The sequence below is a fragment of the Pseudonaja textilis genome, chromosome 5 (genome assembly GCF_049901715.1).
Source record: "Pseudonaja textilis isolate UNSWEBS1 chromosome 5, rPseTex1.2, whole genome shotgun sequence".
In the NCBI taxonomy this organism is placed as follows: Eukaryota; Metazoa; Chordata; class Lepidosauria; order Squamata; family Elapidae; genus Pseudonaja; species Pseudonaja textilis.
Window position 1 is genome coordinate 64764294 of NC_141994.1, and position 72089 is coordinate 64836382.

General features: G+C 40.9%; 1 long non-coding RNA gene across 2 annotated transcripts; it reads left to right on the forward strand.

Moving 5' to 3' along the window:
• The first annotated feature begins 28613 nt into the window (after nt 1–28613).
• Nucleotides 28614–43536, forward strand: LOC148125671 (uncharacterized). 2 transcript variants are annotated; one of them, XR_015743922.1, is made up of 3 exons: nt 28614–28702; nt 29970–30199; nt 42504–43536. It is a non-coding gene; the product is annotated as an uncharacterized LOC148125671 (long non-coding RNA). The 2 variants fall into 2 exon arrangements; XR_015743923.1 differs by having other exon boundaries at nt 30120–30199.
• Nucleotides 43537–72089: the final 28553 nt, after the last annotated feature.

Here is a 72089-nt window from a genome sequence, read left to right on the forward strand (position 1 = left end):
GAGAGGAATTCAATTAGGATTAACCTTGAAGCTGTTCTCGTCTAGTTCTGACAACTTCTTAAAAATAAAACAATGAGAAGTCTGCAAAAGAGAAGGAGAAGAATTGTTGCCGGATAAAGACAGCAATGCACAAAGACAGAGACTTTTCAGGTTTGAGTTTGCCCACGTGATGAACTTTGTTCCTGCCTTCTGTCAAGGGCGGGTGGGGAATCAGGAGATCCAGGCAGTTCAAATGAGTGTAAGGATTTATTACAAGCTTAAGCTCTCTACAAGAATCTGACCAACTAAAGGTCAAGGGAAATGAGTGGGAGATAAAAAAGGCATTCGAGGTGGGCTGGATTTAGATCTCTGGTGGGCCTGCAGGGACTCATGACTTATGATGCATTTGACCCCCTCCTCGGGTTCAGCCTGGTCATCTCCTACACCTTCTTGGGATAGGATAGGAGACACTTGACAATAGACACATTCACATGTAGTTTTTCATTACTCTTTTTACACCAGCTTATGTGCAAACATACCTTTGCCACCCCTTAACAAAATCCCAATCTTTTATGAGAAAAAAGAACTCCATCGGAACCAATATAGTGTCAAAGTCCTCATCTGTGACAAGATCTACAATATCAAATTCTTGGACTGGTGATATTTTGAAATTCCCCTCTCTATTGTATTTCTCTTTTATCCTTTTTTGTATTGTTTGTTTTGATTGGTTGGTTGGTTGGTTGGTTGGTTGGTTGGTTGGTTGGTTGGTTGGTTGCATTGATTGATGGATGAATGGATGGATGGATGGATGGATGGATGGATGGATGGATGGATGGATGATTATGTGCCATCGAATTATTTTCGAATCCCAGCAATCTCATAAAGTTTTTCCATAATGATCTGTCCCTAAGCTGATCCTTCAGATCTTCCAATATTATACTCATTTTCACTGGAACTGAGTCCATCCACCTGGTTACTAGTCATTCTTTTTGTCTTTCCTTCCCCTTTTCCTAGAGTCTTCTTCAGAGAGCTAAGTTTTTCCATGGTGTATCTGAAGTAGGATCATTTGGGCCTTGAATTCTTCACTCATGACCACAATTGGAACCAGAATTTCCATTACTAAGCAAGGCAGTTGTTAAGTGATTCACACACAATTGTAGGGCTTTTTTGCCATGGATATTAAGCAAGTCACGCAGCTATTAAGCAAAGCTGGTTTCTCCCATTGACTTTGCTTGTCAGAAGCATCTGGAAAGGTTGCAAATGGCAATCACATGACCCCATTATTGCCATTTAACAGACACATTGAGACAAGTTTCATCTATAAAGCATGTAAAAAAAAAAGGTCAGGACTTCAATCACAAGGATGTGGTTGATTTTTTTTTATCCTATCCCTGTGAACACCCCTGGCAGAGGTGTTTGGGTTGACCAGCACTGGTGCTTTAAGCTTGCAAGCTAAACTTTGCAGGTCCCAGCTGTTTGTTGGCAACACTTTGCATTAAATATTGACTAGAGCGTACCGCAGGGCCATTTTATTAAAAAGGAGAGTGCAGAGGAGCAAGGAGAGATTTGAATGTGATGCCTGGGAAAACAACTCCCAAATCAGAATAGCTCTAATTGGGGCAATGGGAGGGGTTGCCTGCCATCACTCTTCTGCTGATCTTATGGAACTTTTATTTCCTTCTCATTAAAAAAAATATATTTGTTTTGCATTTTATTTAACAACTTTAATAAGCCAACTCGTTTCCGGAGGACTCTGTGTGGCCCAGAACAGAGTAAAACACGGAAAGAAAAACTGTACTCTCTCAACAAAAATACCGAACAGCAGCAAAATTAAACAGATAACTAAGATGCCTGAAAATGTCTAAGAAAGACATTAACCAGATCCCCTAGGATTCACATCCGTCTGATAAACTGCTTCCTGTCCAGAGTGCAAGGAGAAAAAGTAATCTGATCATGTCAGACCTGCCACTACTTAAAATTCTAAGTAAAAATGATCCTTGGCTCCACTCATTGGGAAAGGAATAGTTTTATTGAAGTCAAGTGTATTGCAGTCAAGCATAGTCAGAACTGAGAATTGCACCCCCCAAATCCTTATGTTCAACTTTTTCCACCTTTAACTGCCTCCCATCTCTGACCCCACCCCCACCCCCAATGGCCAATCAGGTTCAAGTAAGATGTTTTCAGAATAGTCACTTCAAGCATAGGTTGGTATGCAGCTGCCTTCTTCGTCCAGCCGGGTGTTCTTGAAGCAGCATTTCAGGGAGATATAGAACTTAATTCCTTTTCCCCCAAACACCCCCCTCTCCCATCCCCAGAGTTCATGGCAGACTGTCACCGCATAGTAGCAAAGCACAAGCAAGCGTAAGATGGCAGCTGACAGATCATGACATCACTGAGAAGATTAATAGCAGCCTAAATTTCACTCTGATATTCAAAAGCCATGATGTGTCCTTACATACAAAGATCGGAATTGTGCAAGCAATTCCCTGGGACATTCTATGGAAGCAGAAGTTGGACTTGGAAGAAATACGGCAGGAAGACAGAGATAGTATTCAGCAGGTTCTGACCAGTTCTGGAGAACTGGTAGCGGAAATTTTGAGTAATTCGGAGAACTGGCAAATGCCACCTCTGACTGGCCTTGCTTCATCTATTCTCTGTACGGAGCTGGAAAGCAGGTTAGTGGGGTGGGGAGGGAATGGGGATTTTGCAGTATCCTTCTCCTGCCATGCCCACCAAGCCATGCCCACCAAGCCATGCCCACCAAGCCACACGACACCCACCAAGCCATGCCCACAGAACCGGTAGTAAAAATTTTTTGAATCCCATCATTGCTGGAAGATTATTAATGCCTTTGAACTTTGATGTTGAAGTAGACTCCTGACAATACCAAGAAAACGATCCCGTCCTAGTCATTGATCCCGTCCTAGTCATTTGGACAAAAGGCAGCATCTCTTAATTTAGGAACCCGTTCATGCATGCTTAGCAAGGATTCAAACATTCTCCCAAGGATGCTTATTTCACTAAGTATCTCTTATAGCAAAATCTATTGTTTGCACACCATGGAATCTCTTCTCTTGAGAAGATAAGAAAACTAAACCTCAGTTATATCCCTTCCTCCAGGAGCTTGTGCAAGGTATAGGGGTGTTAAGTCAAGGTCATGACAATGACCACCCAACTGAAGCTCACACTTTCTTTTCCTGCATGTTTTATGCTACACAAATTTTAAAATGGCTACCTCGTGTTTGTAAAAAACAACAATAAGAAGAAAACTTTTGCAGACAGCCCTACTCTTTTCCTTCTCTTTAGATTTGCATGGACTTGATTGGGGGAAATCAACAAGTTTTCACACACTGATTATTGTGCATAAAAGGGAGGTGGCCCTTTCACCCTAAAGCTCTAATTACCAAAGGTGAGATCTGTTTTGCTGGCAATGAGGGTCCTTCACACTAATCAACATCTGCAACATTGGCAGCAATTATTAAACATCAGGAAATGCACCTATTGTCTGTTTATTTGTAGCAGCTATTCAACAAGGCCATTGAGTTCATTATTAAGCACATTTTACTCCCATGAAAAGAATTCTTGGGCAGCTTGCACATTAGCCACTATTTACTGATTTATATATTTATTTTGCAAATACACGTAACCGCCTAACAAAGAAAGCTGACCCCAAAATGGCTGAATAATTATTTCAGTTTTGTAGGCCATCCAAAAGATTTCACAAAAAAAGCAACAGTAATGGCTAGAAACAAAACACAGGGCACATGCCACGTGGTAATATTTTACTACATTAATATTTTTCCAGTTTTAAAGACCAGCAAAATATTTTCTACAAATTGGTGCAAATCCCCTTGCAATTACTTAATGTACTCATCTTTAACTCAAATTATCCAGGTGAGGTTATCACAGTGATGGCAAACTCTTTGGGCTTGGCGTGTCAAAAATTCAATAAATACCTATCTTGACTCTGCTGGCATGTCATACACCTCACACCCACTCTGAATAAAAGGAACCTTTCCAGATATCCTCTTGTCTCTTCTTCAGCTAGTACTCAAGATAATCCTGCTCTTGTAGGGCCTCACTGAAAATCATGTGGGAACATTCGCACAATTTTTGGATACCTCAAAATTGCTCTAGAACATTCCCATGATTTTTTGACTCCTCAGAGGCTATGCAAGAGCAAGGTCTTCTTACTCAACTTCCAGAAGGTTCTGTTGTGGTTCACCAGCAGCCTGTGCAGAGGGCAGCAGAATCGGACAGTGGGAAGAACAAGGACCAGTCCGGGAGTCTGAAGAGGACTCGGATGAGGGTCCTACATCCGATGCAGAGATGGGGCCAAGACTATCTGGGAGTGGGGTGCTGAATCCGGAACCTCTGGAGTCTGGCAGCAGCAAGGCAGAGGAACAAGGGGAACCTGTTCCAGTGTGCGTGTGCACAGAGCTGCTAGAAGGTGAGAGCAGCTGAAACAAAAGGGGTGACTCAGGAGTAAGGCTGGATGGTGATTGCCCCTCCCATGAGGTACAAAGGACAGGCAAAAGTGAAGAAACCTTTGTAGGAAGCAAAGTAGTTTGTTCTGTTTGGATTATTCCTTGAAGCTCTGTGTGAACTTTGTACTTCGGTCGGTTTTTTTATAGTTCATTTGGCACTCTAGTTGTTGGCAGCAATTCACAGGAAAGAAAGGTGGGTGCTTATCTCGAAGGGACTGTTTGGGACTCATTACTGGCTGGGAATGAACATAATTCATTGTTGTTTTAACTAAGCCTGTGCTTAATTATGGTCTCGGGAAGCCTTGGTCAGAACAGGTCCAGAGATCTGGTGTAGGAGATAATTAGACTGAGGCCAAGGGAGAGGTCAAATGCATCATTTGTCTTGAGTCCCTTCATGACCACAAGAGATCTAAGGAGCCCACTTTGATTTTCATGACTCTTATCTACTGCCAACCTGCTTTGACCGTTAATAATTCAGATTCTTGTAGAGAGCTATAGCATACAATAAATATATTCATCTGAACTGCATAGACTCCTGATTTCCTGTGCTTGACATCTGGCAAGTCATCAAAAATGGCAGGATGGGTCACTTGTGACATACACGCCCTATGTCCACTATCACTGGGTTTATCACTGCATCTAAATCCAAACGATATGGCTTAGCCCATAATATGAACCAACTGCTGTATGCAGTGTGTTATACAAAGATGATTTTATTCCACCACCAAAGTCAAGCAAACCAAGCCCTTGTTTCAAAGTTCTGTTATGTTCATCTCTGCCTGCATAGAGGAAACAGGGTTCTCCTTCACGCTTTATGTGGTTTCTACCAACACCTCTGGGACCTCCATTACCCTCTCATGTTTTCCGACTCTGGAAATAATTTCTGGGTCACAATACTACAAAATGAAGCATGGCTTCGCTTGCAGCCACGCAGGTGAACATCCATAATATGTGTGTGTCAGTGGTGGTATACTACTGGTTTGGACTGGTTCACCCAAACCGGTAGTAAAAGAAAGCCTCCTACGATCAGCTGAGAGGAGAAAGGAGGGAAAAGTTCAGAATCGGCTCTCCCATGCTTTTCTCTTCTTTATCCTCTCAGCTGATTGGTGCTGCAGGCCTCAGCTGGTGTGGGGAAAGCTGTGTGTGCATGTTAGGTGTGCGTGCATTAGTTGCGCGCGCCCGTGCCCATGATCATTGAACCGGTAGTGGAACAGATAGGATCCCACTGCTGGTGTGCGTATGTGTGCATGTGTGTGAGTACAGGTGCTGACCAATTTGCTCTGAGAAACAACCTTTTCTTTGTCCGGCCCAGGCACCATGTCACACAAGAGAAGAAGCCATGTCAGTTCCCTACCCCTTTTTTCCTTCTTTGAACCAGGTTTCGAAATAATTCTTCATGTCTCTGCTGATCAAAGCACAAAAGACGTCAAAGGAGATGGCCACATTATATCAGATTTGCCTGCTGCTCTTTCATCATGCCAAGGGAAATCATACACAGATCATTAAATGTAATAATATAGCAATAAGAGAGATAACAAGGAAGACAGCTGCCTCATGCAGGATTTATATTTAGTGATTAACAGAGAGTGGGGGTGTTTTCTCACTGCAGCGTCTCGTATCCAGCCATCAGATGATGTGAGCATTAAAGCAGCATGTGATGTGGCTCAAAATTGCATCTGAACTGATGAGAGAGAGGGAAAGAAAACAGCAAATGTGATACATGGTAACTCATTAAGTGATTCCTTACCCATCTTTGACTAGGAAAAATCCCATCGGTACAGTCTGATGGTTGATTCATCAGTTCATTCATTTATTCATCAGTTCATTCATTCATTTCATATGGCAATCTATAGCTCCGCAAGATCTAAACCCAAAAGTGTCTCCTCCATTTTACTCATTGGCACCAACCTAAGTTAGCATTTAGGCAGAGGGTAGGAAATGGGGAGTGCGGGAAACAAATCGAGGGAGAAGAGGTCAGGGCATGGCAAAAGGCAAAAGAAAGGTTGACTCTGAAGTTCTTGAGATTAAGTTACTTCTTGTCCTTCAATGAAAATCCAGTTTCTTCAATGCAGTCCTGTTGATGGCACTTTACTTGCAGCAGACATGCACCCCAAGCTGTCTAGTGATAGATAGTCTGATAGCTTTAAAGGACCTTTGGTGAATTGGCCCTACCATGGGGCAGAAAGGTAAAAGTAAAGGTTTCCACTGTCCAGTCGTGTCTGACACTAGGAAGTAGTGTTCAACTCTGTTTCTTAGCCAAGGGAGCCAGCATTATCCAAAGAAACTTCTGTTTGTGGCTAGTGTGACTGTACACCGAACTGCACAGAACACTCTTACCTTCCCACTGAAGTGGTACCTATTTATCTACTTGCATTTGCATGATTTTGAACTGCTTAGGTAGGCAGGGACTGGGGCAAAAACATGAGTTGACCCTGCCATGCAGGGCTTGGGTTTCAAATTGCCAAACGTCTGGTCAACAAGCCCAACATCTTAACTGTTAAGCCACTACACCCTTCTAACAAGGGACAGGCAGAGGCTATTGCCATAGGTAGCAGATGGAAGGGACAGCAATATCCACTCCCAGGTCATTCTTCCTGAGCCATTCATTAGTCATGTACTTTTATGAGGGCCATATGGCATATCTTCTATCCCACCCCACCCAAATGAGCCTACTGGCCTTGAAGACGTTGATGTTGCACTGAAGCACAATATGGGAGGAAACATCCTAGCTGGCTTCCTTAGGCGGGTGCAAGATGGGCAGTAAATGACAACAAGTTCAGTATTATAGTTATCACACATCAAATGATACAAGGCTGTAATTTGCACCTTTTGCACAGGTATGATGGGTGTCGTTTCAGCATTATTGTGGCTTGTGCCAGACACCTGTGTTGGCTTCTGTCAGTAAAGTGAAGTTGTGGCACCATCTTGCCCTTCAACTCAGACAGCTGGTTGACAAGCTCAGTGGAAATGTAAAAGAAAGAAAAAAGAAAAAGTGAGAAGAAATCAGGAGAGAAATTAGCAAGGAGGCTGCTGTTTTCCTTTGAAAGGGGGAAACATAACAGCCTGCCTGTTATTTATCTAAATGTCTGGAAATCAAAAGAAGAATCTAAAAGAAAGAAAGAAAGAAAGAAAGAAAGAAAGAAAGAAAGAAAGAAAGAAAGAAAGAAAGAAAGAAAGAAAGAAAGAAAGAAAGAAAGATATCCTAGCTTTCCCAAAGGTGCTTTCTCAAGAGGCAACTGGACTTTCTTGGTTTTTTTTTGAAGAGGTTTCACTTCTCATCCAAGAAGCTTCTTCTGCTCTGACTGGGTGGTGGAGAATGGAAGGATTTATATTCCTTGCTGACAGATGGTCATTTGCATTCTTTTAGAGAGTTGTTGAGGCCACTTGGACTACCTGTACATATGCCTGGTGCCTTCTGTCCTTAGTGGTTCTCCAAAGTCTTGGTAGTTCTCTAAAGTGTTGGTTACTTATTGGTCTATCTAAAAGAAAAAGTTGAGAATTGCTGTTCTCTTTGTAGGGATAGCAGACTAAACATTCCAGAAAGGAGAACAACAGCTATGAATTTGAACATCACTAGAGAGCTTGAAGAGCAACACGACCAGCTGATTGCAATCTTTATGTTGTTGAGGTGATTTATGCTTCTATTTAAGTTACAGAATTATACAATCTAAATATTCATCTCTATAACATCTCTCCTCATCTTTTATCCTGGGATGCAATTTCTCTGTTTGGCTGAGGTCTATTTTACCACCCTTGTTGGCTGCTTTCTGTGGTTTGGCTCATGTAATGGGGAATTATGGCTTGGCTTGTGGTCTCTACTTATCCCTTCATCATTCTTTCTGCACATTTTGAGCAGGAACAGAGAAATTGCTGAAAGCCTGAACTTCATTTACTAAAGGTAGCTAAAACTCCTGTGGTCCTGAATCAGCAGTTGGAAGGTCATAAGGCAAGAGGTGGTTGTATAGTGGTTTCTGATGTATTACATCTCCAAAGTACACCTGACAGAAGACACTTTTGGGGAGCACTTAGAATCACAAAGTCATAAGGTTGGAAGGAACTTTGGAGGTCTTCTATTCCAACCCACTGCCCAAGGGGACCTTATTCTATCCTGGGCAAATGGCTGTGCAATCTGTTCTTGAAAACTTCTGGCAATGGACTTCCATAAGTACACTTTTAATGCCCTTTGAAGAAGTAGCCTCTTCCATTTATTCTCAGAAAGAAAGGATGCCCAAAACAACAAAAACCCAAACCAATGCAACTATGCAATATATACATATATACATTATGTATATAAAATGACGTGTGAAAAAACCCGAACAAAGCTGAATACCATACATGTAAGTACCCGTGAAAACTTAAGAAAACACATCACACACTACTTGCACTGGCACGAAGCCGAAAGCACCAGCCTGAGGATGGCAAGTGAGACCTCACCAAAATGTTGCCAAGATACTCTTAATCTTACACAGGAAAAGACCCGAACACACCTAGACCTACATATATATATTTATTTAAGAATATATACATATACATATACATATATACAAAATGTCTGTGCAATATACATATATATAGATAGATAGATATACATATACATATATATGGTATTCAGCTTTTGTTTGGGTATTTTCCCACGTCATTATAGTTGTGCTTTTAAAGTTGTGTGTGTGTATATATATATATATATATATATATATGTATATATATATATATATGTATTGCACAGACATTTTGTAACATGATGAACTTGTATTTTGATATCTCTTGCAATTAATTCTGGAAATTCTTGCTCCACTGACAGGAAATTATTCCATGTTTAAGTACACTCTCCTTCAGAGGCTATTGTGGGGAAAGTTGAGGCCTTTTTAGATTATTTATGATACAAGCTGCACTATCCTTAAAACTGCAATTTTTCAGCTGCCAAAGCACATCCTTGCAAAGTTCAACAGAATCATAAATAATGGAAGTTAATATTCCTCTACAATATTTATGCAAATTCTAAAGAGTGTTAAAAGTTAAAAATGAAAGCAGAGCATCTTTTCCCAGCCCTTTTCCATTCTCTATGACTTACTTGTGGTTTATAGCACATTTCTCACACTAAAGTTCTGATGATGTTTTCTTTATTTAGATTTCTGCGGATCCAAAAATAGAACCAGCCAAGGAAGATGCAACATTTTTTTTAATACTAAAACGGAAACAGATTTTTAGAAACTTCAGAATCGCACTGTTTGAAAAGAGGATTTATAGGCTGGAGGGGTGGTAATGACTGATTTGGAACTTCTGTTCAAAGGCTATCTCAAACCAAAACTTTCTGAAATGGATCCCTGATTTAATTAGAACCCTACCTTTGAATCAAATGCATCCAACTTAATCCAATCTGATCTGTATTGCTTTGGATGACTTTGAAGGCACAGATGTTTTTAGAGTGCAAGATAATTCAAACCTAATCAACCTGATTCAAATGATCCAATTCCATCAAATCAATCTGGCAATTTAAATCAACATGTCAATTTGAATCACACTGATCATTCAGACTGAGGCTAATTTTCACACCCATAATAAGTACCATTTCATAGAATCATGGAATGGGAGGATGAGAAGAGCTTCTACATTTTTATTTATTTATTTTATTTTATTTATTTGTCAATTGTTTACGAGATAATAAGTAAAAGTGTATACATAATTATGAATACATGAAATGAGTACATATAAGAAAAATAAAAGAAAAATAAAAGAAACAATAGGACAGGGATGGTAGGCACGTTGGTGCGCTTATGCACGCCCCTACAGACCTCTTAGGAAAGGGGTGAGGTCAATAGTAGACAGTCTAAGGTTAAAGTTTTTGGGGTTTGGGAAGAAACTACAGAGTCGGGTAGAGTATTCCAGACATTGACCACTCTGTTGCTGAAGTCGTATTTCCTGCAATCAAGCTTGGTGCGGTTAACCTTGAGTTTGTATCTGTTGTGTGCTCTTGTGTTGTTATGGTTGAAGCTGAAGTATTCATTGACAGGTAGGACATTGCAATGTATGATTTTATATACCATGCTTAAATCAGACCAAAGACGGCGTAATTCAAGGTTTTCTAGTTCTAGAATTTCAAGTCTGGTGGCATAAGGTATTCTACAACGAGTAGAGGAGTGGAGAACTCTTCTTGTGAAATATTTCTGGACTTTCTCAATTGTGCTAATATCAGATACGTAATGTGGGTTCCAGACTGATGAGCTGTATTCGAGTATTGGTCTAGCAAATGTTTTGTATGCTCTAGTTAGTAGTGTGATATTACCAGAGAAAAAGCTACGTAACATTAGGTTAACAACTCTTAATGCCCTTTTGGCTATGTAGTTGCAGTGGGCACTAGCACTTAGATCATTAGAGGTGAGTATTCCAAGGTCCTTTACAGAGCTTGGATCATCAACAAGATCTTGACTATTCAGCTTGTATTTTATTTTCGGATTTTTTTTGCCAATATGTAAGACAGAGCATTTATTTGTTGAGATTTGAAGTTGCCATTTGTTTGGCCATTCTGATACACAGTCAAGATCTTTTTGAAGGGTAGCAGTATTGTCTGTGGTATTGAACAGCTTTACATCATCAGCGAAAAGAATGCAGTTGCTCTTAATATGATCACAGAGGTCATTTATGTAGAGTATGAAGAGAGTGGGTCCTAGAACACTACCTTGGGGGACACCACTATTGACAGGTACAGAATTTGATAGGACACTCCCAATTTTGACCATTTGTTGTCTGTTTGACAGGAATGCTTCTATCCAGTTATGCAGTTGTCCGGAGATACCATAGGATTTTATTTTTAGGAGTAGTTTGTCATGTACCACTGAATCAAAGGCTTTACAGAAGTCTATGTAGATTGCATCTATTGTTTTGCCCTGATCAAGTTGTGTAGTCCATATGTTTTTGCAGTGTAAGAGTTGCAGATTACAGAATAGTTTTTTTCTGAAACCAAATTGTTGATTGGAGAGTAGGTTGTTTGTCTCTAAGTGGAGGATGATGGATTGGTTAATAATTGATTCCATGACTTTACAGGTGACGCAGCATAAGGAGATTGGTCTGTAATTTTCAACTAGGCAAGGGTCTCCCTTTTTGAAGATGGGGATGACTGTGGCTTGTGACCATAGGTTAGGCAAGGAACTGGTCCTGAAAGATTTTTCAAAGATTATGCTTAGAGGTTTGGCTAAGGCAGTGGATAACTTTTTTAAGAAATAGGCACATATTCCATCCGGTCCAATAGATAGGGATGGTTTTAGATTGCGTAGTGCTTTTTCAACATTGTCTTCTGTAAAATCGATATGTATTTGATCACTGTAGTTATCTGTGGTTCGGCTAGGAAATGCTGGGCATGATCCATTGCTGTTTACAAATACTGAGCCAAAAAATGTGTTAAAGATGTTGGCTTTAATGGTGTCGTCGTTGCAGTCTTTACCATTAGGTCCTATCAGGAGTGGGATGGACCTTGAATCTTTTAGTTTGTTGTTTACAAAATTGTAAAAAGCATTGGTTGAATTGGTGCTTAGAAGGTTTTCCTCTTGTTTAATGTGATAATTGGTGCATTCGGTCTTTATTTGGTGGCATAAATTTTTGTATCGGCTTTTGAAATTGGCAACGTGACCAGATTTGTTTTTCCGCCAGAGTGATCTCTTTTTGGATTGAAGTTTCCTTATTGTTATGGGCAATCTGTTTTTTTGTTTTGTTTTGGGAGTAGTTGTTGGTACATATAGTTTGATGACTCTTTTGACTTCAAGTAAAAATATGTTGTAATGGTCTTCAACAGTATTGCATCTAGTGAATAGAGATTGCCAATCAAGGGATGAGAGATCGTTGTTTATAAGATCATAGTTGCCTTTTTTGAAATTATAATTGGGGATCACATCATTGTGGTGGTTTCTGTGTGGACGTATGTTGAGACAAAAGTCAATCATATTGTGGTCACTGCTGGAAAAGGGTTCTTTAGTTTGTATTCCGTAAATTAAATTCAAACTATTGCAGAAGATGAGATTGAGGCAGTTGTTTAGTCTAGTGTTGTTGGATACTAGTTGTTCCAGTCCCAGATTTGTAACAGCATTGTAAAAGGTTGCATGTATGGTTTCAGTTGTACATTCATTTAGGGTCCAGTCAATATGAGGCAGATTGAAATCACCAAGAAAGATAAAAGGGTATGGGCAGGATGCTGCCCATGTTAGTAGTGTATTTAGCTTGTTTACATGTTCGATGTCATAATCAGGTGCTCTGTAACATAGTAAGAATCGAATTGTGATATTTAAGGATAGTTCACAGATAATGGTCTCAGGAAGAGCAAGCTCCTGGGTAACTTGGATATTTTTTAGATGTAAGAACTTTTTGTAGAAGATAGCAACACCACCTCCTCTACGAATTTCACGATCTGATCGGTAAACATGATAGTCTCTTACTGTGGTAATGGAGTTGGGGAGAGATGCATTGAGCCATGTTTCACAGACAAATATAATGTCGAATTTAGCCATATTTAGTAGGAGGAAAAATTCAGGTATTTTATTTACAAGTCTAAAGTTTTATTTACAAGTTTATTTCTAGTCCTGCTTGAAGATGTGTGGACTTCAAATCCCAGAATTCCTCCCAGGTTGAGAAATACTGATCTAGTCCAAGCCCATGCCCCATAAAGGAATGTTACGAATACGTCCTAATATTTAAGACTGCAAATGACTGATCACTTGTTATAAAAATAGATGAATTTGACAACACTGGAGGATAGACCATTTCAGACCTCTGAACTGTCAGCCATTCCAGCTAAACCAGAGAGAAAATACAATTGGATTAATTCTACTTTATTGTAAAGCTACATCAACCAGTCTGAAAGTACAATTCTCCTGTTGCCACTTTTACAGTCCAAGAAATTACTGAAGATCTCTTCTGAGTGTCTTGCTTCATTCACAATATAAGGAGAGGAGCTTCCGGTGGCAGGACAGGGCGAACGGAGGTGAAGACAGTTGCGGTCTTTGAACACCTTTTCTGGCACCAGGAGTGATCCCCCAGGGATACACGAACCCCGGAGAGGTTCGTGTCAACGTGGAGAACCTCGAGCGGCAGAGTGGGGAAGGCAACCCCCCGACAGCGAAGAGGGAAGCTCCCGAGCCCAGCGCAAAAGAGTAAGCTGTCATTCTATGGCGGCTTCAAGTCCGGTCTTTTCTTATTTCTATTGTCTATCCAATGATACCATTTCTCCCATATTGCATAATATTATGAATCTACTTTTCCTTTTAGTTCTATAGTCAATTTATCCATTTCCGTGCACTCAAAAAAAATTTAATTACTAAGCCTTCGGATGGTATGCAATCTTTCTTCCAATACTGCGCATAGGCAATCCTTGCTGCTGTTAATACATGTATCACCAAGTACTTTATCTGTCTATTGTATTTCCTTTTGATTATCCCTAGAAGAAATAATTCCAGTACAAAATCTATTTGACTTCCAATTAATTCCTGTAACCACATTTCTATTTTCTTCCAATTTTTTTTTTTTTGCTTCAGGGCATAACCACCATATATGATAGAAGGTACCATGTTTTTGTCTGCATTTCCAGCAGTTTGGATTTAAATTTGGATATATCTTGGCCAATCTTGTGGGCGCCAGGTGCCAGCAGTAGAACATTTTATGTTGGTGGGCTAGGCCATCTCTTATTTGACCATTAGCTAGGCAGAACTGCTTTGCCTCCTCTGCCAAGGTCATTCCCACACACCATTGCATAGTTTTCTTTTTGTCATTTTCCAGCAGGGGTGTCTTGCAGAGTACTTTCAAAAAAGTCAAAATGGCAGTCATGAGAATGTGATCACAGCTCTGCTTGGTTTTTACGTGCACATGTAATACCCATCAAAACCAGGCAAGGCTTTGGCCAGACCATTGCAGGTGCCACCTTGACTTTCTGAACCAAACCCTGCAAACAACACCCCAGTCTCCCCTGTATCTCTGTGAATTGCAATTTGGCATCCGATGCCTTAGCTTTAAAAAAAGGAGTGTTGCTAATATGCCGCAGATATCAAGTGTGTGACAATAATAGCTGGGAGTTTCTTTTATAAGGGCAACATCTGAGAAAAATCAACGCTCAAAGAATCCCAAAAAGTAGCTAAGGCTCACAAAACCACCAAAGTTAATGAATGAGATCGTAGTGCGTCTTTGACCTCTGAAGGAATGAGTGAATGTGAAACCTGGTTAAAATCTGTAATCTTTCGCCACTCTGACTGCATAATGAATAAGCCCAGGAAAATGTTTGTTTTCCTCTGAATCAATCTCCTCTATTGAGCTGCAGTAGAGCTACCATTTCAAAGAGTTAAAAGAAATATAAATGGGGCTTGAGCAACCAGAAGCCACAGTTCCAAAAGAAACCTTTCACAACGAAAGTGAAGAGAACTAATTTGGTCTTGAGAAATGTAAGGCTCTTCTAATGAAAACCCAGAATTTTCTCTCCCATCAATGAAAGGAATATATGCGCAACTGCCTTTGTATGCATAGAAAACGTTTCAAGGTGCTTCCTGATAAAAATACAATGACTTCCAAGCATTTGTGGCTCGCTCCAAGTTCTTTGCCCTAGCTATCTATTTGCAAATCTATTGGCAAATCTCCTTCTAAAGGAGAAAAAGAAACCCTAATCTATCCATTTCCTCTATGTCCCTCATTAGATGTGGGAAAATAAAAGAAAACAAGGCAGTTGGAAATTGAGGGTTTGGTTTTTAGTTCTCCCAGCCACTGCTAAAAAACTTATTTATGACTTGTCCTCAAAGTTATGACTTCTCTCTCTCTCTCTGCCTCCCTCCCTCCCTCTCTCTCTCTCTCTCTCACAGAGAGAGACAGATACGGAGATACACAGAAATACACAGAGAGACAGACTGACACAGACAGAGTGACACATGATTGCATTTTGGGTGCTTGGCAACCAGCTTATATCTGTGACCCATTGCCAGTGTCCTGCAGTCATGGGACTGTGATTTATAACTTTTTTACTTTGGGGGGCAAAAAAAGCCCATTTGGGAAAAAATGGACTTGCTTAGCAACCATGTGGGTTGCTTAGTGCCACGTGTTTTTTTTTCTGAGAAGGGTAACAGTGGCCAGAGGCTGACAGGGTGTTGGTGCAAGTGGAAGATGACAAGTTTCCAACTGCTACTGCCTGCCCCATTTTCTCCTTTGGTGTGATATTTTATTTTGAGTTCTTGGTTTGGACCGCCGATGCTTGGTTTGGACAACTGTTGAAGACCATTACAACATATTTTTACTTGAAGTCAACTTCAAAAACCAGAGAAAAACAAATTATCCATAACAATAAGGAAGCTTCAATCCAAAAAGAAATCACTTCAGCGGAAAAACAAATTTGGTCACGTTGCCAACTTCAAAAGCCGATACAAAATTTTATGCCACCAGATATAGACTGAATGCATTGATTATCATATTAAACAAGAGGAAAACCTTCTACGTACCAATTCCACCCGCGCTTTCTACAATTTTGTAAACAACAAACTAAAAGACTCAAGGTCCATCCCACCCCTGAAAGGACCTAATGGTAAAGACTGCAACGATGACACTATTAAAGCCAATCTCTTTAACACATTCTTTGGCTCAGTATTGGTAAATAGCAATGGATCATGCCCAGTATTTCCTAGTCAAACCACAGACAACTACAATGATCTAATACATATCGATTTTACAGAAGACAATGTTGAAAAAGCACTACGCAATCTAAAACCGTCTCTATCTATTGGACCGGACAGAATATGTGCCTACTTCTTAAAAAAGATATCCACTGCCATAGCCGAACCTCTAAGCATAATCTTTGAAAAATCTTTGAGGGCCAGCTCCTTGCCAAAACTATGGTCACAAGCCACGGTCATCCCCATTTTCTAAAAGGGAGACCCCAGCCTAGTTGAAAATTACAGACCAATCTCCTTATGCTGCATCATCTGTAAAGTCATGGAATCAATTATTAACCAATCCATTATCCTCCACTTAGAGACAAACAACCTACTCTCCAATCAACAATTTGGTTTCAGAAAAGAACTATCCTGTAATCTGCAACTCTTACACTGCAAAAACATATGGACTACACAACTTGATCAGGGCAAAACAATAGACACAATCTACATAGACTTCTGTAAAGCCTTTGATTCAGTGGTACACAACAAACTACTCCTAAAATTAAAATCTTATGGTATCTCTGGACAACTGCATAACTGGATAGAAGCATTCCTCTCAAACAGACAACAAATGGTCAAAATTGAGAGTGTCCTATCAAATTCTGTACCTGTCAATAGTGGTGTCCCACAAGGCAGTGTTCTAGGGCCAACTCTTTTCGTACTCTACATAAATGACTTCTGTGATCATATTAAGAGCAACTGTGTTCTCTTTGCTGATGATGTAAGGCTGTTCAACACCACAGACAATACTGCTACCCTTCAAAAAGATCTTGACTATGTATCAGAATGGTCAAACAAATGGCAACTTCAAATCTCAACAAATAAATCCTCTGTCTTACATATTGGCAAAAAAAATCAGAAAATAAAATACAAGCTGAATAGTCAAGACCTTGTTGATGATCCAAACTCTGTCAAGGACCTTGGAGTACTCGTGGAGTACTCCTGGAGTACTCATGGAGTACCCACTCCTCTACTCATTGTAGAATACCTTATGCCACCAGACTTGAAATTCTGGACCTAGAAAACCTTGAATTACACCGTCTTCAGTCTGATCTAAGTATGGTATATAAAATCATACATAGCAATGACTTACCTGTCAATGAATTCTTCAGCTTCAACCATAACAACACAAGAGCACACAATAGATACAAACTCAAGGTTAACCACAAGAAACTTGATTGCAGGAAATATGACTTCAGCAACAGACTGGTCGATGTCTGGAATACTCTACCTGACTCTGTGGTTTTTTCCCCAAACCCCAAAAACTTTAACCTTAGACTGTCTACTATTGACCTCACCCCTTTCCTAAGAGGTCTGTAGGGGCATGCATAAGTGCACCAATGCTTTTATTTTTCTTATATGTACCCATTTAATGCATTCATTACTATGTATATACTTATACCTATTATCTTGTAAGCAATTGACAAATCAAATAAATAAATAAAATAAATAAAGGATTCCATACAGATTTTACTCCATTAGATTTTGTCAATGATAGGGGGCAGATTCAAGGCCTAAGGACTTTTTTCGGGTCATGTGGCCATCACAAACTGCTTTACCTTACCACCGAATTGGAACCTATTTATCTACTCGCATTTGCATGCTTTTGAACTGCTTGGATGGGGCTAGGACTGGAGCTTTCGGGTCTCAAACCTGGGCTGCCATCTTTCCAACCAACAAGCCCAGGCTCTTAAACACTGAGCCACTGCCTCACTCCAGTCTTAACTGAAGGTCCTCCTCATATATCAGACCTTAACTGAAAGCATGTGTAGAAATAGTTGGGTATATTGGGAAATGTAGCCCTTTGCATCTGGACAGCCTCAGATGGGGTAACCTGTGGTGCATTGAAAGTTAGATGATCTTTGCTTAGACAAAAAACTAATAGAGAGGGCAGACATAGAGCTTATGGAGCCAATTATGTATGTGTGAGTCTGTCTATCTAAAGTATCTATTTCACCATATGGATATATTATCCAAAACATGGTTCTGATTTGAATTAGGTAATTGCTGAGCTCCACTTGGAGGGACAAAAAAACCCTATCTCTAAACACTTCAGAGCTTAGTTAGGATCATAGACTAGCACAGATATCATTCTCAAAAAGAAGAGCAATCAAAATGCATGGGATATATGAGAGTTATGTTTGACAAAATCCCTTGCAGACTGAAAGGTGATAGGAAATAAATACTGGGTTCCAAATACTTAAAAAACCTGCTATAGTTTATTTTCCTCAAACTTTTAAGCAGAATTCTTGATCAAGGAATTGATAACAAAACCAGACTCTTTGGAACATACATACATTTATTTATTTATTTATTTATTTATTTATTTATTTATTTATTTATTTAGTCAAGGGATTATACCATAACAGGTATAAGTATAAACAGTTATGAATACATGAAATGGATACATATAAGAAAAATAAAAAGAAACAATAGGACAAGGACAATAAGCATGTTGGTGTGCTTATGCACTCCCCCTACAGACCTCTTAGGAAAGGGGTGAGGTCAATAATAGACAGTCTAAGGTTAAAGTTTTTGGGGTTTGGGGAAGAAACCACAGAGTCAGGTAGAGTATTCCAGACATTGACCACTCTGTTGCTGAAGTCGTATTTCCTGCAATCAAGTTTGGTGCGGTTTACCTCGAGTTTGTATCTATTGTGTGCTCTTGTATTGTTATGGTTGAAGCTGAAGTATTCATTGACAGGTAGGGCGTTGCAATATATAATTTTATGTACTATACTTAGATCAGACCGAAGGCGGCATAGTTCTAGGTTTTCTAGGTCTAGAATTTCAAGTCTGGTGGCATAAGGTATTCTACAACTAGTAGAGGAGTGGAGAACTCTTCTTGTGAAATATTTCTGGACTTTTTCAACTGTATTAATATCAAATACGTAATGCGGGTTCGAGACTGATGAGCTGTATTCAAGTTTTGGTCTAGCAAATGTTTTGTATGCTCTAGTTAGTAGTGTGATATTACCAGAGAAAAAACTATGTAGGATTAGCTTAACAACTCTTAATGCCTTTTTGGCTATGTAGTTACAGTGGGCTCTAGTAGTTAGATCATTAGAGATGAGTACTCCAAGGTCCTTTACAGAACTTGAATCATCAACAAGGTCTTGACTATTCAGCTTGTATTTTATTTCCTGATAAAGAGGTTGGCTTTAATGATGTCATCATTGCAGTCTTTACCATTAGGTCCTTTCAGGGGTGGGATGGACCTTGAGTCTTTTAGTTTGTTGTTTACAAAATTGTAGAAAGCGCGGGTGGAATTGGTGCATAGAAGGTTTTCCTCTTGTTTAATGTGATAATTGGTGCATTCGGTCTATATCTGGTGGCATAAAATTTTGTATCAGCTTTTGAAGTTGGCAACGTGACCATATTTGTTTTTCCACCAAAGTGATTTCGTTTTGGATTGAAGCTTCCTTATTGTTATGGGTAATCTGTTTTTTCTGGTTTTTGGAGTTGTTGTTGGTACATATAGTTTGATGACTCTTTTGACTTCAAGTAAAAATATGTTGTAATGGTCTTCAACAGTATTGCATCCAGTGAATAGAGATTGCCAATCAAGGAATGAGAGATCGTTGTCTATAAGATCATAGTTGCCTTTTTTGAAGTTATAATTGGGGATTACGCCATTGTGATGATTTTTGTGTGGGCGTATGTTGAGACAAAAGTCAATCATATTGTGGTCACTGTTGGAAAAGGGTTCTTTAGTTTTTATTCCATGCATTAAATTCAAACTATTGCAGAAGATGAGATCGAGGCCGTTGTTTAGTCTAGTATTGCTGGTTACTAGTTGTTCCAGTCCCAGATTTGTAACAGAATTGTAGAAGGTTGTGTGTATGGGTTCAGTTGTACATTCATTTAGGGTCCAGTTCAATATGAGGTAGATTGAAGTCACCAAGAAAGACAAAAGCATGTGGGCAGGATGTTGCCCATGTTAGTAGTGAATTTAGCTTGTTTACATGTTTGATGTCATAATCAGGTGCTCCATAACATAGTAAGAATCGAAGTGTGATATTTAAGGATAGTTCACAGATGATGGTCTCAGGAATAGAAAGCTCCTGGGTAACTTGGATATTTTTTTTAGATGTAAGGACTTTATACCTTTTTAAAAACTTGTTTTAAACTTTTTTTTCTTTAGCAGTTCGGATTAAGGGTAGAAAGACCCCAGATAGATGGAATTGATGGAAAAGAGCGAGAGATCAATTTTGTGTGCCTTCTTTGCCTACAGCTAAAAGAACCATCTCAGAGAACAAAGGAACCTACCCTTTGCCTTCTGTTCTGGTTTTCAAAAAGGTCAGTGCTTCTGGTTGGTTATTGGTCAGGCTGCCTGCCCTAAATCTTCCCAGTTACTTTGATCAACACAAAAGGCTGTGTGGAAGATATCGCAGGTTGTGGCCCACACTCCCAAAGGAGATACAGTATAGTTAGCTTCCAATCTCCCAAGACATAGGAAAGTGACAAAATGACATCTCTGCCCCCAAATTTGGGCAATTGGGTTTTTTTTTTAATTGTATTGATTTTACTGTTATGATTCACAGTCTTTCTGAAAGCTACTCTGAGTGTTTATAGAAATAGACTAGAAAGGAGGGGTGTGCATTTAATAATAAAGGAACAAAATCTGTCCTAGTCTTTCTGGAACACCTTCTCACAAACTAAAGAGGGTGGGGGGAAGCTTCCTTCTCAGCCTGGGATTGCCCAGAGGAGTTGACTGTTGTTAATTAACTAATGAATTAATTACTAGCCATGCTTATTGAGAAAGATGAAGCTCCCACCAGCTCTGGAGAGAGCACAGTTGGAAGCTAAAATAAAACCAGAGTTAAGGATGAGCTGCCTGGACTGGGCATTGCTTTATTCCCTTTTTCCATATTGGTTCTCCTGCATAAACACAAACAGTCAGGACTGAGAAGAGTTCAGTCATTTAAAGTGCATCATTGCGAGCCACTTGGCAAAGACGTACAGAGCCATGTTGATGCAAAACCATTTTTATGTATCCCTGCGGAGGCATAATATCAAGTTATGGATTGATCTGAATCTTTAGCATGCAGAAAAGATGATAGAACAAGGGCGAAGATAACAGCGTAGAATTCTTCAAACGTCTGCCATAAAATAACTGTTCATTAGAGCCACTGAGAAGCACTACAAAGGGGCAATGGCTACCAGCCAAGATACAGTACACCTGAGCAAGTAAAACTGTCAAAGTTAGCCATGGGAGGAGATTCATGCATATAAACAAGGTCACAGATGAAGGTCCATAAGACAGAGTTGGCTTCCTCTGAACATTGGTTGCAATGGTGGATGAAAGTCCACCAAAATAAAAGATGTGATAGATGGTGGTACCTCAATAACATCAAGTTTCTCTAGCCAATTAATGCATTCTGCTTGTTTGCTAAACAAGAACTTGAGATTCTTGTTAAATATGCTAAGCTCAGTATAACCATAGACAAGTCCAAGTGATGGCCAACTTGGGACCATGAGAAAGCTTATTAATGGTTTCAGCATACAGAAGAAAGAGTCTCAAGGAACTTTCACAATTTCCATTATTGAACTGCAATTGGCTGACCTAATTTTTGGAATTAAGTTTGTTTTTCTTGTCCGATCAAAAATTTTGGAGAACCAAACACTTTTCTATGTTGTTGGGTTTTTTGCAGCATTTTGGTTAGCCATAAACTTATATTGTCTTGTTACAAATGTTGGACTTGTAATGCCAAATCTATGATGCCTTCAGTTTTCGTAGTTACTGCATTAGGTTACATAATTAAGAAAATGCACAAATGTCCATATCCATCCTACATGGCCCTTGGTCATGTTTAGTGGTGGGATTCAATTTTTTTGACTACTGGTTCTGTGGGCGTGGCTTGGTGGGCAATAGGCCGTGGCTTGGTGGGGGTGGGCAGGGGAAGGATACTGTAAAATCCCCATTCCCACCCCACTAACCTGCTTTCCAGCTCCGTTCTCCTGTGCAGGGCAACAAAAGAAGACCCAGCCAATCAGCTGGGACTCGGGAGACAGAGAATAGATGGGGGTGGGGCCAGTCAGAGGTGGTATTTGCTGGTTCTCTGAGCTACTCAAAATTTCCACTACTGGTTGTCCAGAACTGGTCAGAACCTGCTCAATACCACCTCTGGTCATATTACTTGAAGGATCATTTTTTCCCATTTACATCTACCTGACCCACCAGAGGCAGGAGGCAGAATAAGTTACAGGTCCCCACTCTTAAGGAGATCCAGCTAGCAGGACCAAGAATAAGAGCCATCTCGGTGGTCGCTCCTCCCTGTGGAAATAAAATTGCCCTTCATCCTGACAGTCTATTGAAAGGCCCTGAAGATGTGGTTTTGCCAGCAGGTCTGGGATCCAAAGGTGTTATGGAGCCCATCAAGAGGTTGGTTTCATTGTAGTCATCAGGGTGGTGGGTTTATTGGGTTTTGCATTGGGTTTTTAATTCTTTTATTCTGCCCATAGACACTGTAAATGAGTTGGGCAGCCATGCAAATTTTCTAAATAAATAAATAAATTTAAAAATAAATAAAGCAGCTTTTAAGAGCCTCAGGGGTGCAGTGGTTCGAGTGCAGGACTGCAAGCTACTTTTGCTGCAGCCAGCTGCCCGCAATTTGGCAGATCGAATCTCACCAGGCTCAAGGTTGACTCAGCCTTCCACCCTTCCAAGGTGGGTAAAATGAGGACCCAGATTGTTGGGGGCAACAGGCTGACTTTGTAATCAGCTTAGCGAGGGCTGTAAAGCACTGTCAAGTGGTGTATAAGTCTAAGTGCTATTGCTATTGCTATTAATTGATCTGACTCCATACAGATCAATGGTGGGATTCAAATATTTTTACCACCAGTTCAGTAGGTGTGGCTCGGTGGGCACGCTTTGCGTGCATGCACACACTTTGCATGTGCGCGCCCGCCAAATGTGCACTTTGTGCAGGTGCAGAGGCTTCAAATTCAGAGGATAAAAGTAAGTATGGGAGCCCAGGCAGGTGGGTGGGCCCAACAGCAAAGCAGTGGAAAGAACAGGTTCTGTCTCGGCTCTTCATCGCTGCTACCGGCTTAGCAGAACCGGGCTGAACCGGTAAAATATCATCACTGATACAGATGCTTATTTAAGTATTTTCAGAATTGGGAGGTTGTACCATAGCCATTTCAAGTTAAAGAGAAGACATCCACAGTAGGGAATAATCACAAATTATTGTGATATTGGGAGCATTTACACAAACTGCAGAAGACTCTTTATCGAGCCTTCTTCCTGGCCTGTTGAGTTTCCATAGGGCGGGGAAATGTTTGGAAGGGAAGAATGCTCTGAGATCCCATCTCAGCAGATTGAAGTAGGGCAGCCCCTACTCGAACCGCTGCCTTTGTAAATGTGAAGCCCGAATACTGGATTGGAATAACTGCATTCAGGGGGAAGGCAGGGGTGGGATTCAGTTTTGTTAACAACCGGTTCTGTGGGTGTGGCTTAGTTGGTGGGTGTGGCTTGGTGGTCATGTGACTGGGTGGACATGGCTGGGTGGTCCTGTTATTGGCTGGGCGTGGCCAACTCAATATCACTCACATCAAGGCACCATCTCTTGCCTGGCCTCTCATGACTGTGGGGAAGCTGCAACAGTCTTAAGTGTGAAAAATGGACATAAGTCACTTTTTTCAGTGCCATTGTAACTTTGAATGGTCACTCCAAACAAGCAAAGTACCAGCAAAGGAGGGGGGAAAAAACTCCAGAGAAGTTCCTGAGACAGGAAGTCTAGTCCTGCCAAGAATGTAATAAGGGTTAACGGAGAGGCAGTTTCTGTAAGCAACACCTGAATGTTTCCTTCCTGCTTTCCTTACAGGATTAGGCCAGTCATTTCTTCTAACAACCAGTTCTCCGAACTGCTTAGAATGTTAACAACCGGTTCTAGCGAATAGGTGCAAACTGGTAGAATCGCACCCCTGGGGGAAAGGGTTTGAATGCTTCCCAAGGATGCCGAGCAAAAGAACGTAACAAGAGGCCATCCAATATTTGCAAAGCAGTTACAAGCAGGGCCTGTTCTCATCCATTAATCTCTGAAGAGCAATATACTCACAGCAGGGACTTTCATACTTGGCTGTACCTGAAGAAGGGATGGCACCCACTGGAGACTTTAATTTATCATGTCGGGCTACTGTAAGATTTTGATCATTTTAATCATAGGAAGGAGCAATGACCGTATAGAGCTGAGTTCAGAGGAAATAATTTCCCCTTCCACCATTCAGGAAATAAGATCAAGGGTAAAATGTATTGAAATTGAATTAGGAGGTTGGGTTGGCATGAGGAAAATCGTGATGCAGATGCCTGCGTCATTGATATGTTTCTGCGATAGGTTTGGCCATTAAATTGATTCTGAAGGAAGCATAAGTCGATGGGCTATTTTTCTCCTCTGTACTTTTTCCATCGAAAGGCTCCTAAATAGCCTCGCAACAGTCAGTAATAAAAGCAGCCTTTGCCTTCAGATTTATGATCGAAAAGACATGACATAAAGTGCAACTTTATTGGAACAGAACAGGGAGGAAAGCAAATGGGGTCCTTAACCAATGCGAATGAAAACAGTCCATGAAGAGATGGACTTGAAAATAGCTCATTTTTCATCAGATCTGGCAGTGCGATCTTAGGGCCTTCTCAGCATCACTGAAAATGGTAATAAGTAGAAATACAAATCTAGGCTCTGCCTTGTTAAACACATGTGGGCTCTCAGTGGGCTCTCAACACTCCTGAACTCTCATCGACATATCCAGAATGAAGATTTACAGGTTACAACCACAATCGAGCCCAAAATATCTGTTGCTAAGCAAGACAGTTATTAAGTGAATTTTGCCCCATTTTTGACTTTTTTGGCCACAGTCGTTAAGTTAATTCAATTGTTTTTACTACCGGTTCTGTGGGCAAGGCAGGGGAAGGTTACTGGAAAATCCCCATCCCACTAACCTGCTTTCCAGCTCCGTTCTCCTGGGCAGGGCCACAAAAGAAGACCCCGCTGATCATTGGGACTCGGGAGTCAGAGAATAGATGGGGGTGGGGCCAGTCAGAGGTGGTATGAGAGAACCTGCTGAACACCACCTTTGCTGCCGTTGTTAAGTGAATCGTAAGTGGAATCATAGTTCATATTTGCCACAGAATGGTAGAAGACAAGAGTTGGAAGGGAGGTTGGAGGTTTTCTAGTCCAGACTTCCTCAACCTTTCTGACTTTGCAGATTGGTGTGGGGGAGGGGAGGGGATGGCTCTGGACAAGCAGTTGGCAAGCTCTCTCACACACACACACCTCTATCTGCATGAGTAGTGCGCATGCCCACCTGCCACTCACAAAAATGGAGCATGCATGCACATGCTCACCCATTGCTCACACAAGCCCCTTGTTTCTGTGGCCCTCTTACAAACAGCTCCAGGTCCACTAGTGGGCCCTGACTCAGAAGCTGGGGGTCCCTGTTCTAGCCCAACCTGCTCTCCAGAAGTTCTCAGACCATCACAGACAAATGGTTGTTCAACCTGAAAACCTCCAATAACCAATTGCCCCAGTGCTGGGATTAAAAAAATATATATTACCACCGGTTCTGTGGGCATGGCTTGGTGTGGCTTGGTGGGTGTGGCTTGGTGGGCATGGCAGAGGAAGGATACTATAAAATTCCCATTCTCTCCCCATTCCTGGGGGAAGGTTACTGCAAAATCTCATTCCCTCCTCACCCCACCAACCTGCTTTCCAGCTCTGTTCTCCTGTGCAGGGCAACAAAAGATGACCCAGCCAATCAGCCGGGACTCGGGGGGCAGAGAATAGATGGGGGCAGGGCCAGCCAGAGGTGGCATTTGCCAGTTCTCTGAACTACTTAAAATTTCTGCTACCGCTTCTCTAGAACTGGTCAGAACCTGCTGAATACCCACCTCTGGATTGCCAGTGATTTCAGAAGGCAAGCTGTTACATTGCTCAATAACTCTCATAGTCAGGAAGTTCCTCCTTATTTAAGTTTGGACCTCTCTCCGTGAGTCTTCCATCCATTGGCTCCCCTTAATAGCTAAGGAGAATAAATCCACACTCTCTTCCCTGTAACAGCTCTTCAGATGTATGAAAGCTGCTCTCCTGTCTCCTTTTAGTCTTCTATTCTTTTAGGCTAAACATGCCCAGTCCTTTTAGTTGTTCTTCCTAGAATTACCTAATTTCTTTAAGTCTTAGAATTTAACTTCCTAACTCCTCACCATCTATGTTGCCTTTTTTCTGCATATTTCCCAATACATTTTCTGTATTGTGATGACTAAAACTGGAACCAGCATTCCAGGTGAAATCTGATTAACCTGACTACCTGTGTTTTCCCATGTTCTTGACATTATTGATCCCAAGAGTGCTTTAACTTTTTTTGACATCTGCAGCACTCTGCAGCACTTTTTTTGACATCTGCTTGCTCACGCTTAATCTGTGATCTACCAGGATCCACAATTTCTTCTCACGAAGTCTATTATAAACCAGATTGTCCAAGTTCCTAAACACTTGATATCTGATATAAATGTACCTAAGTCCTCCGAAATAGTACCAGTTAGTTGGTTTAATTCAATTTTTGTTAGCCCAGGAATTAGCCATTTTTTATGGTTCTGTGCGCCTACCAAAATCTTCTGAGATTTCTTAAGATTGCCTGAGATGTCAAGATTCCATATTATTAAAAAACTGAAGAAAATATTCAAAAACTGAAGGTAAGATGCCCTTTTAGGAGTAGATTCCTGAGGTTTTCTGAGGTTCATGTCAAGGAATGGCACAGCAGCTGTTCAGATGAAGTCAGAGACACTAACACAAACTTGTAGACATATACATATATAACACGTTCAAACTTACAGCAGTCTGTCATCATCCAGAAAGAAAGAACACAAGATAGTCAGGAACACAGGAATATCATGAGATAAAATTAATCAGTATACTGTATACAGAACACACAGAAGAAAAAGGAAGGAAAATACTAACATAGCGAAGATTGTTTCTTGCAGGAGTCAGCACTCTCCAACTAATCAACTATGACTGTGTGTTCTGGCCTATTATCCACTTCACTGTTCCAGCTACTAAATTCAATCTCTTAGTTCATATTTCCAACCTTTTTGTTGGTCTTTCAGAAACTTCTCCCCATTAATGCAAGACAGAAGTGGTGTGTTTGTGTGTTTATTTACTTGATTTAGGATTTCAGCAATGAAATTGAGTGTCATGTTAATTTGCATCTCAATGCAGAAAGAAAATGGAAATTCCATTATTGGTATCCTGATGAGCATGTTTTAATTTTCAGTCTTGACACTGTGATTAACACTTCCAATGAAGTTTCTAGGATAAATCATATCCTAATAAGCTGAGTGAATGACGGCTCAGAAAGGCAAATTGCAGGCTATGAAATAATTACAAACCCAAGCCATTAACAAAATTCAATGAAGCACAGTAGGATGATATTCTCAACAACATTTGTCACACAAATTGCATCGTAAAAAATACTGAATGGAATCACAACATGTTTCAGAGATTCTGCAATTGCTTAATCAATCAGTTTAATCAATTTAATACATCTTTAGACAGTTCAACATTTGGGCAGGTAAGAATGGAGGTGTCAGACCTGCTCCAGCTTGAATTCCTAAGCAGAAACAATCCTTGGCTCCATTTGTTGCAAAAGGTATAGTTTTATCAGAAGTCAAGTGAATTACAATAATCCATAGCCAGAACTGGAAATCGTGAGCCAAAATCCCCAAGAAGAAAGAAGGGTACATCCAAAAGAAAGACTATCTTACACAAGGTAGCTAATGAAAAATGTTAATAAGAATGGTGGAAGTTTGGATGCCTATTAAACATCTCAATTTATTGTGCCTCGGGTCCACTTATCTGAAGAAGCCTGTCCAGTTCTGGACCCATATTTTAATAATTTGGTATGAATTCAGAAAAATGCAATGAGAACAGCCAGGAAATAAGAAACTGGTTCCTATTTAAAAAGATGAAAGAAGCTAGTCTATTGAACTTGGAGAAAGGGCCACTGAAGGAGGATATGATATTTAAAGGATGGCATGGGGGAAAAACTCAGGACTTGTTCTCTTTTGTTCTGTCAGATAATAAATTTAATTTACAGAAAGTCAAAATAAATTTGAACATTAATGGGGCAAAAGCTCTAACAGAAAAAGCAGGGAACTATGGATTTGTTCAAGCAAAGAATAGACATCTGTCTGTTGAGAATACTTAATCTGGATTCTTACACTGGGCAGGGATAGGTCTTTGTGGCTTTAATGGCTCCTTCAGCTCTATGACCAGATCCAGAGAACTGGACCTCCTTTTCCTTTTGCTCTGCCCTTATTTGCTTCAGGGGCTGATGTAAATCCTATTTATAGTCCTCTTAAAGACTCAAGTAAGCGAAGAAGAAAAAATATTTTTTCTTCTTATTCTTTACAGTTCTTGTTTTGAACGATAGAAGCCCACCCACCCACCATTAGTGTTCAATGAACCATTTTGCATTTTAACACAGATGCCAAAATAAGGAATTGCTATTAATTGAAAGGCATGGGTACGGTTGGCTGTGTGAAGGAATTATGTTACTAAGGCAACAGTGACTGTAAGTGATACTATGACTTTAAGCAATCAGATCCACCCTTATCCGTAAATTAAATGATGAATGATCATCATCATCATTCTAGCCATTGTATAACCACTGTAGGACGAAGACCTCTTCCACGTGCTTCCAACCTATGTGGTCTTGAGGTTTCTTTTGCCAACTGGGCCTGCAATACAAGGTGTCCATCCTGTTTTAGGTCTCTTTCATGGATGTTTTTCAAAGTACATCTATTTAAGTACTGGAAGTCTCAGTTTCGTGGAGGGGAAATAATACAGATTTTCCTCCTGTTTCTACATGGTAGGGGGCTATCCAAGCTTCATTGTTTCAGAGAGAAAAAATATACTGTATAGCCCGGGAACATTTGACAGGGAAAAACATTCATTAACATATTAACAGTTGCTAAGGGAAACTGGTGGACATTAAGTGAATCTGGCTTCCCCCATTGACTTTGCTGGTCAGAAGCTTGGGAAGATTACAAATAGTGACCACCTGACCCTGGGAGAGTCCAACAGTCATAAATACATCCCCGTTTTTGATCACGTGACAATGGGGATGCTGCATAAATGGAAAAATGATCATGTCATTTTTTTCATTGCCGTTGTAACTTTAACCAGTCACTAAACATATGGTTGTAAGTCTAAGACTCCCTGGTCCCACAAAATCTGGGAAGGTTGAAATCTAACCCTTCAGCCTTCAAATATTGCCTACCCATGAACCATGCATTTTCCAACTCATACCTTCCCTCAAACATGCATTTTCAAAAGGCAACTGGACTTTCTTGGTTTTTGCTTGAAGACGTTTCACTTTTCAACTGAAGAAACTTCTTCAGTTCTGAATAAATGGTGGAAGATGGAAGGGTTTATATTTCTTGCAGTCATTTGGTCTGAGAGTCATTGAGGCCACTTGGAGGTTTATCTGTGCCCTCAGGGTACAGATTTATAACATAGTCCTTTTAGCAGTTCCAATAAGGTTCCACGCCCATTTGCACTATTCAGGTGACCTCGAGAGCACAGACAAACCTCCAAGTGGTCTCAACAATTCTCAGAAAGAATGCTAATGACCAGATGACTGCAAGGAATATAAATCCTTCCATTCTCTGCCATTCAGTCAGAACTGAAGGAGCTTCTTGGATGAGAAATGAAATGTCTTCAAGCAAAAACCAAGAAAGTCCAGTTGCCTTTTGAATAAAAGCACTTTTAGGACAACCATGACCTGGATGACTAGGTATCCCCACAGTCATACTTTACCTCTTCTCTTGACTTTTTAGAGGAAATCATCCAGGTGCCACCAAAGAGCACTAAAAACACTTTCTGGATTACATGGGCATCCACAGGATGTGGTTAAAAAAAAAACACGGAATGGCAGCTACAGTATTGTGATCAAAGCTCTGTCTGGATTTGATGTATGTTTCATTTAGAAAACAAATGGAGGGTTGATCACCCTGTCACAGCCATAGTGTTAGCTATTTGACAACACCCTGTAGACACCTCTGCTAAGGTAAGCATTTCTTCCTCTGTTTAAAGATTGCCACTATCCATTTAGATTGCATTTGCCTCCTTCTCACTTTCTGAATGTGAGCTTTTTTTTCCAGATATTGAGTTATCTTATAAAAAAAACCTGGTGTCCAATTTTGACCAACATCATGCAACTCAAGAGAGCCCTTCTCAATCAGCAGGCCAGCCAGGGATCTGAGAAATAAAATTGAGTTTCACAACAGATGATAACTGTCATCCCAAAGTAGACAGTGGATTTATGTACTATGGATTTAGGAGGAATCGGAGAATGAACCTGTCATGTTTAGCCAGGCTAAAATTACATGTATAGAAGTGCCAAACAACTTTTTATCATTGAAAATAGATGGTTACATTTCTCACAGCCTAGAGATTATTCTCTTTCTCTTTTATTTCATATTTTCAACAACTAACCAGACTGTCCCACCTCAGAACTTTACTCTGCCTCCTTTCCTGCCTAGGAGAAATAGAACTTCTCAGTGGTGTTTCACCACAGCTTGATCAGACCTCCAACCATCTTAAATCTGTAGTCCCATGTTAATACCAACTGGTCCATATTATACTTTGCATCAGGGGTGGGATTCAAACTTTTTAACAACCAGTTCTGTGGGCATGGCTTAGTTGGTGGGCGTGGCTTGGTGGTCATGTGACTGGGTAGATGTGGCTTGGTGGTCATGTTATTGGCTGGGTGTGGCCAACTCAATATCACTCACATCAAGGCACGCATTTCGCCTGGCCTCTCATGACTGTGGGGATGCTGCAACAGTCATAAGTGTGAAAAATGGTTATAAGTCACTTTTTTCAATGCCATTGCAACTTTGAATGGTCGCTCCACACAAGCAAAGTATCAGCAAAAGAGGGAAGAAAAACTCCAGAGAAGTTCCTGACACAGGAAGTCTAGTCCTGCCAAGAATGTAATAAGGGTTAACGGAGAGATAGTTTCTGTAAGCAACACCAGAATGTTTCCTTCCTGTCTTCCTTACAGGATTAGGTCAGTCATTTCTTCTAACAACCGGTTCTCCAAACTGCTTAGAATGTTAACAACTGGTTCTAGCGAATAGGTGCGAACTGGTAGAATCCCACCCCTGCTCTGCATGTGAGGAATGGCCTGCGGAGAGTACAGTCGTTGTTGAAATTGCAGACTTTTTAATGCAATGATTAACAGCAATGATCTTGAAATCAAAAATAATGGGTGTGAGGGACTATGTATCCAGCCACCACAGGAGTCTGATTTTAAACAGTATAAAACTGAGACATTGAGCATATTTTTTTCCCTACTGTTCTCATTTAATTTAATGAATGAGAATTGCTTTTCAACATTTCTTTCAGATGAGAATGTTGTTTTCACAGAAATTTTATGAATGGAGTGTGATGTTCTTGGGATAAAATTACCGAAAGAGTGTTTGTGAAAATTTTGCTATTCACTGCTAGAGAGACAGTCATTCGGCGTGGTGTCCACCTTCCCAATGTGCATGTAATTCCAAATAAAGGAATCATCACAACACTTTTCTCATGCAGCTTTTCCTGATGGGGAAACAAGAGAATTCTTCTGAGGCAGAAGAAGGTGTGAATGAAGCAACATCAGCATGGTATTCAGAACCACCTACAACCATCACCGAGGAAGTTCAAAAACACCACCAAAGACTAATTTGCAAACATGAGAAAGCTGGAAGTCAAAAGCTTCTTTCTCAGAGGGGGAAGCAAATTTTCAAAGCAAATCTTAGGACAGCTCTATCTAAATGTTTGCATTATCCATAAGCATTCACTGGGACCATGAACAAGATGACACCAGGAGGTGCTACATCTCTTAATTGGACCATTTTTGATTGCAAAGGGCTGCATAAATGGCACATTTCTAGGAACACACTTGGGGTCACCATAAATGCATGAATTTGTGCCATCATTAGAACTGTAATTTTACTGTATGATATAATCCTGGCTGGAGTAGGGCCTTAGTCTTGACTCAGTGCCCAGGCTTCTCCACTGGATAACTGGATAACTAACCGCCAAAGCAGATCTCATATTATTACATGCACAACATGAAATCACCACTACTAATTCCTTTGCTGGTGTTGGCCTTCGTGTACATCAAGTTTTTTCCCAAGAACCTAGGATGTCATAATGAATCAGTGTAGTATATGTACAGATCCAAGCTGTGTGGTCTTTTGACAGATGGAAATGTTGTCAATATGCAGATTTTCTAAATGTCATCCAAGATTTTATTGATATGGCACCTAGTATGCTGTTAACCACTGGAAACCCATCCCCCCATGGCCAGTTTATGCTATAATCTTTTCAACTTCGATTTTTCAGATCTTAATTCTTTGTGATCTTCTCTAAGGCTAGGCATTCGGTTCTTGTTGTGGCCTGTCAGCTGCCAGCAGAGCTAGCAGCAGAGTCAGACAAGGAGGAGGTTGAGGGCCAGCCCGGGGCAGCTTCGGAGCCTTTGGAAGGCTCTGGTAAGGAAACAGCATGATGGACAGAGGCAGAGCCGGGGCCTTCCATCCTCCCCCAGGTGGAGAGGCAGCTGTCTTCAGGGCCTGAGTTGAGTGAGGGGGAGGAACAGATGGGGCCCATCCCAGATGCACGTATGCGCAGAAAGGAGAGGCGAGCAAAGGAAAGCAATAAGCCGGCTCTCAGGGAAAAGCAGATGTGGATGTTAGCCAGCCCCTCCCTGGCTGGGAAATAAATAGTAGAGGTTTGGGAGTGGCCGGTTGTCACAGACAGCTGTTCGTTTTCTAGTATACAGCAAGCAATTTGGATTCCTTGGCCAGAACCAGGTTTGTTGGGACTAATTACATTTGGTTTTTATTTATCCATGTGAATAAAAAGACTGTTCCTGCCCTGTTTTGAAAAGGGGGGTTGTTTTACTCATGAGTAAGCATCTTATCATTACTTACAAAGGCTGGGTCAGATCAATTCTATTGTCCCACAGCAGGGGTCTTCAAACTTGACAGCTTTAAGTCTTGTGGACTTCAACTCCCAGAATTCTTCCTCCAGTCATGTTAGCTCAGGAATTCTGGGAGTTGAAGTCCACAAGTCTTAAACTTGCAAGTTTGAAGACCCTTGTCCCATAGTGCCCCCGTTTCAATTATACACACTGTCCCCTGTTCCACTACAGTTAAAGTGCCACGTTTGTATTATTATTATTATTATTGCAACAGCAGTTACAAAAAAAAATACCCCCACCATTTTACTAAATCAGATTGAGATACCATTTAAAATCCATAAACTGCTTGGCAGATTAAAAAAAAAGGCTTTGGGGAGAAAATGGCTGCAAAACTAAAGAATCTTCACATTTACTGGAAGAGCAGCAGATGCTGGCAGGAACGCACACTCTCTGAAGTAGCACTTCTAGCATGCAAAGACAGTTACAATCACCAGCTGGAATTCAAAAAGCTGTGAGCAGGGTTCACGTCAAGCACAACAGCTGAATGGTTTTTGGATCCTTCCGAGCGCAAATAGGATTGCGATAAGTCTATCTACAATCTTATAAAGGTAGGTCAGTGCTCTAATCCTGAAACTGCAGTTGTAGAAACACCTGAAGCTGTGCATTTATACACTGATGAGACACCTGGATGATTTCGTGGGCCCTGAAATCCTGAACCATTTTTGCTTTTCATTAACAAGAGCTGGTTCCCAGCCCCTTCCCTGGCAGAAGTAGGGTAAAACAGAACAGGTATGGAACTGCAACTAGTTTCATTCTGCTGTACACAAAATGGTTGTGTTCTGGGTCAAGGAGGAAGAGGTGGAAGAGAAGAAAAGACATAAGACATAGACATAAGAATTTATTTGTCATTACACTCGCAAGCGGGTGCAACGAAATAAGGTGCTCTTCCACAAGTAAAACTGGACAACACCATTGAAAGAAAAATAAAATTAAACACAACAGACCATGCAATAATCTCTATACAATTTAAAAATGTAAATACCCCATTACTCTCAGCCATTAAATCCCACAAAAATCTTATGACCCTGCATTCAAACTCAAAACTGCACTTGGATAAAAACTGTTCTTAAATCTAGTCGTCCTTGTTCTTAATACCCTGAATCTCCTTCTCGATGGTAATAGTTCAAAGAGCTGATGTCCCGGATGAGAGGAGTCATTCAATATATTAAATATCTTCCTCTTACATCTATTCCTATACTGTTCTTCCAAAGAGGGGAGTGAGCAGCCAATGATGTTTTGGGCCATCTTAATCACCCTCTGAATTGCCTTTTTCTCTGCCACTGTGCAGTTCGAGAACCATACACAGAGACAGTAGGATAATATATATATTATATTATATATATAAAAATAAAAGGGGGAGGGGGAGGAAGAAGGAGGAGGAGGAGGAGGAGGGGGGAAGGGGAAGGGGAAGAAGAAGAAGAAGAAGAAGAAGAAGAAGAAGAAGAAGAAGAAGAAGAAGAAGAAGAAGAAGAAGAAGAAGAAGAAGAAGAAGAAGAAGAAGAAGAAGAAGAAGAAGAAGAAGAAGAAGAAGAAGAAGAAGAAGAAGAAGAAGAAGAAGAAGAAGAAGAAGAAGAAGAAGTAATAATCCAATTCTCCACATTTTCTGATCTGGTGTCAGCTTTGACAGTATCCAGCCACTGTGTTCTTTGGCGGTCTGGTTTCCTTTTGCCACTAAATTAACCCATAATGAGAGAGGTACACCTGGGTTAGAACCTATGATTTGATTTGTGAGTCTGACTAAGTGATGCTGGAAATTAAAGAGATATTAGGGAGCATTTCCACACAGCAACTTCTTCCCTGATAGCACAGCTGAATCTTACGTGAACACAGACAAGAGCAATGTTAAAACAATTTCCCAAATGTTGCTAACTTCAGTGAAGCAGATGCTTAATCATAACACCTATGCATATCTGCGGTATGCAAGTGTGTGTGTTTGTGTGTAAACATGTATCCTTTCTTTCTGTGATTGCTCAAGGGAGTGATCTGTATTATCAGATAAGACAAATTAGACCACACTTTCTTTATTAAGCAAATATTTACAACTTGCCTCTCACTAAAAGGTCATTTCAGTGACATAGAAAATAAAACATACTGGTGTAATGGATTGTGAGAATACGCTCCAGGAAGAGGAAGAAGAGCTGTAGCCAAGGCATTGGCCTGAGAGAAGAAATCTGAGTCCTAGGGAGAAATGTACTGGTAGTTCTCGACTTACGACCACAATTGAGCCCCAAATTCCTGTTGCTAAGCGAGACAGTTGTTGTTTAGCCCCATTTTATGACCTTTCTTGGCACAGTTGTTAAGCGAATCACTGCAGTTGTTAAATTAGTAGCATAGTTGTTAATTGAATCTGGCTTCCCTAATGGCTCTGTTTGTCAGAAGGTCCCAAAAATTGGCCACATGACCCTGGGATTCTGTAACTGTTATAAATATGAGTTAGTTGCCAAGTGGCTGAATTTTGATCACATGATCATGGTGGTACGTTTGGAAAATGGTTGTGCCATTTTTTTTTCAGTAGCATGGTAACTTCGAACCGTCACTAAATGAACAGTTGTAAGTCGAGGACTACTTGAAATTTGAAATAACGAGCCAGATATGACCCTCCCTCATTCTCTTTAGGATAAAAGCCAGGATAAGGGAGGCACCTTCCGAGTTGCAAGATTCGGTTAGTGTAATTCTGTAATAAAGGTAATTTTGGTACTTGTGACTTCAGTGTTCAAAACTGGTCTCCCTCAAAGTGTTGAGACCTGGCTTATTTTGCAGGATCTGTACTAAAGATACTTTTTGTTGGGCGAAGTGAACAATTAGAGAAGAGTGGGAAAACTTTTAAGCTTGTAATTCTTCTCTAGGCAAAATGTAAACTTCTAAAAACTCCAAACTTGGAGAAACTGCTTTTAGGTGGCTTATTGAAGGCCTAAGATCCCTTCCACACAGACGCATGGCATCAATTTGATATTTGTGTTGCCCTCTTTATAGCCTTACGGCATCAAAGGCCTTCCAATGAGCTTCCCAAGCCCAGTTATTTGACTTTTGGCTCAGCAGTTCTTTTGGAGTTTTGCATAATTTTAAGCTTTGCATAATTTATTTTGAGGCTGCATGGGAGAGAGTTAAACACTCTCCTCATTGTATGGATGTAGACTCTAGAAAGAGCGCAGAGAGGAGCAGCCAGGATGATTAGGGGACTGGAGGCTAAAACATATGAAGAACAGTTACAGGAACTGGGCATGGCTAGTCTAGGGAAGAGAAGGACCAGGGGAGACAGGGTAGCAGTCTTCCAATATTTGAGGGGCTCCCACAGGGAAGAAGGGGTCAAGCTATTTTCTAAAGCAGGGGTCACCAACCTTTTGGACCTCAGGAACTACCAAAGTCATAATTTTAAATCCCAAGGACCAGAGGCCATGGGAAAATAAAATAAAAAGGTCTTCAGGAAAATTCCCACCCCATTTTCCTACTGATTGAACATTCTTTATTTGGGATCACAGGATACCGTCTCCAGTTCCTTTCTCAGAGGGAAAACAGAGAGACTTTTGGCTTCAAGGAAAGCAGCAGAAGCAGCAGAAGTCTTTCTTTCTCTTCCCCGAAACTCTGCCAGAAATGAGTCTTTGTGAGACTTGTCACACTGGCACAGCCTCTTGGAGCAGGATGCCTTGCAGGGTCCCAAAGACTCATTTCTGGCAGAGTTTGGGGAAGAGAAAGAAAGACTTTTGCTGCTATCCTTACGTGCAGCCAAAAGCAGAGGGAAGAAGTGGCCAGGCGAGGCGTGTGGGGTACTTGGGGCAAGTTCCCTCCCTCCATCCTTTCCTCCCTTCCCTCACTACCTCATGTTGCTCACAATGCAAGCAACGCAAGCCTTGTGTTCCCATGGGCCATGTGGGTGGCGCAGCCTTGTGTCCCACCGCACCTGGATTAATTGCTTTGGGGGTGACGTTTCTCTGAGGACCACCAAAATTTTCTCACGGACCATCAGTGGTTCCCGGCCCACTGGTTGGCAACCAATGTTTTGGAGAATAGATTGACCCTCTCTTCTCTGTTGCAGCCCTTCAAATATTGGAAGGTTGCTATAACATCACCCCAAGTCCTTTTTTTCATTAAACTAGACATACCCAATTCCTCCAATTATTCTTTAGATGTTTTAGCCACCAATTTTGGGGAAAACTTTGGTGCATTGCATAGAAAGCAAATTAAAAAGACTTCGCTGATTTTTATGCAAATCTCTCCAGCTATGCTCAAATCCACCAATCTGGTCTGATTTATCTATCATATCCCAATTTCCTAATGCAAACCTCGGGGGGAGGAAATGGACAGTCAGTCAATCAGTGCATATCTACCCTTTTTCTGCAGAATTCATTGCTGAGCACATGGGAAAAAAGCAAACCAGCTCTGATTTAATTTCAAGCAACCTCTCCAAAAAAAGGTTTTAGGTTTTTGGTCAAATGAAATTATTTTTTTCCCATCTAGCTCACCTGCATCGATTCTAGAGAAGAGTTTTCTCTCCCACATCCTCCCATTAACCTGATTTTTTTGGATGTCCCAAAGGTGTTTGTTTTTTTCCAACAGGCAACTGGACTTTCTGGTTTTTCTTTAAAGACGTTTCGCTTCTCATCCAATAAGCTTCTTCAGCTCTGACTGAATGGTGGGGAATGGAAGGATTTATATTTCTTGCAGATTTATATTCCTTGCAAGAGCAACCAGCTGTCTGCAATGAGTGTAAATCCTTCCATTCGTCACCATCCAGTCAGAGTTGAAGAAGCTTCTCAAATGAGAAACGAAATGTCTTCAAAAGTAAAAACCAAAAAAGTCCGGTTGCCTCTTGAAAAAAAAAAGCACCTTTGGGACATCCAAGACGTGGAGGACTGAGAATCTCCATGGACATTTTTGCTTTTGGGGATGTTTTTCAGCTTGTCCCTGAATGTGGGACTTTTTTGCATGTAAAGAAAAGAAATCTGTCTCACACCATATTTCTTGATAAAATGGTTGTTTAGGTTTCAATTGATGTTTATATCAATTGGTGTATCAATACTGCTATCATGTCACTAAGGGTGACATGATTAGCGGTATTCCAGTATTTGAGGGGCTGCCACAACGAAGAGGGGGTCAACTTATTTTCCAAAGTACCAGAAGGCAAGACAAGAAACAACGGATGGAAACAAATCAAGGAGAGAAGCAACCTAAAAATAAGGAGAAATTTCCCGACAGTGAAGACAATTAACAGCTTTCCTCCAGAAATTGTGGGTGCTCCTCCATTACTGGAGGCTTCTAAGAAAAGACTGGACAGTCACTTGTATGAAATAATATAGGAGCTCCTGCTTGAGTAGGGGATTGGACTAGAGCAGGGGTCGCCAACCTTTTGGACCTCAGGGACCACCAAACTCATCATTTTATATCCCAGGGACCACTAGCCGGTTCTGTGGGCGTGGCCTAATTTTTGGGTGTGGCTTGGTGGTCATGTGACTGGCTGGGCATGGCTTGTATGTAAATATTATAAATATTTATATAAATATTGAATTTTTTATTTAAAAAAAGAGAGCAACTTTTACCCAAAATCAGGCAAAGCAGGCAGGCAGACTGAGTTGCTCACAGAATCACAGATTCATTCAGAGATCTATCTATCTGCCATTGGCTAGCTCAGTCTGTCACATAGAATTTGCTTGCAAGCAAACTCATAAAATTTGCTTGCAAGCAGACTCACAAAATTAACTCACAACACACCATGCATGTAAATATTGATTTTTTTTATTTTAAAAAAGCAATTTTTACCCAAAATCAGGCAAAGCAGGCAGATTGAGTTGCTCACAGAATCATTCAGTGATCTATCTATCTGCCATCGGCTAGCTCAGTCTCTCAAATTTGCTTGCTGTGAGTCTGCACTGAATTTGCTTGCAAGCAAACCTTCAGTCCTAAGGGAAGCAGAGCCGAAGATTTAAAGATTAGTTGGAAAGCAAGAAATCCAACCATTTCCTGCTTCCTAGCTAATCTAAATCTCCCAGCACAGCAGAACAGATGATGGTCGGAAGAAGGAAAAATAGCAATTTTAGCAGGCTAGTTTGCCTGGTAAGGAGTGAGTGGGCGGGGAGCGTTCCTGTGAACCATGTGGGCGGCGCAGCCTTGTGTTTCTGTGCAGCCTGGATTAATTGCTTTGGGGGGTGCTCTGGGGGTGAGATTTCTCTGTGGCCCACCAACATTTTCTCAAGGCCCACCACTGATTGGCAACCACTTTTCTAAAGCACACCTGAAGGCCAGACAAGGAATTATGGATGGAAACTGAACAAGGAGATTTAATCTGGAAATAAGGAGATAAACTTTCTGACAGTGAGAACAATCAACCAATGGAACAGCTTTGCCTTCTGAAGTTGTGGGAGCTTCATCACTGGAGGCTTTCAAGAAGAGATTGGACTGCCATCTGTCAAAAATGGTATAGGGTCTCCTGCTTGGGCAGGGGGTTGGATTAAATGGCCTACAAGGTCCCTTCCAATCTGATTATCTGTTATCTCCTTGCTTTTAATAGTCTGTCTCCTTCCTAAAACCAAGGTACCATATGATCTTACCAACATTTCTTCTTTATAAAAGAGTATGGTTATTTTATTATCTATGGGTAGCCTATAGCTACTGTGTTTCCCACAAAATAAGACCCTGTCTTATATATATATTTTTTTTTGACACCAAAAAAGGCGCCAGGTCTTATTTTGGGGGGATGTCATCCACTGACTAACCTCACTTGCATGCATCACCCCCGGCCTCCTTTTTGCTGTCAGAGGCCTTCAGGAACTTCTTCTTCAGTGGCTGGCAAGTCTTTCCCGAAGGCCTCTGCAGCCAGTAACAGATCTCCAGATCAATCCGGGGCTTTGTTATCAGCTACACAGGCCTTCCGGAAAGCCTTGCCAGTTTTGCCGGCTGCAGAAGAAATGGGCTGGTGAGGCAGGTGTCGTGGTATGTGAGGCCTGGCTACAACTGTCCAAAGGTAAGTAGTAGGGCAGCTCCACCCCCCATCCCCCCATCCCCACCCTAGCTTCATTTTTACCCGCCCACTCTGGAGTGGGCAGGATCTTAATTAGAGCTTATTTTGTGGGTAGGGCACATGTGTAAAAATCAAGCTAGGACTTACTTTCAGGGTAGGTCATATTTTCAGAGAAACAGGGTAGATTCACAGCCTAAAATGGGTGGAAACTTAATAATTCAATTCCTAACCAAGGAGCTAAGAATGATTAATGTGGTGTCTAAGAATATAGGCAATGCAAAACAGGGTGAGTTTTTGTTAAATAAAATTGGTGCGTCCAGGTCTGATAAATTCAATATTTCTTGATATTGAGGGCATCCCTTAGGTATTGCTCTGAAGGCTCCATGATCTATAAAAATAGATTTCTTTTTTCCATAAGTGTTCAGCTTCAATCTCCAACTCCCAATATTTTGTAATTTTTTCCAACTGTTTTTCTTCAATCCTAACATCATCTGGTACAGCAACATCAGTGAACCAGAGTTTTTTTCTTTTTAATAGCTATTATATCAGGCATGTTATGAACAAGATGCCTGCCTGTTTAGATCTTAAAGTCCTATAAGAGCTTAACCTGCTCATTTCCCAAAACCTTCTCAACTTGATGGTTCCAGTAGTTTTTACTGTATTTAAACCCAAACCACTGACAAAGTTTCCAATGCACAGTTTGTATTGACTAATTGATTATAGAAATTGACTGACTGACTGACTGACTGAATTTTGGAAACTTGATCTGATAGTCAATTGTTTCATCCTTTTACTACAAAGGGGATAATTACCATTGCATATTACGTCTTGAATTTTTGTCTTTATGAAATCAGGTGGCAAAGCTTGTTCTTCAGTCGCTAAAACAAAGCCTTCAATTTCTTTCCTTAACTCTCCTAATCGTAAGCAATTCCATGTGGGGGTTTTAAACTGGCTTTTCCTTCTATATTCTCCAGATATTAACCATGCATTGCCTTGTTCTTCCAATTAACAAATCGGTTTTCAGTTGTTTCTTTTCCATATTCAGCCTTCATCTTCATTGTTTTTAAGAGCTTTCCTTTATTGACTTCCTTCACCTAGAGTTCTTGGCTTGACTTAATGTAGTCATTAAATAAGGCCATACTTTTCTTCTTCCACAGTTTGTTTCACCTATAGGAAAAGGGGAAAGAGCATAGCCTCAATGAGTATATTAAGAAAAGTCAAGAATCCTTGCTGAAGGAAGTCGAGGAAAACTCTGAATATACTGTATGTTTATTTATTATTTTATTTATTATTTTATTATTTATTTGCTTGCTTGCTTGCTTATTGATTTATTTATATTTCACACTTCTTAATTGCCTATCTTCCTCAGAAGGCTAATTATTATAACTGGTCACAATCAGACTGAATGTGGCATTTTTCTCTACCTTTCAAGTCCTTCTGAAGGACCTAGAATATCAGAAGTTGTGGAATCAGAAGGATATTAAAGGTATTGTTTTATTACTAGGAATTAAATCTTTACTTCATGTGGATCTGATTGTTCGCAGTAATCAAAAAAATGACAATAAAATCAATAAAATATGCCAAACACAGCAAACAAGATCATTCGGTTGCAATCAGAATCATGACTTTTATGGGTTTTTTTTTTAATCCCACCCACCCCCGTCCTTTGCTCCAAGAACAGTAAGAACTTTTAGAAAAGATTGGTTCCTATGCAGAATTCCCTTGATGTGGTAGAAGGTAGTCCAGAGTTGCAGGAGGCAAGGGCTCCTTCCCAGAGAGCAAAGAGACAACGTAGCTTGGAGTCTTTGGTATGTAGAAGGAGAGTGAAGACAGGCTCTGCCTAGTAGTTCACAGAGGCTATGTAGTAGTTAGGCTGATAAGCGCGGTAATGTGGAAATATTTATGTCTATATGCAAGCAACAATAAAAACATTACTCTGAAGCAGAGGTGGTATTCAGCAGGTTCTGACCAGTTAGAGAGAACCGGTAGCAGAAATTTTGAGTTGTTCAGAGAAGCAGAAATACCTCCTCTGACTGGCCCCGCCTCCATCTCTTCTCTGCCTCCTGAGTCCCAGCTGATCGGCTGGGTCTTCTTTTGTTGCCCTGCGCAGGAGAATGGAGCTGGAAAGCAGGTTAGAGCGGGAGGGAATGGGGATTGTGCAGTAACCTTCCCCTGGAGTGGGGTGGGAATGGAGATTTTACAGTATCCTTCCCCTGCTACGCCCGCCACACCACACCACGCCCACCAAGCCACACCCACAGAACCGGTAGTAAAAAAAAAATTGAGTCCCACCACTGCTCTGAAGTAACTCCTTGTGTCAATCTTGGCTCCTTCAGCCTGATGTTTTATCATTTATTTGGGATTTTTGTCTTCTTCTCTTAACAACAGTTTTCATCCACCCTGTCAAGTGCTGGGGGAAACGGGTGATCCAGGCAGTTCAAATGGGTGTAAAGATTTATTGCAAGCTTAAGCTGTCTACAAGAATCTGAACTACAAACAGTCAAAGCAAATTGGTGGTAGATAAGAGACACAGGAATTCACAGGAATGTGAGTTGGACTCAGATCTTGTGTAGGCATGAAGGACTCATGACTGATGACATGTTTAACTCTTCCCTCAGGTGCAGACTGGTAATCTCCCACATACCCTTCCTTTTTTCTCTTTTCCAAAATTGTTACAAAGATTTCAGGTATGCTGTGTATCTGCGGTGCTTCAAACATTTAAAGCGGTAAACATCTTTTGAAGAGGAATATGGCTTCAGAAGAGCTACCGGAGAATGGGGATTATGAACATTTTGTGTGAATATTTTGTCATCATCACCAACAGGGAAAATGAAACAAGAACATGCAGTTTGGCCCAGCATTAAACAAGTGAGCACTACTGATGTGGTCTCAATATTGGTTTGTGCTGTGTTTTTCTAGGCTGACAGTCTCTCTTGCCTTTTGAATAAATGCCAAAATTTGTTTCCTCAAAACTTTGAGTGAAGTCAGAACCAAACCAAAGTCTTATTTAATAATGATCCTGTTGATGTATTAATTTATTCACTTTAATCTGTAAAGACTTTGATAGGAAATTAGAATGTCATTTAATACATTTCTGGATATAATTAATGCTTATAATGACTCATCATTGTTTTTTTACATCCTTCCTTTCCTCCAGAAGTTCAAAGCAGCATATTTAGTACTCCTCCAATTTTTCTCCACAATAACTTTGTGAGGTAAGTTGGGACAAGGGAGTTTCCTGGACCAAGAATGGTTGGACTTAAAACCAGATCTTCCTAGTCTACTCCCACACTTTAACTCTTACGCCACTATATCCACACATTGTGTTAGTTGGTATGTAAATGACTGTATGCCTTTTCATGCTGCTGTTGTCATGTTGTTGAGTGAGAAGTCAAAAGGTTTTCTGTAAATTTTAGATCCATTGTATCAACAAGGGATAATCTGAAAATCTGAAAATGAATGTCTTAAGACCAAGGTGTGTTTTCACAGGGGAAATAAAATTATTACAGGTTGTATAAAAATGGTGAAAGGTAGATGGATGTGTCTACTTAGTAGAATATGCGCTAAAGATGGTGAGATGGATGGAGGCGTTTTAATAAGTACAAACATTAGTAGTAAGGTAATGAGTAGTATATGGACTGCTGAGTATTTGTTGAAAGAAGCAAAATGGCTGTAGATAGCATCCTGTTTCTGCCTATTTGGTTATAATGAATTGAGAGTTGGTAATGTCAAAAGAAACAAAAGCTGAGAACAGTGAGAACAATGTATGTGATAAAACAAGGGATACAGTCAAAAACATAAGAGTGCTGAATGAATGTAGACTGAATATGAAAGTGGGTGAACGTCTGAAAATAACATATTGAGGTCATATTGAGATGATTAATGAGAAGCAAATCACAAAACGAATCCATGAAGGAAGAGTGAATGGATTAAAAGGATGAAGCTTAGATGGACTTATTGTAATTTTCAAAAAGAAAGACCAAAAATTTAAAGAACAACCATGCATAAAGCAATGTATAGATGCAGTGGAAACAGGAAAACTTTTCCAAGAAAGAAAGATATGAAGCATAATGAATGATGTTGGTAGAAATGAGATTTTACTGGATTTTCTACACTTCTTCTCCTTTAATTTATTTCACTTACTATTTTCTTACACTTATTTTTTTTTCTAATATTGCTTATCCTGAAAGTGTCAGGTGCAAGCAACAACACGGTGGTGGCTTAGTGGTTTGATAGTATTTATTAATATTCCCCAACAATTCCCTTCACCAAAACCATCCCAACTGAGTCCGGCCAAAAACAAGCCAATGCTAGTCCATGGAGCAATGGCCCAATGAGTCCACAAGACACATGAATGTTTCCAAACAAGATAGGTCCACCAGGCAAATTAAATTCACAATACAAAAGGATTCACAAGGCAAGAAAAGTCAAGAGTCCAACAATCCAAAGTCAAGGCAGTGTCAATCCAAAGCAAGGCAGGAAATCACAATGACCAGGGAACAACACATTGTTCCCAGCATTGTCTCCAACTGTCTGCTGTGCTAAATAGGCAGCTTCTGATGCAGCCCATCAAGAGGGATGAGGCTGCCTCCTCATGGAGTAATCAGGCTGACCTCAGCTGCTCCTGACTTTTCTCTGCCCTGCATGTTCTTGGATCAGTACAGAAGGCAGGTTCTCCTTCTCATCACTAACCAACTGCAGCTGCATGTTTTCCCCACCTGAAGCCTCAGGGTTGTCCTTCTGCAGCTGGGCTTCAACCAAATCACTCTCAGCCAACTGCTCTTCTGATCGTTGTCCCTGGGAACACGCCCCCTCGCTTGGACTCACAGCTCCTGCCTCAAAGCCATCAGCCACTTCCTCTCCTGAAACGCCTGGGACTGGCCCATCCTCCTCCAAGTTAACATCTGGAGAGGCATCTGTGGAAATGTCACACAGTGTTTTGGTGCTTCCGACATGAACATGAGTGATCAGAGATCAAATCATTTGTTTAGTTGTTTCCCGGTTTAGATTTCCAGTGAACTATTTGCCAGTGGATTCAGCAACTAGGAAAAAGAGTGGGAGGGATATGTTCTCTTGGCTTAATCTCTGGAGCCAGAAGATATATCAGGCATTACTTACTACTGCTGGAGTTTCAGTCTCATCTCTATCTGATGAAAGGAATGACACATACTTAAAGCTTCAATTTATCACCTCATGCTACAGTGATATTTGGATCTCAGAATGGAAAGATGGTCCTGCTGAACTCAGTTTAGGGGGAAAAAATATAGCTTATTTATTCTCTTACACTCTAGACAATGCCAGGAATGAAAAGGAAGATTTGTGGGCAATGTCTTACCAAGTGTTTGAAGCTAGGAATTTAAAGACACAAAGGTATATTTGTACGGTCCAAAGTCAGATTGCAAAGAAGTTACCCATGGTGAGAGAGACAGAAGAGCACTCAATGAATTGGCAGAGAGATCAAAGCCAGATTACTGTCAGTGCTACTGACAGCACCAGATAGAAAGACAAAACAGCAAATGTCGCAGTCTAAGAAGCAAAGAATCAGTACATGTTATGGTCTCCTCTGAATCCACTGAAGTTGAAGGGACAGGCCAGAGTAGCTATTGGCCTGCAGAGCCAACAAGCAATATGGTATCTGCAACAACTCCATGAGTCCATAAGCCAGAAAACTGATGGAAGGGTCAGGTTCTAGTGGAACACCCAACCCAAGAATTTGGTGCGCCTACAATGGGCCAAGCCAAGGCCATCAATATGTTTCCTTGAAGGGAAAGGACATCAATGTCCCTAAGCAAGCCTACCCTGGAACTATATAAAACTAACTTTCAGGTCCTTGACGGATCTCCTTCAGGTGTGTGTTCCTTATTCTTATTCTCTCCCTTTCCCAGCCTGTTGAATTCTCAGGTGTTCAAGTCCCAGACTGTTTTAGACAACTCTTGTGCCTCTACCTTTTTCCTGCAAGGAGTTAGTCCATGGAGATTCTCAATCATTCAGGTCATGGTTGTCCCAAAAGATGCTTTTCAACTGGACTTTCTTGTTGTTGTTTTTCCTTGAAAATATTTTGCTTCTCATCCAAGAAGCAGTTTTTACTGAACGGTGGGAAATGGAATAATTTATATTCTTTGCAGCCATCTGGACTGTTAGCACTCTGAACGTTGGTTGTTAACTGATTTAAGAATATCAAGAGAAAAATTCCAGTTGTCTTTTGGAAAGCACCTTTGGGCCTGCAGGCAGATCATTGCAACTCATTTTACAAAGCAAGTTTATGGAAGCTTTGACTCTGTGAAGTTTTAAGTATTCTGTAGGTAATTATTTACTCAATTCTCTATTATTATCAAAAACTTTATGACCCAGCAATAAAACATTTCAACTCTGTATTGATGTTGCTGTCTGAGTTGCAGTTGTTGGCTATGTGCTATAACAAGTTACCTGGTACAAAGACCAAATGGGAGTATCCAGATACCTTCTTCTAAATTTAAAAGAGTCCATGACAGATGGGATCCACAAGGTCAAATTTCAAGGCTGGCATGTGAAATGAGAAGAGTTTACAGCCTCTTCTTGCCATAAATCCTCTTTAAAGGGGAAGGAGAGACAAATTGTATGCCTGAAACAAGCTACAATTAAACTCTGCAATGTGGAATGCTAAGAGCCCATGCTTACAGGAGCTTGGCCACTGTTGAAAGAAGGGAACCCAATAAAGGAACCTCAAACAAAGCCAACATATATTGTAGGTTCATAAATTGCAAGTCTAAATGGATTATGATACATATCGCAGTCTAATTCAGCCATAATTCTCATAGCCAACACAATAATCCTAGCTGCCATCTTCTGACAGATTTAACTTTCTCTGAGAATAGGCAAGATATATACGCATCTGATTTCTCCAGGGAAACAAAAGAAGTAATGGATTAAAAATCAATACATGCATTAAATACAAGAAACAAAGGAGAAATACCCATCCTATAGGGACATAATCTGGTTAGATAGTGTCATGGACACAATGAATATGAATCTGGGCAAACTCTGAGTGTAGGATGGGGCAGCTGGCATATTAAGGTCCTTGGAGTCACGAAGAGTCAGACACAATATAACAACTCAACAACAGGGACACATTCACTGCCTTTAAAGCTTTTTATGGCTTAGGACATGTAGAAGATGACCAGGCTTAGCTTGAGAGAGGGATCAAGCACAACCATCAACCTGCTGTATCTCTGCTTGTGAAATGGAAATACTCTTAAGAGGAGATATATTTCTTATTTATCTGTTCCTTGGAATGTTTCTCCTGCCTTTGTTTTTTAAAAAAAAAAACACCCAGCTTTCACTAATACTAGGACATGAGTAATAATAATAATAATTCATAGCATATGGTGATTCTCATGCAAATACCATGCCTTGTTGCCTGCCAGCTAAAGAGGCATCTGAAAATATTGAAGGAGGGTGATTTACACTTGTTTGTGTGAAACCGTGTTGTGCTTGTCCCCTGATGTGCAGCCAGCTGAGCCAAAATGCAAAATTACATTCTTCGTATACAAACCTAGATGCCTCGGGAGCAAGAAGGTTCGTGCCAGCCATCACAAACCACAAAATTTGGGGTTTATTTTTTCACACTGGAAAGGCCAAATCAGGGACAGAATTAGAATGTGCATTTTTAAAAACTTCTTAGAAAAATAAATAGGTAGCCTTAGTAGAGACAAATAAAAGTTGAGTTCCTCCACTTTTTTTTTTTTAAAGAGGACCATAAGTGGCATGGTGAAAACATCATTCCTGCTAGTTTAACTTCCAATTAACTTCCAGTTAACTTCCAATTGTCATAAATCCTCAGTGCTGAAACTGGGGGGGTGGGGGGGGGTATCAATTCATGGATTGCAGATGTCCATATGATGAAAGTATCTGTTTTTCTATGGTAAGCTTCATGTTCTACTCTTACAAAGGACGTTTCTCTATTTTAGAAGGAATCTTCTGGTTTAGGGGAGGACAATCAGTGGCCTGTAACCTCCATTCTGCAAGGCAGGAGCTTGTTTCTGACCAAAAATCAGCAGAAATATTTCCTAATGGGTTGAATTAAAACATTCACGAATATTGCCATATGGACTAAAACGAATTTAATGCAGCTTTTAAAAAAGGAAACATCCATAATCCCCCAAATCCAGCCCTGACAGCCTATTGCTTTGCATCATCAACCAGCTCACAATGACATTCTCAACTTCAAAAGAAAATACAACCAAGCCACAGTCCATAACAATTAAACATTGTGGCCACCCTATTTTTTCTAGAAAGCCAACCCAGTTCCATGAGAATCAGTGTGGTAATCCGATTAATGTTTTGAACTTGGACATGGAAGACTCTATTCAATTCACTCTGGTCTAGTGAAACCCCTCTTTTGTACAATGCCTTAAGTGTGCAGAGAAGAAATGGGCCATAAATGTAATATAGGGATAATGCTGACTTAAAAATAAACAAACTACAGGAACAGAAAGCGGGCAGTAGCCTCAGAGATGCCATTTATAGTTGCATCTGGACAGAATCTGCACTTAAAGACTGAATTATCAAGGGCAAATGATGCTTGACTGCAGAAATCATCTATAGTCAATTTCTTAATGGAAGCTAAATAGTAAAGTCCAGTCACTAATTTCCTTTGTGCCAAAAAATAAGAAAAAAGAATGTGTGTGAGAGAAAGAGACTATTAGGAAAACAGCCATGGGCCTGTTTTAACTAGTGCTTCACTATCTTTGCTTAAACAGAATTTTCTCCTTCTTTGCACACCGTAGCCTCAAGGTGTGCAAAATCTGAGAGATTTTGCTGCCAATTGCCTTATAGGGAGATCACACTATAGCAGTGAATTGGGAACAGAAGCAGAATAAGGAACAGCAATGGGGAACACAAAGTTCACACCCATACTTTTTTTTAACCAACGCAAGGAAGAGTGGAAACTATTTTTGAGTAGGAAACAACTCTCATTTGCTATCCATTAAGGTATTACTTTTGAAAAAGCATCTTCTGGTCTGATAGAAATGAAAAAATGTACTTCCCAACAGATGCATTACTTTAAAAAAAAAAACCACTAAGTAAAATGTCAGTCTAATTTACTCTAAGGCTTTAGAGTCAATCTCTTCACTGGAGAATAAGATATATGAAGAACAATTGCAGGAATTCAGTATGTCTACTCCAGGGATCTTCAAACTTGACAGCTTTAAGACTTGTGGACTTCAACTCCTGGAATTCCTCCTCCAGTCATGTTAGCTCAGAAATTCTGGGAGTTGAAGTCCACAAGTCTTAAACTTGCTGAGTTTGAAGGCCCTTGGCCTAGTTTAATAAAGAGAAGGACGAGGGGTGACATGATAGCAGTGTTTCAATATCTAAAGGGTGCCACAAAGAAGAGGGGGTCAACTCAGCAGTGGGCTTCAAAATTTTTAGCAACCGGTTCTCTGGCTGGTTGCTGGGTGGGCGTGGCCATGGTGGGCAAAGCCTAGTTGACCTCCTGCACCGGGGAGGGGGTGTTTTTGTCTTCCCTAGGCTCCGGAGGCTTTCCTTGAGCCTCTGGGAGGGCTAAAACAGCTTCCCCCGGGCTCCCGAGGCCCTCTGGAGTCTGGAAATGGGCCTGTTTCTGGCTTTCTCGAGCTTCCGGGAGGCCTGTTTTTCACCCTCTCTGAGCCTCCACGAACCCTGCACTTACCTCACATCTAAAATGGACCACGTGGAGACTCCTGGGAGGGGCAGTGTGGGAGGGGCCAGCCAGGGTTTGGATTTGATGGTTTTCTGAACCGGCCATAAGATTAACTATGGGTTCTCCCGAACCGGATGAACCCATAGTAGCCCACCCCTGGGTCAGCCTACTTTCCAAAGCAACAGAAGGCAGGACAAGAAACAATGGATGGAAACTAATCAAGGAGAGAACCAACCTAGAAATAAGGAGAAATTTCCTGACAATTAGAAGCATTAATCAGTGGAACAGATTACCTTCAGAAGTTGTGGGTCTTCCATCACTGGAGGTATTTAAGAAGAGATTGGACAACATTTGTCTGAAATGGGATAGGGTTTCCTGCCTGAGAAGGGGGTTGGACTAGAAGATCTCTGAGGTCCCTTCCAACTCTGTTATTCTGTTAAATAATAAGTCATAAAGGAATTAAAACTCTGCTATAGGAGTGAAGAACCGTATGATGGAAGAACCAATCAACCTACAGAGTTTCTTGCTTATCAGCTTTAAATTCCCTTGGCTGTTTATTCATCTTTCTCAGTTCTCCAATTCCTGTAGAAATCCAACAGAAAAGCAAAGAGTGGAGAGGCCACATCTGACTTTGAGAATTTTGATAAGTTGCTAATGAAGTGGAACTGATTGCTTCAGAGTGAGCTAGATATTTGCAAATCAGCATCTTGCCCTGATTTGGGGCAAAAATGGTTTTTTTTTTTTAAGTGCTGCTTTCTTAAAAAAACACAGGCAGAAAGCTAGATTATACCTGAAAATGGATGAGTAAATATGTATTTTTGCAACTGTTGAAGTTCAGGGATTAACAATATCACTAAGTGAATGACCTTTGGAGAATGCATTGTAACGTTTTGTTTCTTTCTCTTTTGTTCTGTCCAATTCCTTTTGTCGTGTCCAATTCATGAGATGGCCTTGATAAATCCCTATGGTTTTCTTGTAGGTTTTTTTTAGAAGTCATTTACCATGGCTCCTTCTTAAAGCTAAGAGGGAATGACTGGCCCAAGGTCACCCAGCTGGCTTTGTAGCTAAGGTGGGACAAAGAGTTCTTGGTCTCCCAATTTCTAGCTCAGGGGTGTCAAACTCAAGGCCTGTGGGTCACATGGAAACAGCAAAGGACCGGCCCACAGTGCCTCTACCAGCTCCATATTCACTGGCAGAGGGTTGCAGGTGGCCGTCATGGCTGAAAATGAGTAACATCAATGAGTAACATCAAGCTGGCCATGCCCCCTCGCCACGCCGCCACCCCCCACAGCCCCACGAGGTCAAACACAACCCTGATGTGGCCCTCAATGAAATCAAGTTTGACACCCCCGTTTTACCTCAAGGCCTTAACCAGGACACCAAACTGGCTGTCCAGTCTAACCTTTTCTTACAGCATTATATCCAGATGCTGTATTAATTGTGCTATGACACACAAACTTGAAGCCTTGAACCAACCTAGGAAACGTAGCCACAGGCATCTGATTTTGTTGTTCGCAATTGCCTTTTACTGAATTGCCAGGATCCAAATACTTCAGCGGCAGAACTGTTCAGGCAAGGTTAGGCAATGTTATGCCTACCAGCATCAGCATACCCATGGACACCTCCTCTGGTATGTCTAGGAGCCCTAAGTGAACTGCTTTTCTTATTATTCTTTTAAATTTCTTCTTCTTCTTCTTCTTCTTCTTCTTCCTCTTCTTCTTCTTCTTCTTCTTCTTCTTCTTCTTCTTCTTCTTCTTCTTCTTCTTCTTCCTCCTCTTCCTCTTCCTCCTCCTCTTCTTCCTCTTCCTCTTCCTCTTCCTCCTCTTCTTCCCTCTTCCTCTTCCTCTTCCCCTTCCTTCCTCTTCCTCTCCTCTTCTTCTCTTCCTCTTCCCCTTCCCCTTCCCCTTCCTTTCCTCCTCCCCCTTCCCTTCCCTTCCTTCCCTTCCCTTCCTTCCCCTTCCCCTTCCCCTTCCCCCTTCCCCTTCCCCTTCCCCTTCCCCTTCCCTTCCCTTCCCCTTCCTTTCTTCTTCTTCTTCTTCTTCTTCTTCTTCTTCTTCTTCTTCTTCTTCTTCTTCTTCTTCTTCTTCTTCTTCTTCTTCCCTTGCAAAGCAAAAGACCAGACTTTAGCATCCTGTTTAGCCTCCAGTGATACTGCCAGAAAATAAGTGGGGTTTCTGACTCCTTGCAATGCTTTGTTTCAATTGGAGCTGAGTTGCCTTGGAAAAGGTAAAGGTAAATGTTCTCCTTGCACATATGTGCTAGTCGTTTCCAGCTCTAAGGGGCAGTGCACATCTCCGTTTCAAAGCCGAAGAGCAGGTTGTTGTGGCTCCGGGCTTGGATTCAGCTCCTGTGACTGATATGAGTTCAAGTGAGGAGGACATGGCAGAAAAATATGAGCCGGCATGGCTCAGTGATTGGACTGGTAACCAGGATGAGGAGATGGACGTGACAAAGGAAGACAGACCTGATCTATTAGAATTGTCAGGACCTTTGACCTCCTCTGGTTCCTTATCTGATCAACAGCCGGGAATGGCTGACAGGGAAGTTTTGAGAGAGTCTTCTAGTGGAGATGAGAACTTGGAAAATTTGTGGTTAAATGTAAGGAACAGAAGACGGTTGAGAAGGCAAAATCAGCTGGAACGAAGGAGGAGGGCGAGTCAGTAAATTAGCACGTTGCCTCAATGAGTATAAAAGGACACAGCTGGGCTGGTAGAATTTGCTAGGAACAAAGTGACTTATTGAGTGAGGACGTTACAGCAAGAAGCTCTGAGACTTGAGATTTATTGCCAGGACTGGTTTGCCAGACGGAGTAAAGATTTATGCTGTGGATTGAGATTTCTGCCAGCCGTTATCTTGTAAGACTTCTTTCTGTTTGATTTAATTTGAAACGGCTGCTTTCTGTTTTGTTCGTTTGAATTTTGAAGGGGAGTCATAACAGCAGGCGCTGTCCAAAGATGTCTCCATGGTCATGTGGCCAGCATGACTAAATGCCGAAGGCGCACAGAACGCTGTTACCTTCTCACCAAAGGGGTCCCTATTTTTCTACTTGCATTTTTACATGCTTTCAAACTGCTAGGCTGGCAGCAGCTGAGACAAGTAATGGGAGCTCACCAAAGGGGTCCCTATTTTTCTACTTGCATTTTTACATGCTTTCAAACTGCTAGGCTGTCAGCAGCTGAAACAAGTAACGGGAGCTCACTCCATTACATGGCACTAGGGATTCGAACTGCTGAACCTTTCTGATCTACAAGCTCAGCGTCTTACCCACTGAGCCACTGCATCCTTTATAGTAAGGTCTATGTCAGGCCCAAAATCAAGAATGGTGCATTTATTTATTTTTTCCAAGATGGGTCCTTTATTGTTTTTATGCCTATAGACAAAATTCTTGCCAGGCTGAGAAAGCTACTATCCACATCTACAATATATTCTCTGAACTGTTAAGGAGGGATTGTCTTCACCCACTTTCTCTCACACAAAATACCCAGACTGTGTTGCCTCTTGCTCCTCTGGAATGCACCCCCTCCCTCCTGGGGATCCACCTTCTCACTACCTTCCATCAGAGTGTGGTGACAGAGGAAGAGAATGGCAGAAAACCATTTCCCAGTTGTACTCTGGGGCCCTGCTCATGCAGCAGCCATACTGAATAAGAAACGAAGAAACGTCTTGGATGAGAAGCAAAATGTTTTCCAGGAATTTTTTTTTTTTTTACAATCCTTCAGATGCATGAAACAATGATTTTGCTTCCTCAAAAATGCCAATATTTTGCTAACGACATTTGAGATGAGGGACTATGTCTGATAAACTTCTCCCTGTAGCACTGAGCTATACATAATTTTTAGCTATGGAAGTTATTAAATCTGCATTTACAATTTAACCCAAAGGTGCTTTTTCAAAAGGCAAGTGGACTTCCTTGTTTTTTTCCTTAAAGATATTTCATTTCTTATCCAAGAAGCTTCTTCAGTTCTGACTGAATGGTGGAGAATGGAAGGATTCTCCACCACTCAGCAGAACCGAAGAGGTTTCTTGGATGAGAAGCAAAACATCTTCAAGGAAAAAACAAGGAAGTCATTCGCCTTTTGGAAAAGCACCTTTGGGACAACCATGATGTGGATCACTGAGAATCATCTGGCCACAAACAGTGAGGCTTGGGTCTGTCAAATCCACCTCCCTGGCACCCCAGAGGGCTGTGTGCTCAGTCCCTACTTATACTCACTGTACACACGTGATTGTGTATCGTCTGACCCACCCACTGTGATCATTAGGGTCACAGATGATACCACCATACTGGGTCTTATTACAGGTGGAGACAAAACAGTGTAGAGGGGTGAGGTTCAAAAATTATCCACCTGGTGCTTGGAAAACAACCTGCACCTGAACATCAGCAAAACAAAGGAGATGGTGTTAGACTTCTGGAAGAAGAAAGACCTGCCCCACTTTACATTGAGCGGGGCTGTGTGGAGAGAGTTTCCTCCTTTAAATTCCTAGGAGTCTACCTCAGCGAAGATCTCACCTGGAAAATCAACATGACCCAGGTGGCCAGAAAGGCCCAACAGAGACTCCACTTCCTCAGGGTCTTACGAAAAAACAAAGTGGAACAACGTCTGATGACCTCCTATTGGTCCACAATAGAAAGCATCCTCATTCACTGCATTACGGTGTGGTATGCTGGCTTGACAGCCATGGGTAGAAAGACACTACAACACAAAACATTGTGGGCTGTTCCCTGACACTACCACAGCTAGGGCTCATTGCCTTAGAAGAGTGAGGAAAATCCTTAGCGATGACTCACACCCGGTGAGTGCTCACCCGGTGAGCACTTCTTCACTCTCCTACAATCAGGTAGGAGATATAGAAGCATAGCCAGCTGCACCAACAGGCTGAAGAACAGGTTCTACCCGTGGGCTGTCAGACTCCTGAATGAAAACAACCTTACAACGACATAGTAAGAGTGCGGCGTGCAATAAGTTCACATGGTGCAATAAGATTGTGTGTTTGTTGGTAGGATTCACTGGGTTAGGGATTTTCTGTGAGTTGTATTGTGTGGCGGGGGTTGCACGAAGGGAGGCTCAGCCAATCTCATTGTACACATGTTGTACTCTGGCAATAAAGGTTTGGATTGAATTGAATTAAATTGAGAATCTCCATAGACATACGTATTATGCCACACCACGTCACTAAATTCTGTGTAATACCAGAATTTAGTCCCAAAGCTTGAATTGTCCTATGTTAAGATTTCCACCTTCTAGTGCTTCAAAGATTTTTCTCCACTGCGTGGGGATTTTGCATTTCAGAAGCAGCCTACAGCTGCGGAGAGTTTTTATATATATATATATATATATATATATATATATATATATATATATATATATATATATATATATATATATATATATATATAATCAATTCTCAGCTAAACAATCTGCAGGTAAGTATTTCTTAGAGAGCCAAGGGAGGTGTAAACAAGCTATTCCAATATATTTGGAAATAGCCACAGGAAACTTTAGTTAGACTTCTTTCAGCTGCTAACATGATTCCCTTTCTTTCTGCATCAGAGGGCAATGAATGGGGATATTGTGGAGCCAGACGATCGAGCTGGTGGCAAAAGTCAAATGGCTGCGCAAGCTTCTTTACAAATGCGTAAACTGTTGACTGTGTTGAGGGTTTGAAAGACTCCTCTGTTAGATGTGCAGGACAGGCAGAATTGGACCTTGTTTTGATCAGGGTTTTTGGGGGATCTTGTCTGTGTTACCATCCTCCATGCCTCCAGCAGAAACCTAGGAAGGAGAAACAGAAGAAAGAACGGAGAAAATCATGAGCTCAGTTATGCATTTATTTTAAATGTAAGGTTGCATTTTCCCGGGAGAATAAGTCAAGCCATAATTGTCACTTGAGGCGCCAATTACCAAGCTCGGTATATTGTATTTTGGACACACTAAAGCAAAAACTGTATTTGCCTTCAGAATTTTGCTTTTCCATGCTGCAAATATCTGAAGAATGGCCAACTGAAAGGTGGGTAGACTCTATTACAACAATCATAAATATACCACTGAAAGGCCAGGTGGAAGACAAAACATCCTGGAGAAAAATCTATGTATTTTAATTAATGTATCTGTTGTTTCATAATCAATTTGTTGTGGGTTCAAAACTGGTGGTGGCTGGAATCAAAGTCAAAAATGAATGGTGTCACTCCCTCTTCTCTCTTTCTTATTTTCAGCTTTTCCCTGGTTTTCTTGGTCTTCTCTCTCTGTCTCGCTTTCCCTGTTCTTCTTTCCTGTTATACAGGCCAATGGGAAAACAGCAGATCATTGCTGATATAAAATAGGTCTGGCCTATTGAGCTAATCTTGCAGAGGAATTTTGAAATTATGGCTTCAAAATTCTGGGAACTAGGGCAGAACTCTGACATTCTGATGTCCTGGAGTTTTTTTTTAGACATCAAATTTCATCAGATAGCATGGACAGTGATAAAGAATAGCAGGTGTTAGAGAATACTAAGGAGTCCATTTGTGGTTTCACCATGGATGTAGAACTCTAATGGGGTCAAAGTGGTGGGATTCAATTCTTTTTTACTACCGGTTCTGTGCGCGTGGCGTGGTAGGCATGGCAAGGGAAGGATACTGTAAAACCTCCAGTCAGAGGTGGTATTTGCCAGTTCTCCGAACTACTCAAAATTTCTGCTACCTGTTCTCCAGAACTGGTCAGAACCTGCTGAATACCACCTCTGGGTCAAAGGCTGCCTGATGGTTGATTATAAGTCAGGTATCAGTAGGATAAGGTTAAGTGGGTTTGGACAAAGGCACTCTCTAGATTTCTGCAAGATTGAAAGGAAATCAACATTGGTTTGTACTTGAGAAGGTTCATGTTGTGGTAGTATCATTTCTGGGGTGATATTCTTGACATTTCACTAGCTTGCTCATATGAGGGCCCTTCCTATCCATCAATATTAGGTCATGATAGTCCAAATATCTTTTGTTTGTTTGTTTTTTGTAGATCCTGCAACTCCTTCTAGTTCCATGCTGAATTTCAGTAGATTTTTTTTTCCAATTATCACCACCATTGTCTTCATTGTGACATGGCAAACAAAGGAAAGCAATTGTATAAGCTCTCAAATTTCCTCCAAATCATTTTTCCCAGTCCCCTCCCCAAAAGGAATACAAGATCCGAAACCCATTTATAAGCAGGACACTTTATATTTTGATTCATTATCCTTCTCCTAAGAATGAATACAGTACATGTGAGTTTCCATACTGGATGCTGGATTAGCACTAGGATTTCCTGAGTCATACTACTAAACCATAATTACACCTAGATCCTATACCATACTAGCTCCTAAGCTTCTAACGTTCCATATAAAGGTTTGTAAGCCTGTTTCAGATGCTGGAAAGTTGCTATCAACAGAATAAGACCTCTTGCCAGGAATGAAGACCTGGGACCAGACATTAAGTTTCAGTTAAGATTCATTGCTCCTCCCTCTACACAAGAATGTAGTCCACTAACAGCATTAAACTGGACCTAAATAAGAGTCAGCAGAATTCAAGAGGTGTTGCACTTAGATTGTTTGTAAGAACATAATGACTCTAGGCTGACTCTCATGACTCTGCCTGTTGTTCTGCTACACTCCTGCCAAGAAGCAATTCATTTACTCATGAGATTTCTGTATTCCTGTATTTCTTCCAACAATTCAAGACAGCACCCATGAGCATCTGCTTTCATTTTATTCACAAGCAGCAATTCTTTGAGGTAGGTTAGATTGGAACTTTTAACTTCCAGAAAAGAAGTTGAGTTGGAGCAGGAAATACAACTTCAGCACAGAGTGGTCAATGCCTAGAATACTCTACCTGACTCTGTAGAGTATTTCTTCCACTAACCCTAAACTGTCTACAGACTGTCTACTGTTGACCTCACCCCTTTCCAAAGAGGTCTGTAAGGGGTGTGCATAAGCACACCACCGTGCCTGCTGTCCCTGTCTTAATGTTCTCTTTTATTTGTACCCATTTCATGTATTAATAATCATGTTTATACTTATATCTGTTATCAAATGCATGCTTGACAAAATAGGCATGTAGGTAGGTAGATAGGTAGATAGGTAGGTAGGTAGGTAGGTAGATAGATAGATTGATTGATTGATTTTACCCTGGATCTACCAGTTCTAATTTAACATCTTAACAGCTACACCATATTTGCTTAAGGGCCTGGAGTAAAACCAGAAAGATCCAAGTTTGGGGCCATGTTTACTGAGTGACTTTGGCTCCAATACAGGTAAGTCCTTGACATATGCCCATTTGTTTAGTGACTGTTCAAAATTTCAACGATACTGGAAAAAGTGGCTTATGCCAGTTTTTCGCAGTTGTCAATGGGGGAAACCATATATACTGTACATTAATTAACTGTGGTAATGTGTTCTCATTCTTGCTTAGTATAATAACACTGGTTTTAACAGCTGTTCAACAACTGTTAATGAATCTATTGGAAGTGCTATTTAACTACTAAACTATTGGTATGCATCACCTACCCATCATGGTTATTATAGAGCTCTTGTGCAATTTCTATCTCTGTGCAGCCAAGGAGAAAACTTATGGGGATTTAATCCTGATGAAATAGATATCAAAATTGCAGGTTAGGTATGACGCACATTTGTTTTCTGATGAGCATTTCAGGACATATGCTGAAGCGCATAGAAAGAATGTGCAAGTTGTACAGCCGGTGATATTCGTCTCCCTTGGCCTATTTCTACATATTGCATGCTCTCATGACATATAGAGTTAGGCCTAACCTAACCAGCCATGATGAGAATTATGAGACCTAAACTTTATGTATCTGACAAGTAGCCCCTTTTTACGACTCTGTGATCCCTTAATTTGGGGTAGAGTCGGGATGACTGATCTGACCTGAGCATTTACTGGCTGGATGCCCTTCCTGATGCCATGCGGAGTTCACAGCAGATATTTTTCTTTGCGCCCTAGGAGAGAGAAATGTGCTGCTACCTAGGATTGAACTCTCAACCTTCCAAATGGGAGGCAAGCATTTTTACCATTAGGCCACCACACCACTTCTATCCAAGTATCCAAGGTCCAAGAAGGCTGGTACATCACCTCTTTAGTTCTCCCTTTATTTCTTTCTGTTTTATTCCCCCTTTTTAAAAAGAAAATATAAGAAGGACACCACTCAGAAAGAAAGTTTCAGTCTAGCATGATGAAAAATTCATGTTCAATTTCCGGCAGAGTGACATGGTAGGAACCTGGACTAGGACCATTTCAGATTGCAAGATCAAAGATCACATTTGTAAAACTCACTCACATTTTTTTAAAAAATCCCCTGCATTGCAGAGCATGAGTCATACTGTACTATTTTACAAAAGGGTCATGCGTTCAGATTATCTTACCTGCTGTCTGAGATGCTGTAACCTACATTCTAATAACGTTAGTCCTGCAATAATGGCGCTTTTTGCTAGCTCTACCCAAGCAATTTTTCTTCTTGCCTGCTGCACTCTTTCAGTCTTATTTGCTATGGTGTTTCCATCTTGGTGTCTCATAGTCTTGGGAAAAAATGAAAATGTCAGCTTCTCATAGGTCGTAAAAGGCCTGTATGCTCATTTACTAGCTTTGCATTATATGTGGATTTATGGCCCATATTGATTGGAGGAAGGATGTCATAGCTACTTTTAAACATTGTGGCTTTCCGTGTGGGGATGTCAAGGCATCCACTCCAGTTGTTGCCAACCAGAGAAGTTATTTATTCAATTAAGTAATAACAAGACATATTGACTTCCTTTGAGGTCAGCTGCTGATGGTTATATATTAAACCTGACTGCCAGCAAAAACAACAAAACAAAGGAATTAATTCCGTGCATCCTGTTTAAAGAATGATGACATTCTGCTTTATTTCTAGATTGCTTTCCATCCAAGTTCACATTTTAAGCCATCTCAAGCAAGCAAGCTGGAGTTTGAAGGCAAAAAAAATACAATAATCGGATGACTTTTAGTAAGTACAAATATCTTTTAAAAAATCAAGGATTCTAATTCCTTCCACAATGTTCAGTAAATTTCCCAGAAGAAGGCTCTTTTTTCTGAAAATATTGGAAACCCAGGGGCCTAGTAAGGAAAGGGTGAACAGTAAGTACAGATAGTCCTCAACTTGTGACCACAATTGGGACCAGAATGACTGTTGCTAAGCAAGGCAACTGTTAAGTGAGTTGCACCTGATTTTATGACCTTCTGCTACGGTTGTGAAGTGTATCCCAGCAGGAATCACATGGCCATTAAGAGAATCCAGTTTTCCTCATTGACTTTGCTAGTTGGAAGCCAGCTGGGACTCGTTTAATGACTGAATGGGAAGTGACATTGCATATCCATCACAGTCCTGTGATGTCTTGTTTAGTGACAGAGTTAGCGATCTCAGTTGGGGCTGCTAAGCAAGGACTACCTATATTCCCAACAGGTGGCTCTCTAGCCTCTGCTTGAAAACACCACCTTTCTGAATTATACTTTTGATGTATACCTCTGTGGAGTTTTATTTTCCTGACATTCCATTGGAATCTGCTTTCCTTGAACTTAAATTTATATCTGAGGAGCAAGAGAGAACACGCCGTGGTTTCTTCTGTGACATCCTGTCAGGCATTTGAGCAATGTTATCATATTCTCTTTTTTTTCCCTGATCTATTGATGTGACTCAACATCCTCAGATAAGGGACGTGCAGATTCTGCACCTCACACACCTCGTATGTTGTGAAAGGCAGAATGAGGTAATTTCCATGGGCAGTTCCAGACTGAAAGCAGGGGATGTAGAATGTATGTCTTTAGCCTTGGCTGTGGGTGCTGCAAAAATAGAATAGAATAGAGTAGAGTAGAGTAGAGTAGAGTAGAGTAGAGTAGAGTAGAGTAGAGTAGAGTAGAGTAAAGTAGAACAGAACAGAACAGAACAGAACAAAACAAAACAAAATAAAATAAAATAAAATTCTTTATTGGCCAAGTGTGATTGGAGACATAAGGAATTTGTCTTGGTGCAAATGCTCTCAGTGTACATAAAAGAAAAGATACATTCATCAAGAGTCAAGAATCATAAGGTACAACACTTAATGATAGTCATAGGGTACAATAAGCAATCGGATCATTGTTTAGAATAAATGCTTCAGGCCACATAGAAGTGTGGGCAAAACTATTCTGTAAAATTGCTGTGCTAAAAAAAAAATCCAGAGCTTGGGAGTGGGCAGGGGGAGTTGCTGCAACCTTAAAAGTAAATTTGAAGCAGTCTTTTTCAAATCTGGCAACTTGAACATCTGTGGACTTTGACTCCCAGAATTCCCCAGCCAGCATGTAATTTTTTTTTTTAAAGCCTCATCTCATCATCTTTTCAGGCTGCTGTAGTTGCAATTACTTTTCCATGGGAAAACAGGAGAAGACTAACAGGAGTAGCTTAAACAAAACCCGTAGACCTTTTTCTCCAACCATTTCTCTGTATTTCTAAGCAGCTTTGGTCCCTACGATAAATCATGCAGTGTTGACAAGTTTGCATTGCGTGACTTTGGCTTAAGATGATGACACTTCAGAAGTCCCTCAGATGGAGAATACTGTTTGATACCCAGACATTCTGGAAATACAATGGAAGTACCCAGAGGTGGTATTCAACAGGTTCTGACCAGTTCTGGAGATCTGGAAATTTTTACTAGTTTGGAGAACTGGCCAATACCACCTCTGATTGGCCCCACCCCCATCTATTCTCTGCCTCCCGAGTCCCAGCTGATTGGCTGGGTCTTCTTTTGTTGCCCTGCACAGGAGAACAGAGCTGGAAAGCAGGTTAGTGGGTTGGGGAGGGAATGGGGATTTTACAGTATTCTTCCCCTGCCATGCCCACCAAGCTACGCCCACCAAGCCACTCCACGCCCACCAAGCCACGTCCACAGAACTGGTAGTAAAAAAAATTGAATCTCATCACTGTAAGTACTCCTATTATGTATAGCAAAGGTGCCCAACCTGTGGGCTGTGGCCCTTTATCGGGCCACGGCCTATTGGCCAGCAGGCTGTGTGAGTAGCTGGCCACTGTACATGTGTGGCCACTGTGCAGAGCCCCATTTGCATGAATGTTGCCACATGCATCGCAGGTGTTTGCGGCCCCATTCAAGCAAGCATTGTCCTGAGCATTATGGGTGTTTGTGGGCCCACTCATGTGAGCATCACCCCAAGCATCATGGGTGTGCTCGCAGCCCCTCTCGCACGAGCAATGGGTGTTTGTGCGCACACACGTGTTCTCCTCACACCCACAAAACCATTCCTTCTTTCCTCCCTCCCCCACTCCAGGCCGCCAGCCCCAAAAGATTGAGGAACTCTGATACAGAGTATGTGAAATGTTAATTTGCAAAACCACAACCACATACATTTATGAAGGTAACAGAGACCAAGAGAAATTACGGGTAATCCTTGACTTATAACCACAATGAAGCCTAAAATTTCCATTGCTAAGCAAGGCAGTTGTTAAGAGAGTTGTGCCCCCATCTTATGATCCTTTTTTGTTTGTTTGTTTTTCCTTTTTCAGGTGGTTTTTAACAGCGGGAATGTAATCAGAGGCTGCTGGCAAGATATTCCTATTAAAATAAATCAGTGGCTTAAAGCAATAGAAATAACACTTAGACTTATATACCGCTTCACAGTGCTTTATTGCCTTCTATAGGGGGTTTACAAAGTCAGTATATTGCCCCCAACAATCTGGGTCCTCATTTTACCGACTTCAAAAGGATGGAAGGCTGAGTCAACCTTGAGCTGGTGAGAATTGAATTCCTGGCAGTAGGCAGAATTACCCCGCAATACTGCATTCTAACCACTGGGCCACCAAGTAACTTCGTAGCCTCTTTTATCAGTGGCAATCTCTATGATTCAATTAGCAGCAAAGAAGTCTATACCAAGGTACGCACCTACTCCAAACACTTCTTCCAAATTGTTTTTTTTAATACATGCACACGTACTCTGTTTAGCCAGAGGAAGGTGACTTTTGAATCGGCAGGTGATGCAAATGACTTCAGATGTTGTTGAAAAGCATGAATGTTTTTGGAGTTTAGTTGTGGCTTTAAGGTGTTGCTTTAATCTTAATCGTTTTTTGGAACACCTGAGCCAGACCTGTCTTACTTTGCTTTGCCTTCTGATTCAGATTCCTTCTGCCTCTGTCTTGCTTCTTCTTCCTGTTTCTTTCCAGGGCAGTAAAATCATATTTTGACCCACTTTCTCTGTTTCTGTTGCAAGGGTGTGTGTGTGTCCAGTGTATGAGCCTACGTGTGCACTTCTGTTTGTGTGTTTTATGAGAGTGGGTTTGTGTGAGACAGACCGTGACTGCCATATACAAGAGGAGTCCAATTAGTTGTATAAACTGAGTACTTCGTTTTATAGGCAATTACTTTTATTCAGTGTATATATTTGGAATATGACTTCTGGCAGACAGGCAGAACCATTTATGTACATATTTCTTAGGAAGCAGATACTTCTATGACCGATTTCAGCTGGAGTTAGCAATAGTAGGTAAATAAAGTGAGGAGCTGAACATCGCACAGGATTTTAGTTATACTTGTGCAATAGTAGACCTACCTATAAAAGCAGGCATATCTACAGGCTGAGTTAACATTAATGTATTGTTTTAAGCCTGGTATGTTTAATAAGACATGGTGGCTTCTAATGGAGTCTGGTTGAGATGAGAGAGAAGATTCTGCAGGTTTAAAGAATTTGTTTATTAAAAGTTAAAATTATGCTAAAATTGTCTGGAGAACAATTTTTAAGAGTTGAGAAAAAAAAAGTTTTTTCAAATAAAGTTTTGTCATCCCTTTGAGGTTATCCAGACCAAGATTTCACAAGAAAACTAGCATTAAAATTTCTTACAGTAGGCCATAATTGCAGAATCCTGCAAGTTCTTTTTATTCCTCCCCTCTCTCTTACACCTCAGTGAGTTAAGAAGGAGTTAACGCTACTTTTCCCAGGGGTCGTATTCTTCTTGGTGGCTCTTATACTGGCTTCTGAATATTTCCCTCAAGCTCATCTCCATGGCTTTCTACAGTCTCCTTGGATGCACAACACAGAAGTGCTCTCACAGGATCCGTAATGCTTCTCCAAAATCATTTTAATGCCATGCCCTCATAGAAATAGCAGACCTATTCTCTGGATTAGAATAGCCGGGCAGCCATATTGAAACATCTAAACCAGGGGTGTCATACTCAAGGCTCAGGGGCCAGATCCAGCCTGTGGGGTACTTAGATCTGGCCCACTGGGCTTCCCTGGAAACACAAAGGACCAGCCCGCAGTGCCTCTGCCAGCAAAAATAGAACTCTTTTCGCTGGCAGAGCACTCAGGCCACCACAGGCACCCCCAGCATGAGTGGTCAAGCTGGCCACGCCCACCCCAGCCCCCCCGAGGTTAAACACAACCCCAATGAGGCCCTCAATAAATCAGGCCGAAAACTAGCCCCATTTCATCACTTCCTGTTTTTCCGAAAATACCAGAAGTGATGAAACGGGGTTAGTTTTTGGCCTGCAAAGCCTGCAGAAGCCTTCCTCAAGCCTTTGGAAGGCCAAAAAAGGCCTCAAACCAGCCAAAAATCAGCTGTGAGGCGCAGTGCAGGTAAAGGGACCGTGATGGGTGGATGGGTATTACATGCGCATGCGTAGGGGGCATGGGGTGTGTGTGCACATTGCTTTCTGGGTGCTGGCACGCGAGTACAAACGTGTAAGTGCACGCACAATTTTTGGCACAGGAGCCCAAAAAGGTTAGCCACCACTGTAATAGTACAATAAAGAATGAGCATGCTCAGCCACAACATTGAGAATCTCTTTGGGAAGTTGAGAAAAAAACAAGAGGTGGGAAGATAGAATGAAATATTCTGATTGGCTAGAATATTACAGTTAGTCCTGAGTTAAGAACTTATTTATTTTATTTATTTATTTGGTTTGTCAATTGCTTACAAGATAATAGGTATAAGTAAAAACGTAGTTATGAATACATGGATACATATAAGAACAATAAAAGAAACAATAGGACAGGGACAGTAGGCACGTTGGTGCGCTTATGCACGCCCCCTACAGACCTCTTAGGAAAGGGGTGAGGACTCACATGATCATCATTTGAGACATCCTGCTGGTTTCCCCATTGCTTTTGCTATTTGGAAGCCAGCAAAGAAGTTAGTAAATGGCGGCCACATGACTACAGGACACTGCAGTGTTGTAATTGTGAACCAGGTCACCAAATGTCTAGATGACAATCATTTGATTGTGGAGATACTGCAATAGAACTCCAAGAGCCAGCTGTAAGTACCACTTGTTCAATACTATTGTAAATGCAAACAATTGCTGAACAAGCGGTCAGTAATCAAGGATTACCTAATTAATGGTTGTACTCCAGATTCAAAGTAGGCTGGGGAAAGGAGGAACCTCTAGAGATAGGTGAAACTGTCCATGTTCCTCACCAGACTGTCGTATGTCAAAGTCCTTCAAGAAACTATGCATCATTTTGCAAAGCCTTGCAAGACAGCCATTAAAAATGCATTCAAAAATGTCCATTTTCTTAACCTTTCACTGGGCTGCCCTGGCTATTTGTTGTTTTTCTTCCCAAGTGGCCATGATGTATTTGTGGATCAACGATTTCCAGAGAAGTTGTTCTCTCATGCAGCTTCAGAGGGCTTCCTTGGTACTGTTTGAAGCTGAGGGAGTTCTCTATGTTTTCTAAGAAGACCAGTTTCATTTCAGAAGAGGGCAAGATGTCAAAATAATATATTCCACTTATCTTGGAAACTTGGGACTTAGCTTCAGGGAAGGCCTTGATTATTTAATGATATTCATTTTTTAAAAACAGTGGCCAAGATTTAAGGGAGTGAGAGTGTGTTGAACTTTGGTTAGGCTGGCAAAAGTTCAGTGGTGTGTTATGATTCCGTTCCTGGAACCACAGGGAATATTTAAAACCGGGAATTTTCTTTTCCGCTTATATAGTCTCTATGATGAACTGTTAAAACTTACACTTTCTGGCAACTATCCAAAGACAATACCTCAATTGCTACAATACAATAGCTTCTCCTGCATTCAGATCCTCCCGCGGGGCTTTTTCAGACTGAAAAGTGTGGACCAACAAGGAAGCTGTGTAGCAGAAAACAGCAGGACTCTGTGGTTATGTCAACTCCAGCAAATAATAAACCTCAAAAGCACCACTGAGAGACATGTGAAAGAAATCCACAACCAACCTGAGAATCTGGTATAAAAGCAGAAGCCTGTTTCAGAGTTTTAAAAAATGGCAACTAAGTTTGTGACCCAGCATTTTTATAGAGAGTCCTCAACCAATGACCACAATCTCCATTGCTAAACAAGGCAGTTATTAAGTGAGTCGCTCCTGATTTTACAACCTCTTTTGCCACCGTTGTTAAGCACACCACTGCTGTTGTTAAATGAATCATGCTGTTGTTAAACAGATCTGGTTTCCCCCGCGAACTTTGCTTGTTGGAAGCCTGCTGGGAAGGTTTCAGATTGTGATCACATGGCTCCAGGACACTGCAACCATCACAAATACATGCCGACCAAAATTTGATCACACGACCACGGCAGTGGTGGGATTCAAATTGTTTTACTACCAGTTCTGTGGGCTTGGCGGGCGTGGCAGGGGAAGGATACTGTAAAAGCTCCAGTCAGAGGTGGTATTTGCCAGTTCTCCAAACTACTCAAAATTTCCACGACCGGTTCTCCAGAACTGGTCAGAACCTGCTGAATACCACCTCTGGACCACAGGGATGCTGCATGTCATAAGTACGAGGACCAGCTGTCAGTCTCTTTTTTTCGGTTATGCTGTAACTTCATACCTAAACAAATGTTTGTAAACCAAGTGCTACTTGGGTTTGTGTTTTCATTGCTATCAAAATGTATTTCTTACATCCACAATAGCAATAGAACTTAAATTTATATACCACTTCACAGTGTTTCACAGCCCTCTCTAAGTGGTTTACAGAGTCAGCCTCTTGCCCCCAACAATTTTGGGTCCTCCTTTTACCCACCTAGGAAGGATGGAAGGCTGAGTCAACCTTGAGCCTAGTGAGCTGGTAGGATTCGATCTGCCAAATTGCAGGCAGCCAGCAGTCAGCAGAAGTAGCCTTCATTACTGCACTCTAACCACTGGGCCACGGAGGCACAAAATTTCCTCCAGGATCCTATGCTGAAAAAAGGCACCCATACAAGCAGTATACAGCTCTAGGTTAATTTCTGTTTATTCAAATAAATAAATAATTCACATTTGAAATTTTTGTGGATGTAAATATGCTTAGTCTTCACCCAGGGTTTTGTTTTAAGTGCATTCTCTTTTGTGGGTGATTGTTTAAATGTTAATATTTATTTAATGATCTAAACACATGAATTTATTATGAACACATAATTATTAGTGGGGGGGAGTTCCCTCATTTTTTGCCATATAAAAGTGTAATAAATGATACATTATTATTGAAGAGGATTTTTGGATGTAGAATAGTTTGTTCCTTTGCTTCCATATAATTCTGACCTCCGATTCCAACTTGCTTACAAACTTGTACATGTAGCGCTGTATGTATTAAACATGTTTATGGTATGGGTGACTGCCGCTCTGAATTGGGAATGTGATGTTATCATGAGGTACAGGATTTATTGTCACGGCTACACACAATTGTCACAGAGCCTAAAATAAAATAATCCAGAAGTTGTGAACACTGAAAGTTTTTAAGAAGAGATTGGACAACCATTTCTCTGAAATGGTATAGGATTTCCAGCTTAAACAGCGGGTTGGACTAGAAGACCTCCAAAGTCCCTTCCAACTCTATTATTCTATTCTATTCGAAGTAAGCCGGGCTTGAATAAATGGAGGAAGGGCAGGCTGTTTACTGGATGCTGATTGGTCAGAACAGTCACATGACTGGGCAGATGTACTCTTTTATACCTGGCTTTGATTACTTGACTCCATCTTTGTTCTGAAACACACAACAACATCATCGACTATCTTTTAGTTTAGCATGTTGCATAAATCCAGCTCAAATGGTTAATTTTATTATGTTATTGTTTGTAAGCCTCCTAGAGTCACTGAAAGTGAATGGGTGGCCATATACATTCTCTAAATAAACAATTGTTCAGGGTGTCACAAGAACTCATAAAACTATATTATTTTGGGAGGTGGGGGGAAACATAGTTAAACCAACCTATTACTGTTTGTGTTTTACTGCTGATTTTCTACTTTATAAGATCTAGAAACAAGCAGCAAGATAATTAAATCTGCATTATAAAATCCATTTTGTATCCATTTAAAATCACCCCTGAAATGTAACATACCTTTTTTTTTTTTTTAATATCAATTAGTCGGAAGGAAGAGAACCAGAAAAATGTACTAAATAAAAAAAATTTAAAATGCCAGACAGGTAAAAGATACATGAGTAAATCTATTCAGCCAGTGTCTGGTACACTGGCCTTTGTTAATTCTATCCTAAGCTGGTTTACAGTGCAACTAAAACATGCTCTGTGAGGGATTGTGAACTTTTTAAGGCATCCAAACAATGACAAACCTGAAGAAAAAAGCTAAATTGCTCAAATTAGATGTGTTCATGGAGTACAGCCAAACAAGAGATGATGAAAGCATGATGGTACAATCGGTGCTTTGCTTTTTTCTTTTCTTTTTAATGGAACTGCACATAAAATAAACAGCTTCAAGAACCTCCTTGCAAGGCCCTTCAAGGAAGAGTTTAATTATTTACTGAGATGCATTAAGGATGCGAGATGCAGTGCCATGTTGAGGCTGAGGCCAAGACTTCTGCCAGCTTTCTCCACCCCACCCCCCCCTCCAAATGCAGCAGGCTTACATTGGTTTTGAAACTCTGCCCCTGCCGATAGCTGCCAATTCAAGGCTGCCTGCTGGCTGTGATTGTCTTGCACGCTTTCTTCACTCAACGAGGAGCCAACTACTTCAGAAGGCATCTCTAGACAAGGAACAAATTACTGCTGTCCTTCAGACTGTATATACAGCTGCCAATTTGTCTGGGGGGAAACTTGCCTTTTGTATTTCACTTGTCCTACAGCCTCGAGAAGACTTGACATATTATTGCATTTGGCAAGAGTGGATTTTTTAAAAAAGCTTCTGGTTTTAAGGCTGTTGCCGGCATAAAAGGAGAAAAAGCCAGAGGGCTGTAGATGGCTTTTTTTTTTTTTTTTATAATATAAGGGTTGTGCTTGGTTACTTTGAAGTAAGTCCTTTTTTTTTTTATTGCTTTAGTTACGGTTTTCCTAATGCAGCCCTCCAAATTTTGCAGTCACCAGCAAGTCACACAAGTATAGACACAGGTAGTCCTTGATTTATGACCAAATTGAGTCCAAAATTTCTGTTCCTAAGCAAGATAGGTAAGTTTTGCCCCATTTTAACAACCTTTCTTGCCACCGTTGTTATGTGAATCACTGCCGTTGTTAAGTTAGTAGATGGTTGTTTAGTGCTTTCCCCACTGACTTTGTTTGTCAGAAGATCACAAAAAAAGGTGATCACATGATTACTGCAACTGTCGTAAATATGACTCAGTTACCAACCATCCGAATTTTGATTGTGTGACCATGGGGATCTTGCAATGTCATTAAGTGTGAAGAGCTGTCTTAAGTCAGTTTTTTCAGTGCCACTGTAACTTGGAACAATCACTAATCAATGATCGTTAATACAGGAGTACCTGTATTAGGAGAAAGGGTAGCAACAGCACTTAGTAATAACACTTAGACTTATATACTGCTTCACGGTGCTCTACTGCCCTTTACAGAGTCAGCATATTGCCCCCCCAAAATCTGGGTCCTCATTTTACTGACCTCGGAAGGATGGAAGGCTGGGTCAACCTTGAGCCTGGTGAGATTCTAATTGCCAAATTGCAGGCAGCCGGCAGTTCACAGAAGTAGCCTGCAGTACTGCACTCTAACCATTGCGCTACCGTGGCTTATAAAAAATCAATGTCCTGCATATACTTATGGATAAGCCAATAATTTTAGGTACCAAAATCTACGGAAAAAGTTGGGTTCAGCTTATCCCTGGATGGCCTTATCCACAAGTATATATAGTAGTACTTTTTGAAAATACCCATATATCCTGTATATATACTTGTGCGTTCACCGTGGATATATATTCATTGCTGACACATTTGGATTTTTTTTTTAAAGAAACTGAGTATTAGCTTCTCTGCAGACAGGCTTATTTGTCAGTATATATGGTAAAAAGATGTTGTTTGTGAATTGCTGGACAAAGAATGCCAACAAAGTGTATTAGCAGCCCTGCAGGATCAGATAAACCATGTTCTCAACCATCTTGAATTTATCATTCTGAGCTCAACTGAACATCCAATTTAGGGCAGCCTTTAAAAGAGATTCTCTTCTTTCTATTGCCAAACTAATTTCTGCGTAGAGTTTGACTAAGAGCCAATTTTAAGCTGTATGAAGATGGGTAGCAAATAAGGAACGAGCCCTTATCTGAGTCAACCCACCATCTGGAACAGCTGCTACATCGTGCCCAAAATGCATAACTTTCTTGGAGGTGGTTCTGCTTTTTCCTCCTAGCTGACCTACGCATTATTCTTCTCACGATGTGATAAATAACTAAGTATGATTTGTTTGGAACTGTGAAGTCCTGATCCAGAAACTGTTCTCAGAGACAAACAAAAAAGGAGAAGAAGCTTTGTCTAGAGCTCAGCAACTGGCTTCTGCATTTTTTATAGAAGTTCATATCCAGTTCATTGCAAAGTGTTTGCTTTCAAACCAGTGGCTCTCAAAACAGAGAAATTATCCTGAGTATGGTGCTGTGTTCCTCCGGTTATTTCTTGACAATGCAGCCAAGGGGTGTGTAGAATATCCTGTTTTAATTGGACAATCAGACAATACAATTCTGTACATTGTTCCAGTGAGCTGAAGAGTCTTTGGCTTTTGATGTCTCAGTTCAGTCCTGAAAGAAGAACTGTTGAGGGAAGTCAAGGAGTGGTCAAAACGTTTGAGAATTTCTGTTTCAGGACTCGAGGAGACTGCAATAGTCATAAATAGGAGTCAATTACCAAGCATCTGAATTTTGATCATGTGACCCTGGATATGCTGCAGTGTTCATAAGAGTGAAAAATCACACAGTTGTAATTTTGAATAGTCCCTAAATGAACTATAAATCGAGGACTGCCTGTATTAAAGAAGAAAGATGTATGGAAAGATAAATATGGGTGCTTTTCATTTAACAGAGGACATTTTTGAATGATCTGCCATTCTGTAAGGTCATTTTTATTTCTTTTTCTTTTTCAGCTAAAACTGACATATGGCTGACCACGCTGGAATACCAATTTCTCCACTGTACATCCCTTAAGATTCTGAACCAAGATGGAATGTGGATACCTTTGCATATTTGTGTGCCAGAGAAAGAGCACATAAAATAATACAAAGGTGGGGGCCTTTCTTCATGCACTTAAAGTTGTCACTTCTTTAAAAGCCACAAGTCGAATCAATTCCTTGCTACAGGATGGGAGAGAGAATGAGGATTATGAGACTGACTGGGAAACTGTCACAGAAAATTGAAAATGAAGATCACATGACCACAGCACCAGTTCAGCAGTTTAGTGGTTGCCAGTAGCACTGAAGCGGTCAGAATTTCCCCAAATTATATTCCCTCATGAGTCATGGGTTTGGTTATCCCATCCTTGGTTCAAAAATTGTTGTCCTATGATGCACCGTTTAATCCAGGTAAAAGTCTCAAGAGTTTTAGTGATATATTTTAAGAATCTTTCTGATATTGAAGACAACCATCAAATTTTGGAACGTCTTCAGGGACAGGTGGTATGGTAAAATTCTCACCCCGCAGGAGATCATTGCTGTGGCACAGAATGATTTTCCACAGGATAATAATTAGCAAAAAAGATTTCATTATCATTGGCAATCTGGTTTGTTATAATTTACTTGTTATAATGTTTGTTATTGTTTGTATTTTATTTTATATTATTTGTAGAGGCTTCATGGGGGACTGAGAATGTAGCAGCAAATAAATAATAAAGTTTTGATTGCAGAAAATTTAGAGATCGAGGCTGCCTGGATAATTTATCCAAACAGTGCATGCAGACATTATCAGCAAACAAAACAGAGCGTTTTGGCTCATAATTCAAAGCACTGACTTTGACCTATAAGCCTTATCTGGCTCACCATCAAGGCATCTCCGCAACCATCATCTTCTAATTGGAGAGGCTTCTGATTATCCCATATTTTTGCGAGATTATAGAAGCAGGAATGAGCTTTTCTTCCATGTAGTGTTTGTCAACATTAGCAACTGTTAAGATGTGCAGATTTCAGCTCCCAGAATTCCCCAG